Source organism: Orcinus orca, chromosome 4 (assembly GCF_937001465.1).
Source record: "Orcinus orca chromosome 4, mOrcOrc1.1, whole genome shotgun sequence".
Lineage (NCBI taxonomy): Eukaryota > Metazoa > Chordata > Mammalia > Artiodactyla > Delphinidae > Orcinus > Orcinus orca.
Window position 1 is genome coordinate 131,060,949 of NC_064562.1, and position 72,089 is coordinate 131,133,037.

The 72,089-nt window shown below is 35.5% G+C and overlaps 1 protein-coding gene and 1 long non-coding RNA gene across 2 annotated transcripts in view; one reads left to right on the top strand and one right to left on the bottom strand.

Annotated features, from left to right (window-relative positions):
* Positions 1-26,071: 26,071 nt before the first annotated feature.
* Positions 26,072-59,380, top strand: LOC117198277 (uncharacterized). The gene is made up of 3 exons (XR_007476908.1): positions 26,072-26,214; positions 27,576-27,648; positions 59,130-59,380. It is a non-coding gene; the product is annotated as an uncharacterized LOC117198277 (long non-coding RNA).
* An 11,662-nt stretch (positions 59,381-71,042) lies between these two features.
* The window catches only part of TRAM1L1 (translocation associated membrane protein 1 like 1), a 6,840-nt gene continuing 5,793 nt past the window's right edge, over positions 71,043-72,089 (bottom strand). Inside the window, exon 1 of the mRNA XM_049708826.1 lies at positions 71,043-72,089. This exon is cut by the window's right edge and continues 5,793 nt beyond it. The gene's annotated coding sequence lies outside the window, so the exon portion shown is untranslated.

Below are 72,089 nucleotides of genomic sequence, written 5' to 3' on the forward strand. Positions count from 1 at the left end.
AAATAGTGGAAATAACTACTTCAGAGCAGAATAAAGAAAAAAGAATGAAAAGAACTGAAGACAATCTCAGAGACCTCTGGGATAACATTAAACGCACCAACATTCGAATTATACGGGTTCCAGAAGAAGAAGAGAAAAAGAAAGGGACTGAGAAAATATTTGAAGAGATTATAGTTGAAAACTTCCCTAATATGGGAAAGGAAATAGTTAATCAAGTCCAGGAAGCACAGAGAGTCCCATACAGGATAAATACAAGGAGAAATATGCCAAGACACATTAATCAAACTGTCAAAAATTAAATACAAAGAAAACATATTAAAAGCAGCAAGGGAAAAACAACAAACAACACACAAGGGAATCCCCATAAACTTAACAGCTGATCTTTCAGCAGAAACTCTGCAAGCCAGAAGGGACAGGCAGGACATATTTAAAGTGATGAAGGAGAAAAACCTGCAACCAAGATTACTCTATCCAGCAAGGATCTCATTCAGATTTGATGGAGAAATTAAAACCTTTACAGACAAGCAAAAGCTGAGAGAGTTCAGCACCACCAAACCAGCTTTACAACAAATGGTAAAGGAACTTCTCTAGGCAAGAAACACAAGAGAAGGAAAAGACCTACAATAACGTACCCAAAACAATTAAGAAAATGGGAACAGGAACATACATATTGATAATCACCTTATATGTAAATGGGCTAAATGCTCCCACCAAAAGACACAGATTGGCTGAATGGATACAAAGACAAAACCCATATATATGCTGTCTACAAGAGACCCACTTCAGACCTAGAAACACATACAGACTGCAAGTAAGGGGATGGAAAAAGATATTCTATGCAAATGGAAACCAAAAGAAAGCTGGAGTAGCAATTCTCATATCAGACAAAATAGACTTTAAAATAAAGACTATTACAAGAGACAAAGAAGGACACTACATAATGATCAAAGGATCGATCCAAGAAGAAGATATAACAATTGTAAATATTTATGCACCCAACATAGGAGCCCCTCAATACATAAGGCAAATACTAACAGCAATAAAAGGGGAAATTGACAGTAACACATTCATAGTAGGGGACTTTAACACCACACTTTCACCCATGGACAGATCATCCAAAATGAAAATAAATAAAGACACACAAGCTTTAAATGATACATTAAACAAGATGGACTTAATTGATATTTATAGGACATTCCATCCAAAAACAACAGAATAAGCATTTTTCTCAAGTGCTCATGGAACATTCTCGAGGATAGATCATATCTTGGGTCACAAATCAAGCCTTGGTAAATTAAAGAAAATTGAAATTGTATCAAGTATCTTTTCCGACCACAACGCTATGAGACTAGATATCAATTACAGGAAAAGATCTGTAAAAAATACAAACACATGGAGGCTAAACAATACACTACTTAATAACGAAGTGATCACTGAAGAAATCAAAGAGGAAATAAAAAAATACCTAGAAACAAATGACAATGGGACACGATAACCCAAAATCTGTGGCATGTAGCAAAAGCATTTCTAAGAGGGAAGTTTATACCAATACAGTCCTACCTTAAGAAACAGGAAACATCTCGAATAAACAACCTAACCTTTCACCTAAAGCAATTAGAGAAAGAAGAACAAAAAACCCCAATGTTAGCAGAAGGAAAGAAATCATAAAGATCAGATCAGAAATAAATGAAAAAGAAATGAAGGAAATGATAGCAAAGATCAATAAAACTAAAAGCTGGTACTTTGAGAAGATAAACAAAATAGATAAACCATTAGCCACACTCATCAGGAAAAAAGGGAGAAGACTCAAATCAATAGAATTAGAAATGAAAAAGGAGAAGTAACAACTGACACTGCAGAAATACAAAAGATCATGAGAGATTACTACAAGCAACTCTATGCCAATAAAATGGACAACCTGGAAGAAATGGACAAATTCTTAGAAATGCATAACCTGCCAAGGCTGAATCAGGAAGAACTAGAAAATATGAACAGACCAATCACAAGCACTGAAATTGAAACTGTGATTAAAAATCTTCCAACAAACAAAAGCCCAGGACCAAATGGCTTCACAGGCGAATTCTATCAAACTTTTAGAGAAGAGGGAGGAACACTCCCAAACTCATTCTATGGGGCCACCATCACCTTGATACCAAAACCAGACAAGGATGTCACAAAGAAAGAAAACTACAGGCCAATATCACTGATGAACATAGTTGCAAAAATCCTCAACAAAATACTAGCAAACAGAATCCAACAGCACATTAAAAGGATCATACACCATGATCAAGTGGGGTTTATTCCAGGAATGCAAGGATTCTTCAATATACGCAAATAAATCAACGTGATACACCATATTAACAAATTGAAGGAGAAAAACCATACGATCATCTCAATAGATGCAGAGAAAGCTTTCGACAAAATTCACCACCATTTATGATAAAAACCCTGCAGAAAGTAGACATAGAGGGAACTTTCCCCAGAATAATAAAGGCCATATATGAGAAACCCACAGCCAACATTGTCCTCAATAGTGAAAAACTGAAAGCATTTCCACTAAGATCAGGAAAAAGACAAGGTTGCCCACTCTCACCATTCTTATTCAACATAGTTTTGGAAGTTTTAGCCACAGCAATCAGAGAAGAAAAGGAAATAAAAGGAATCCAAATCGGAAAAGAAGAACTAAAGCTGTCACTGTTTGCAGATTACATGATCCTATACATAGAGAATCCTAAATATGCTACCAGAAAACTTCTAGAGCTAATCAATGAATTTGGTAAAGTAGCAGGATACAAAATTAATGCACAGAAATCTCTGGCATTCCTATACACTAATGAGGAAAAATCTGAAAGTGAAATCAAGAAAACACTCCCATTTACCACTGCAACAAAAAGAATAAAATATCTAGGAATAAACCTACCTAAGGAGACAAAAGACCTGTATGCAGAAAATTATAAGACACTGATGAAAGAAATTAAAGATTATACAAATAGATGGAGAGATATACCATGTTCTTGGACTGGAAGAATCAACATTGTGAAAATGACTGTACTACCCAAAGCAATCTACAGATTCAATGCAATCCCTATCAAACTACCAGTGGCATTTTTCACAGAACTAGAACAAAAAATTTCACAATTTGTATGGAGACACAAAAGACCCCGAATAGCCAAAGCAATCTTGAGAACGAAAAACGGAGCTGGAGGAATCAGGCTCCCTGACTTCACACTATACTACAAAACTACAGTAATCAAGACAGTATGGTACTGGCACAAAAACAGAAAGATAGGTCAATGGAACAGGATAGAAAGCCCAGAGATAAACCCACGCACATATGGTCATCTTATCTTTGATAAAGCAGGCAGGAATATACAGTGGAGAAAGGACAGCCTCTTCAATAAGTGGTGCTGGGAAAACTGGACAGCTACATGTAAAAGTATGAAATTAGATCACTCCCTAACACCATACACAAAAATAAGCTCAAAATGGATTAAAGACCTAAATGTAAGGCCAGAAACTATCAAACTCTTAGAGGAAAACATAGGCAGAACACTCTATGACATAAATCACAGCAAGATCCTTTTTGACCCACCTCGTAGAGAAATGGAAATAAAAACAAAAATAAACAAATGGGATCTAATGAAACTTCAAAGCTTTTGCACAGCAATGGCAACCATAAACAAGACCAAAAGACAATCCTCAGAATGGGAGAAAATATTTGCAAATGAAGCAACTGACAAAGGATTCGTCTCCAAAATTTATAAGCAGGTCATGCAGATCAATAACAAAAAAACAAAAAACCCAATCCAAAAATGGGCAGAAGATCTAAATAGACATTTCTCCAAAGAAGATATACAGACTGCCAACAAACACATGAAAGAATGCTCAACATCATTAATCAGTAGAGAAATGCAAATCAAAACTACAATGAGATATCAACTTACACCAGTCAGAATGGCCATCATCAATAAATCTAGAAACAATAAATGCTGGAGAGGGTGTGGAGAAAAGGGAACACTCTTGCACTGCTGGTGGGAATGTGAATTGGTACAGCCACTATGGAGAACAGTATGGAGGTTCCTTAAAAAACTACAAATAGAACTATCACATGACCCAGCAATCCCACTACTGGGCATATACCCTGAGAAAACCATAATTCAAAAAGAGTCATGTACCAAAATGTTCATTGCAGCTCTATTTACAATAGCCAGGAGATGGAAACAACCTAAGTGTCCATCATCGGATGAATGGATAAAGAAGCTGTGGCACATATATACAATGGAATATTACTCAGCCATAAAAAGAAATGAAATTGAGCTATTTGTAATGAGGTGGACGGACCTAGAGTCTGTCATACCGAGTGAAGTAAGTCAGAAAGAGAAAGACAAATACCGTATGCTAACACATATATATGGAATTGAAGAAAAAAAAATGTCATGAAGAACCTAGGGGTAGGACATGAAAAAAGACACAGACCTACTAGAGAATGGACTTGAGGATATGAGGAGGGTGAAGGGTAAGTTGTGACAAAGTGAGACAGTGGCATGGACATATATACACTACCAAACGTAAAATAGATAGCTAGTGGGAAGCAGCCGCATAGCACAGGGAGATCAGCTCGGTGGTTTGTGACCACCTAGAGGGGTGGGATAGGGAGGGTGGGAGGGAGGGAGACGCAAGAGGGAAGAGATATGGGAACATATGTATATGTATAACTGATTCACTTTGTTATAAAGCAGAAACTAACACACCATTGTGAACCAATGATACTCCAATAATGATTTAAAAAAATAAACAAAAGTAAACAAGTGGGACCTAATTAAACTCAAAAGCTTTTGCAGAGTGAAGGAAACCATAAACAAAATGAAACGACAACGCACAGAATGAAGCAACCGACAAGGGATTAATCTACAAAATATACAAACAGTTCATGTAGCTCAACATGAAAAAACCAAAGAACCCAATCAAAAAATGGGCAGAAGATCTAAATAGACATTTCTCCAAAGAAGATGGCCAGAAAGCACATGAAAAGATGCTGAATATCACTAATTATTAGAGAAATGCAACTCAAAACTATAATGAGGTATCACCTCATACCAGTCAAAATGGCCATTATCAAAAAATGTACAAACAATAAATGCTGGAGATAGTGTGGAGAAAAGGGAACCCTCCTACACTGTTGGTGGGAATGTAAACTGGTACAGCCACTATGGAAAACAGTATTCCATACTGTTCCTTAAAAACTAAAATTAGAGCTACCATGTGATCCATGAATCCCATTCCTGGGCACATACCCAGAGAAAACCATAATTCAAAAAGACACATGCACCCCAATGTTCACTGCAGCACTATTTACAATAGCCAGGACATGGAAGCAACCTAAATGCCCATTGACAGAGGGATGAATAAAGAAAATGTGGTACATATATACAATGGAGTATTACTCAGCCATAAAAAGAATGAAATAATGCCATTTGCGGCAACATGGATGGACCTAGAGATTGTCATACTGAGTGAAGTAAGTCAGAACGAGGACAAATATCATATGATATTGCTTATATGTGAAATCTAAAAAAACGTACAAATGAACTTATTTACAAAACAGAAGTAGAGTTACAGATGTAGAAAACAATTTTACAGTTACTGGGGGGAAAGTGGTGGAGGGATAAATTGGGAGATTGGAATTGACATATACACACTACTATATATAAAATAGATAACTAATAAGGACCTACTGTCCTTATGGGACCTACTGTTCCCACAGGGAACTCTACTTAGTAATCTGTAATGACCTATATGGGAAAAAAATCTAAAAGAGAGTGGATACATGTATATGTATAACTGATTCACTTTGCTGTACAGCAGAAAGTAACATAATATTTTAAATCAACTGTACTGCAGTAAAAATTTTTTTAAAAATTTTTAAATGAGATCAACAGTAGTAGCCTCAAGTTGTTGTGATATAATTTGAGATAATTCACATAAGGAGTTTAGAGAATACTTGCCTCATGAGTGCTCAATAAGTGACATTATTATTAAGTGAAATGTATTATCCATATTTAAGATCCTGATCATGGTGCCAATGGTTTATAGAAATTCAGAATATGCAATTTTGGGGTGTTAGAAGCCCAAATGGTATGACTCTGCTGTACTTTTGAGAAGTTTTTGTGATGTCAAAACTTTTAGGCCTAAGCTCCTGAAATATACAAGTTTACAAAATACACAAGTTACATGAAATAAAGTGTAAGTGGGTTAAAAATCTTTTGTATTTCCCTAATCAAATGATACATCTTCACAGCTTTAGGAAATAGAAAAAGGAAACAAAGTTTCCCGGTACCATGTATTCCATTCTTGCAATGTTAGGAGGCAAAAGGAGAGGAAAAGCAAGGCAGGAGGAGGCTGTAGTGTCAACTTTATCATCTCAAAACAAGTACAGCATGAAATTAAAGTTTAAAGAAAAAAAGTGATGGAGTGAAATTTTCTTCCTGGTGTGTTTAGTATAAAGAAATAATTTATTATTGTCCAATAAAGAATAGAGGCTTGAAACAGACTCATAAACATAAAGAACAGACTTATGGTTGCTAAGGGGGAGGGGGGTTTGGGGGAGGGAAGGATTGGAGTTAGCAGATGCAAACAATTATATATATAGAATGGATAAATAACAAGGTTCTACTTTATAGCACAGGGAGCTATATTCAATATCCTGTAATAAACCATAATGGAAAGAATAGAAAAAAAGAGTAGAGGCTAAAACTTAGACAAATAGATGAGGTTATAGGCTAAAATTTCATAAATAGAACAATCTGCTAAAAGAAAAATAAAGAAATTTCATACCAGCAGATACCAATTTGAATAAAAGTTTCACTCAAGCAAAGATACACCAAATGAGTTTGCAGATCGCTTTGGGTGTCACTTGAGAGAACATTTGGGCTATATTCTGGTCTCTTTGAAGCTTTCCTCCCAGGCAAGTGCCAGATGGATTGTGTATTATAAAAGATTTTGTCCGGAGCATTTCCAGATGCCATCATGTAGATACTTTCTTATGTGTCTTTACTGCAACAATCTGGGTTGAATCCCTGATGAAAACTGGGCAAGGATATTTTATTACTTCCCCAAGTGAAATCAAATAAAATGTGAATATATTGTTCCTGGAAGGCCAGGTTTCTTTTTTTTTTATTAGCTCTTTCAAACAACCTATTTTGTAAGTTGTAAAATAAATATTTAATAGGATGGTTTCCACTTATAGCTGAAAGAATAAAGTATCCTAGATAAGCATCACTTGCAAAAGGAATCTATATTTATTGCCTAGAAAGTGACAGAGCCAAATGGCATTGATTCTGCCATAATGTATGACAGCCCACATCCATCTGTTAGGGACCTGATGCAGAGTTCAATTTACTCTTTGCCTAGAGAATGTTAAGGCACTCCCTGGATTTAGACACAGTGTCTCTAGACTGCTGATGTGATTAAAGAATAATCAAAATCTGTTTTAGAAGCTTTATTTACCAACATCGTATAGAAAGAAAGTTTTTATATCACAAGTCTTTCTGTTCAAACTTTGGTCTTCCTTTTTCTGTTTCAGTTCTGGCAATTCTATTACAGGACAGTTTTATAAATTATATCTTTTGAGACTCCCAACCTAGTTTAAGCAAAGGGCATCTATATACCAGTTTAAAACCCAGCACTAGTACAATGCAACTTTTCTTAAATTATCAATAAATATTTATGATGGAATATTACAATGCAGCTTGAAAATTATTTTATGACCTCTGCTTTGTGAACCAGGGGGTATTATATACTTTAAATAATAGTCCACAATTTTGTAGATTTGGAGACTGTTTCAAATCCATCTAAATTTGTTGATAGAGCATTTTCTTTCTAGAATAAAAATAAAAACTATTAAGTCTAAATTTCAATAGGAAGACAATATTAAACCATTAAAAGTTCATTCTGCCTTAATAATTTTATGCACATTATTGTATATACTAGACATCTGAAGCACAGATTGCTCTTCATCTAAGGTAAATTCACACAAAAAACAAAAAGAACTGTGTTCTTCTGCATCCAAAAAAAATTAAAAGCTTGTCACTATAAAAGATTATAAGAGTGCCTGCGATACATGCTTTTCTTCTGGACACTGGAGGGGGTTGGAGATAATTAAATGACTGGGTAAAATTTTATAGTTTCCCTCTGTCTCTCCCTTTCTCTTTCTTTCCATATGAAATTAGGTCTTACTTAAAGAACAATTAAAATATGTATATTTTAGCCCCAAAATGTAACTTGGAATGAAAATAAAAGCAAATATAATAAACATATTTACACCATTTCATATCCAATGATTCCAATGATTATATTTGAGGCAAACTGTAAAGCAGTGAGATTTTCTTACAGATATCTGCACAGTTATGACACAGGTTTAGAAACCTTTACACAGATTTTAATTTATATTAGTGGGTAGCCTATTGATATCAATAAAATGTCTCATAGAAAATGAAATCCTTGTGTGGGACTTTTATTCAAACAGAACCATAGTTACCATCAAGGACAAATGAAATGCGGAGTTTTTTTCACCAGTTACCTTGTGGCTCCGCATCTGCCATCTTCACAGTGACTAGCAGTTGCTACCCTTTGATGAATTATTGAACAGCCAGTAAGAAATCTGTTTGTGGTATAAGTTCTGTTCCTGGTGACGTACGGTGTAAGGGTGTTAAAGGAAATTTTGTGGAAAACACCTGAACGAACTTAAAGACAGAAAATGAAGACAATTGCTCTTAGAAGCCTTACACTGATTGAGAATAGACGTGTTAATAATTATCAAGAAATTATAAACCTACTAATAATTATAAACCTATTTTCTTATGTAGGTAGAGAGCTTTAACCAAAGTGGTTGGTTATTCACTGTACTATAATATTTTGTATATGATTAAAGATGCAAAATACTATCTGCTGGATTCAGGATTGGGTTGATGCATTGATAACATTGATTGCCAATAAGTCAGACTGCTTATATATACAATTTTTCATATGGTTAGAAAGTAGAATTATCTATTTAACTAATACAAAGACCATAATTTAACATGTAGACTTTATTTGGATGACTCTATTTTAAAAAATTTGAATACAAAATTATAAAATAAAAATTTTAATATATAAATGAAAGAAAACATGTAATAAAACATATTCAGAAATTGCTTTGAGGTTTTTAATGGCCTTTCAATTTGCAAAAATCAGTTATCATAGGTGTACCTCAGTATTTTTAAGTAATTTATGATGTTCATAAATTCATAGGAGTTTCAACTTTCCAGAGAAAGACATTATTTAAATGTAGTTTGGTTTTGAAAAATATACAGTGCTTATGAGGCAAACTACAAAATTTTTAGACCGGATAAATTCATACATTTAAGATATCATGTTATGGGAGCTTCCCTGGTGGCACAGTGGTTGGGAGTCCGCCTGCCGATGCAGGGGACGCGGGTTCTGTGCCCTGGTCCGGGAAGATCCCACATGCCGCGGAGCGGCTGGGCCCGTGAGCCATGGCCGCTGAGCCTGCGCGTTCGGAGCCTGTGCTCCGCAACGGGAGAGAGGCCCTCTCACAACAGTGAGAGGCCCACGTACCGCAAAAAAAAAAAAAAAAAAAAAAAAAAGATACCACGTTATGAAGAGATAATCCGGTCTTTAAAGTGCCATAAGAGGAAAACGAGACAGAATGCCATATATTATATGATGACAAACCAACTGCAAAATCTCGGATACAAGCTTTAGAAGGAGAAAATGGAGGAAAATTATCAAGATTTTTTTTCATCCTCACTGCTTCCCTAAGCTGCTGAGTTCAGGAATCACTTTTCTGAGACTATCTTCTCTGTTAGCTAGAATCAGAGACACAGTACTGTTTGAGCAACTTCAATCCAAAAACTTAATAGATACTTTCAAATCTCTAATGTCAGGAGCATGTGTAGCAGAGACATTACTTATTCAAATTTAGGATATATCAATAAGATCTTGGACATTGTGAAACCAAACACTCACGCATAGGATTAGTGTCCATATAAAAAAAAATCCCAGTTAGTTCCCGCACATCATCATGTGATGACACAGGCCAAAGAAACAAAAAATAAAACAGGCTTTTATGAACCATGAGGCAGGCCCTCACCAGATACTGAATCTGTAGGCATCTTGATCTTGGGCTTCTAGGCCCCCAGAACTATGTGAAATGAATTTCTGTTGTTTATAAGCCACGCCAGTTTATGGTATTCTGTTACAGCAGCTCAAAAGGACTAAGACATCAAGTATTTATGTTAATCATATTCTATGGGCAAACAAGTTGTTTTGTATTTTCATGTGACAAATAACCAATCTCCTTTGTCTTCAAGAGTTCACATTTGAATTATTTTCCTTAAAGACAAATCTTAAAGAATGAAAAATCTGACCTTTAGAATTGAGCATGCATGTGCATGTATATGTATAACTGAATCATTTTGCTATACACCTGAAACACACAACATTGCTAATCAACTGCACTCCAATATAAAATAAAAAGTTAAAAAAAAAGAATTGAGCATATATTCTAAAGAAGGAATATATAAATGATAATTATGTGTCCATTATTTCTGAAACTATATTGTATATCAGCTTTTTTGAATAATTATCTAGGTTATTTATCCAAATAAACAGTAACTACCTTGAAATAGTTCTTCAGTAGTTTTTGTATTTCTTTCAACATGACTTCATTGATTAAAACTGTTTCATCATTGGTTTTGCAATTTCAGTGACAACTCACAACCTATTGTTCTGAATATCCTCACTGATGTCAATAATTCTTTGATGCTAGGTTGGAGATGTATATGTGCTGTGTGTGTATGTGTCTGTATGTCTGTGTGTATTTAATAGCCCAAAGTCATTGGGGAGTTGTGTTAGGATTAAGTAGTTGACCATGTTGATCAATTTCATTTTTGTTTAATAATAACCAAAAAATAATTTATTGAGATGATTCATTTTACTTGGTAAAAATCCTATTATTCACAATCTAAAAGCACCACAATTACATACCAGTTGGATAAAGTGTACAGACCTGAAAGCTGACTACTAGGAAGGGTACAATAAGCAGTAGCTGTATAACTTCAGATACATCTCTCAAATTGTCATTCTTATTACTTATTACACTTCACATGTAATTGTGTTTTCAGTAATTCTGTGATTAGTTTCAAGGGGAATAAATAATATAACCATATTAGTATACATAAAATTTATATTCTTGTTTTGATTTTACTTCTTGTACTGCTTTGGTATTTATGACAAAATATTGATAAGAATTTGATATTTTAAGACAAAAGGCTCCATTCTAAACAGTAATACACATGGGTAAAGGAAATAAACCTAGAATGAAGTAGCTTTTAGTTCCAAAGGCAGAATTAACATTTTTTCTCTCCCTCTAACCCACACCTAACTCCAGAGCCCTTTTATTTCTTTGAAGTCAGAACAAATCTAGTTGTAAGCTGACTACTCAATCAGTTCAAAATTTCCCCAATTTTCAGATGATTTGTGAAAAAACTGTCACCCTGCACACAGCTGTATTTGTTTATTTTAAACAAATCGCTTACAAAAAATATATATTCCTGACTTTTTCTCTGCCAGCTACATATGTTAAGTTGCAGAACGGTTTTATATCTCCTGACTCCAGACCCCTCCGTAGAAGAAACATCCTTTTTTAGGAGTATTTTTTATTTGTCTACAAAGTCACTAAGTTTCAGAGTTCAAATGAATGAATTACAGGAATAATTTTATCCGAGCCCTTCACCCCATCATTTCACAGATAAGAAAATGGAAATTCAGACCCAGAAGGAGACTTGGCCAAATTAAATATTTATCTAAAATTCTTAGCTTAGCCAATGGTTAAACTATAATTATTGTTAAAATTACTTACAATGTTTGGAAGGGGCAACATTTTAGAAAATATTATGGCAGTGGAAAATTTAATTTAAGATACTTTATAGATAGAATGGGATGTGACACTGGATTTTCAATTTTGTAAAAAAATCAAGGGGGGAAATCAGATGGTCTTTATTGAAGATATTAAACTAAGTTTTAGAGTGTGAATTCTATGCTATAGAAAACATTTGGCATAAAAATCAGGACTCCTTACTTGCTACTCCCTCGCTGAACGCTCTCGACATTAGCTACTGTTAAAGAGCAAAATTATTCTGACACTTATTAAAGATGGTAAGGAAGACTTTAAGACAATTGCAGTAGGGGTCATGACTATCGCAATAGGGGAGAGAGATTGTGCTCAAATCTGAATACAGCAAACATAGGTGGGGATTTATATGCAATGAACATAATAAGAAGGTCAGTGCATGGAAAATCACTAAAAGGGAATACTTAGTGTAGAGGATTCTTGCTAAACTGGCCTAATAGGATTCTTGCAAACATTTATACATCAAAAGTGGGGGATGGGGCTTCCCTGGTGGCGCAGTGGTTGAGAGTCTGCCTGCCGATATAGGGGACACGGGTTCGTGCCCCGGTCCGGGAAGATCCCACATGCCGCGGAGCGGCTGGGCCCGTGAGCCATGGCCGCTGAGCCTGCGCGTCCGGAGCCTGTGCTCCGCAAGGGGAGAGGCCACAATGGTGAGAGGCCCGCGTACCACAAAAAAAAAAAAAAAAAAAAAAAAAAGTGGGGGATGAGGAACTTGATAAGATACCACGAGCGATCAGATATCAAGGGTGGTGGGTCAGATATCAAGGGTGGTGGGGGATGACTTAGCAGGATCCTTTGCTAAGACTGGACGGACAGCCCAAGGAAAGGACAAAGACCAAGGTCGAAGCCTAGTCAAAATTGATGCTTTGAGGAACATGATTAAAGTTTGCCAAGGAGAGAGTCTTCGTTACCACCCCCTTAAATTTGAGTTAGTATAGTTTTCATTATATTATGTTTATATAATATCAGAATAATACAATCATTTATATGTAGGGAACCACACATATATTATTTTAGTCTTTGTTTTATAGACTTAAACGGATGACCAAACCAACAATTTACTAATAAAGTTTAGAGTAGAATCAGGTTCCGCTGACACTATACTCACATGGTTTTACTTTGCTTCATAAATGTTTTGTGTTTTTCTCATGTATGGATATTGCCTTTCTTCAAATAGGATCAACTTTCCTTTCCTTTCTGGGAGTATATTTTAACAGCATTTATTCTAACCGAGAAAAAGTAAACAATATTTTCTTCAACCTCAAAATGACATCAGGAAACTGTCTGAAGTTGATACTAAATGGGAATTTGGGAACTATTAGAAATTAGGATAAAAATCTTATAACTAAGATTTTGCTTTGACTATGTAGATATGCTCTTAGGGCACATAGTGTATTTAAAATGCAAGTTCAAGAAGAAAATGAGGAAGAGAAAAAGGAAGAAGAGAAGAAGGAAAAGGAGGGAGAAGAGGAGGTGGGGAGGAAGAGAAGGGGTGGGAGAAAGAAAAGCTTATAACAACAGAGGGGGAAAATGTGGTCTTTTAGCTGGATTATCTAAATGCCAAGCTCAATTAACTTTAAACTATTAATGTCAAGAGAATATAATAAAATATCCTTTTAGAATCTGTTCATTTTAACATACTATCTAATATGATACAAGTATCACAATACTTTTTTTTTTTTTTTTTTTTTTTTTTTTGCGGTACGCAGGCCTCTCACTGTTGTGGCCTCTCCTGTTGTGGAGCACAGGCTCCGGACGCGCAAGCTCAGCGGCCATGGCTCACGGGACCAGACGCTCCGCGGCATGTGGGATCTTCCCGGACCAGGGCACGAACCCGTGTCCCCCTGCATCGTCAGGCGGACTCTCAACCACTGCGCCACTAGGGAAACCCTACATTATGCTTTATAAGATATAATATACAAATAATCATCAGCAAGTTGCTACACAACTTTTGGGGTTGTCTTTAAAAATTCAATATTAAATATCAAAGGAAAAAGTATTTTAAAATAAAAGAATATTTCAGTAAACATATGTTTAATTATTTCCTCTGCTGGTACAAAGGAATGAGCACTTGGATCATTCTATTTTCCCCTGTCCAAAGGAAACTAAATTTTGCTAATAATAAAATGTATATTTTACATAAAATATTAAATACATTGTATTCATAAAAAATGTTCCTTCCAACATTCTTCTTTTGAAGCTTACCCTGTTGAATTATTTCTTCTCAGTTTGTTCATTAAATCTGAATGCCACAAAGGATATTTTGTAGAAGTAATACGTTTGCTGTTGTTACTGTTGTTGGCAACAGGGATGCAAATTACAGGGTTAATAACCTGTTATTAACAAGCAATATTTTTTTTTAAATTTCAAAAGTGTTATAGCTAAGCAACCTGTGCAGATTTTATTATTTAGAAGATACCTTACCAATGCCACAATTCCTCATTTGGGGAAAATACATATATTTGTTAATTACACACACACACACAATTTTTATATTCTTGGTAATAGCTACAAAACGTTCAACTCTAATTAAAGAGGCAATCCAATTACCACCATGTTATTTTAAAAATAGGCTTATAGCCTTTTAAACTCTGGTAATACATGAAAGGATCAATCAGAAATAGAAAAACTGTAAGAGTAACAGAGAAAGCATGACGTAAGGAAACCCTTACCCCCACCTCCTGCTAAACACAGAGACGAACACTGAAGAGAATGATCAGCAATATAAAAGACTAAGGAAAGAGCGGAAGTACAGAAAAGTGTCACCTAAATATGACAAAGGCAATTTTCTCTATGACTTTCAATGATTTTTCAAATTTCACTGAAAACCAAAATTTTGCTTTCTTTTTAATGTATAATATTTATTTTTCTGGCTTTCTTACATATTTCTCATTTTAAAGTGATGGCAAAACCTGTGATATAGTTCATATCAAACAATAGAAATTAACAATTAAACAAGTATTTCTGTTGTCACATTTTGTACATTTAGTGGGATTAGGATGCAATATTCTTTTATTTGGTATATAAGATTTTTTATCTTTTTGGTGTCTAATAGCTTTTGTTCAGGGTTGCTGTACAAATTAAAATGTGAAATAAAAGCAATAACAATTCACCAATAAGTTTTAATGAGATTAGCATGTACACAGTAGAATCCATATATGCAAAATATAAATATCTCTAAGGAAACTTATATTCTGTGGTAAATATCATCTTGCTCATGAACTCTAATTTCCACTGATGGAAGGGAAAAAACCCCCAGAGGTTTAAACATGTCAATATTTCCCACCCCCCTTTTTTTCTCAGTCTAAATGAGTTATTTTGGTGCATTTTATTCAGTCAATTGTAATATTCAAACTCCCTATGCAATCTGTCCCCTGGGTACTCCTGCACCCTCCTCATTTCCTGATGTGTATGAAAACAGACAAATATTTATTTTTTTTCAAGAAGAGGGCCCACTCACTTTATGCAAGTTGCCACTGACTGCCAGTTGTGTTTGACCTCTTTAAGCTGGTGTGTGGATCAAGCTCTCTCCTCCTGTTTGCAGTAAAATGAACTTTCAGTCTACTCTCTGGGCAGGGTCATAGCTCCCAGGAAGCAGAGCTCTAGCTCATTCTCACCATGATGCCACTCAGCCTTTCACTGACCTGCAGATCCTCTGATGTCTGGCTGGAAGTACTAGAGACCATAGCTTGAAGATCCTCCTTACAGCTCTAAGTTAAAGAATCAGACAAAGATACCACAAAAAAAGAAAATGTTCATTGCAGCCCTGTTTACCAAGACATGGAAGCAACCTAAAGGCCCATTGACAGAAGATGTGGTATACAGATAAATGGATAAAGAAGATGTGGTACATATATACAAGGAAATATTACTCAGCCATAAAAAAAGAATAAAATAATGCCATTTGCAACAACAAAGACAGACCTAGGGATTATCATACTAAGTAAATCAGAGAAAGATAAATGCCATATGATATTACTTATATGTGGAATCTAAAAAAATGATACAAATGATCTTATTTACAAAGCAGAAATAGACCCGCAGACATAGCAAACAAACTTATGGTTACCAAAGGGGAAAGGGGTGAAGGGATAAATTAGGAGTTTGGAATTAACATATACACATTACTTTATATAAAATAGATAACCAGCTATGATCTACTGTATAGCACAGGGAACTATTCCAATATTTTGTAATAACCTATAAGGGAAAAAATCTGAAAAAGAATATAAATGTGTGTGTGTGTGTGTGTATATATATATATATATATATATATATATATATATATCACTTTGCTGTACACCTGAAACTAACACTGTAAATCAATTATACTTCAATTAAAAAACAAAAACCAAAAAGGATCCTTTAGCCCTTTGATGATGGGACCTCCCTTGTACTTCACCAGTCAAGTCAGCTGCCTTGTATGAGGTCCCTGGCAGCACATGAAACTTTTTGTAGTCTTTTGGCCTCTAATGAGCAGGAGAAATTGAGGAGTGCTGTCCTGGCTTTCTGAGCAGACACTTGCCTCGGCTCTTTCTTCTCTCCTCTCCTGTACCACCTTGTGGTCAGCAGGGAAATAGGAAAATTGTGCAAGGTATTCCTGTAGCCTTTTGCCACCTCCCCATCTCAACACCCAAACCATCCCTATGTAGGGTGCACTGGGTCCTTGCTAATCTCTCTTTTCTCCAGGTCAATTATCTTCACACTCCAGTCTCCAGCCCTGCCATCTGTAAGGATGCCCCTCTTCCTTCCTAGACAAGGAGAAACTGGTGTGATCATACACTGAGTTCTTTCCACTTTGTGTGTTTATAGTCAGACACCAAAATAGTGGTCCTGGTAAATAAAGGGTTTTCTCATTCAGTAAAAGCTAACTTTCAAAACTATTGCCACAAAACTATATCAGGATTTTAAACATTTAATTATTTAAGCCACTGTAAATTTATTTTTTGTCTAAGACTTGAGATGAGGTCTAGTTTTATATAATTACATATGGATTGCCAGTTTTTCCAGCAACATGTATTAACTAACCCATTCTTTCTCACTGACTGAACTATCAGCTATACTGAATATTAATTTCCCTTTTATACTGAAATCTCTTTCTAGATGCCTTACTCTGATTCACTCACTTTTTTGGCTATTTGTAACTCACATTGATTACATTACAAATTCTTTATCACATATTGTGAAATTTGGTAAGGAAGTAAGTTCATCTCACTGGGCTTTTATTGTTAATATTCTTGGATATTCTAACATATTTATTATTCTATTAATTTCAAGATCACTTTATACAATTTTACCCACCTCCTAAATTATTTAAATTCTGAAAGGAAATATATATTAAAATAATTAAAGGTCATTTTATTTTCTATGCCATTCCACTTGTTCATTTGTCCTTTTGAGACTTTTTAACTATGATACTAAATATCTTGGTCTTAAGGTTCAATCATTAGGCAGATCATTTTTCCTCAGAACTGCATCTAGTAGCCAGCTATATGGGGTTGTGTGGTAGTCAGTTGTATGTGTCAACTTGATGGGGCTAAAGGATGCCCAGAGACCTGGTAAAACACTTCTATCACTACTATTCACTATCCTGAAAAATGATAATCAACTGCATGTAGATGTTTTAAAGTTTGTTTGTTTTTTTCTTGTATGAAGGCAATGTCACACTAACCATACTTTCCTGGAAAAGTGCTACTTTGACTCAACAATATCAACAATGTCAATTCTTAGACATCTTTCATTTCTGAAGTACAATTAAATTGAGAATTCTGAGGTAATTCCACACTGTACCTCAGTGACTAAAGAGAAAAAAAGGTTAATTCCCCCAGGAGAATATTTTATGAGCAATTGCCTCAAACAGAATTTTCTCTCCTAGTGGCTTTGAAATTCCAGGGCTGGCACTGACAAACATAGGCTTATTGTATTTAACTCAAAACGATATAGTTGAAAAAGACATTGTTGACTCAAAAATTGATAATTATGCCACATTACTCAAAAAAGTCAAATTGGTCAACAATGATTTCTAGCCACTTACTTTCAGTACTTTGAAATACTGTGCACAGTGGGGGTGTTTTGTCACCTTATTCACCTTTGAGCATTTTCATCTTTTTATCTAAATCTGGGGAAAATTTTCACAAACTCTGAGATGGTTTTGAAAATTTACACATGATTCGAAGCATCATAGTTCCATTTTCTATGTCTAAGCCTGTCACTGAATGTGACTGAGATTGCACATGATTCCTTCTAAAGCTTTAGTCTTAAAAGGAGAAATTGTTTTACATTATAGCAACTACAAGGAGTGGCAGAAATTATATTTAACATGCTACTTGAAATCCTGCTTTTGTAGAATTAAAAATGCAAGAAAATGGTGAAAACATATTTAAAGAGGTAATATAGCCACCATTAATCAAATGCAAATTATATTTTTAAAATAAAAATACTTGAGAAAAAGTAAAAATTCTTTTAAATGTTTTTTAAATTTCTTAATCATCCATTTTTATGAAAATAAATATTTGGATAATTTCAAAACAATCATTGGTAGCTTTTTGCTCTCAGACAATTCACTAAGAGGCAGGACAAAATTTTACTTATTTATTTATTATTTTTTTAAAGATCTTTTTTTTTTTTTTTTTTGGCGGTACGCGGGCCTCTCACTGTTGTGCCCTCTCCCGCCGCGGAGCACAGGCTCCGGACGCGCAGGCCCAGCGGCCATGGCTCACGGGCCCAGCCGCTCCGCGGCATGTGGGATCCTCCCAGACTGGGGGACGAACCCCCATCCCCTGCATCGGCAGGCGGACTCTCAACCACTGCGCCACCAGGGAAGCCCTAAAGATCTTTTTGATGTGGACCATTTTTAAAGTCTTTACTGAATTTGTTATAATATTGCTTCTGTTTCATGTTTTGGTTTTTTGGCCACGAGGCATGCGAGATCTTAGCTCCCCAACCAGGAATCGAACCCGCACCCCTGGTATAGGAAGGCAAAGTCTTAACCACTCGACCGCCAGGGAAGTCTCAGGACAAAATTTTAAATTCATGAAAACAAGTAGAACAACAAAAACTTGACTGAAAACTAAATTAAAAATATCAGAAAAAGAGACAAAAAACAGAAATGGTATAAAATCATTCCCAAGTTGCATACACTTACACATATGAAAACAATTAGTAACTAAAAATATATTTGTAAATTCAACCAAATTGTTTTCGACTCTGCAGTGACTCAATATAAATGTTTTAATTGTCTTTACTTATTTTCTGGTAATATGCAGATCTTCACCGTATCCATACAAATGGCTGAGTTCAATTGTCCACAGGAAAAACTTGCCAGTTTTTGATATGTGACCATAAAGCAAAACCAGAAACAAATCTTTATTAATGGCATATGACTTATATAATACCTTTAAAGACATCTTACTTATCAATAGATTAAACATAAGTCTTTGAAAATTGATTGTGGTTCAAATCCTAATAAACAGGCTTATCGTACAAGTATTCTTTATTTCTATTGTCTGAGACCTTGCTGCTATAGAAGTTCCCATTATCTATTTTTGTGTCTTATTCTTTCTGGCTTCTGATTGCTGAAAATACATTACAGAACAGAGATGAGACAAACGATGAAAATACTGTTACTTACTGTCATTAAGAGATACACTACAATGCCCAGGATGTTCTTTTATAAAAGTTATAACCATTCAATTTGAGGGAAAATGAAATGTTTCCTTAAAATGTTAGAGAGCTTTAGAAAAATTAGTCTTACTATAAATATTAATTTTTTTGAAGTCTTTCTAACTGAATGGAATGTAAATAGTAGGAGTTCATCAATAATGAATATCATCTCTTCAAAATATATGTTACTTTAAATAGCCCAGATAGTTTTTAAAAACCCCATATATTCTTCTTCACTTTTAACTAAATCATCTAAGTCATTCAAACTTTTCTCCTTAAGGAAGATAACATACAGAAAGGAAACTCCGTCTTAATGGCCCCTTTATTTCAGTGCACAAAACTGACTTCCTGGAATAATCTACAACCAGACTATGGAAAGCTTAAGGGAAACTGAATACAATCAGTCAGTGAATCTTACACAAGTGTTCCCACGCTATTAATAAAGTACGTTTACCTCCTAAATTCCAGCTTGTTCCCCTATTTATCTGACTCTTATTACACTCAACTCTCAAGTGTTTATAACTCCTCCCTCTTTTGTGAAAAATATCCTTTAAAAGCTATTTTAGCACTGTGACTTTCTTCTGGGATCAAAAAGGAGACTTCTAACAGAGAAAAGTCTCTTTTATGAAAAGGAAACTGAAATTATGAAACTTGTAAAATATGACAGTATCACAGGGTAAATCTGAGTCTATGGAAGGCTCAATGTTGAAACCTTTTTCCTGGGAGTTTTATATTTACTTTAGACATATCAATCTGAAAGATAATTCTCTCAACAAAAGAAGGAAATCACTTTAGATCTAAATTTACTATTAATTTTTAACTGAGTAATCCTGAGTCCCACTGCTGATGATTTTTGCTTACAGAAAGCACCATATAAATATTTGGGTAAAATAAGTGCAGAGCCTCTATTAGCCTTTCCATTCATCAGGTACCATGTCCCCTTGACAGCCAGCAGAAACTCCATAACCTTTAACTAGGATTCAACATATAAACTCTAATCTACTTCTGAATAGAATGGAATTTTCCCATTAATGTGTTAATCCTTTGAAGAAAGCCACTAATCTTACTATAGTGGTTTCAAAGAGTTACTGTGCCTGGTAAAATAACTAATTTACTCATTTCATTGAGTTGCATAGGTTACTGACAAAAATACCGTATCTACTTTCTAGGCCAGACTTTCTCAACCTTGTCACTATTGACATTTTACACCAGGTAACTCTTTGCTGTAAGAGGCTGTCGTCCTATGCAGTGTAGAATGTTGGATAGCATACTGGACCTTTATCCACTTGATACTAGTGGTCCCACCCTTCCCAATCATGACAATCAAAAATGTCTCCAGACATTGCCAAATGTCTCCAGGGGCATGAGGACAAAATCATCCCTGGTAGAGAATCAACTGTTTTGGCTCATCTAAACTTGTAACACAATATGAGTTGGGATTAGACTAATAATTTAAGGACAAATAATGTTTTAAAATAGCATGAACACATATGACCTATAAAATATGCTTTCAGAATATATACTGCCCACTTTCAGCATGCTTTCATCTTTTCTTTAAGAGATATGTGTTGTACACCGAAACCGGCACAGCATTGTTAATCAACTATATTCCAATATAAAGTAAAAAGTTTAAAAAAAAGATATGTAATCATAGTAATGATAGCTCTACCAAACTTTTGCTTTGATAGAAATGTCTCAGACAACTTATAGTAAAGCAACAACAAAATCACCCAGTGGGTCATTAAACACGGGCCTTCATTCTAAATACTGAAGCAATTCCAAAGAAGTGTTTTTCCTTGGGGTAAGAAGGTGAAGTACTTGGAGAGCTTTATCATGAGGATGACTCATCTGCTTTCAGGAATAGTTGGTCAAGGCGGGTTTTCAGAAGAGGGAGGAATTCTTTTTCAGTTTAGCAGCTGTTGCTAGGCAATGGTTTGATCAAAAAAGGTAGGGTAGAACAGCTGTGGAAAGCCAAGGTCTTTATCTCTGCAGTTTTCAGTCCTGAAAGATCTTTTCAGTCCTGAAAGATCTTTTCCATATTCCTCTTTGAAATCTGGCAATGGTTGTTGCTTTTGAATAAAAGAACTGGGGACTCATGCTCTTCACTTATAAGATTTGTAAGTCTTTCTATGATGCTATCAAATCGAAACTGCATGAGATAAAGTTAAACACGCAAGGAAGACTATTGCAATAGGGAAAAGAGACTGAACACCACTCTGCTAAGGCAAAACATGGATGGTTTTTAAGTGCTGGGGTGAGCTGGTGGAAAAGTATTGGAGGACATTAAAGGGGAGGTTGACAAATGTGATGTGAGCACACAGTTATTCCTGAGTTGGCAAATGTTTTTCTCATGAATGTGATTAAGCCAGGTGTGTCTGCTGATTGGCCCCCATCAAGACACTTATCCTTTCATAGAGACTGGGAGATAGGAATGCTACATCCTTTAGTATTTACATTTCAAAGACATGATTTCAGGTTCTTGAGAAAGACAGTCTTGGGTTGTAAAACTGGAAAGTAGCTAGAGGAAATGTTACATATATTTAAAAGGGGCAGAGAAAGAATTAACATTTACAAGTTTTCTAAAAGTAAATGCTCTATCAGTGATCTATAGTCAGAAACAAACTTGTCTGAAGTTTAGTTAATCTAAGAAAAATATTAAGGCAAGTTGATCAATGCTCAAAAAGTGTAATGGATTCCTACTTGTAAATGGAATTTGCTATTTTTGCTTCCTTACAGCTCCAAACAAGAGGGATCAAATACTTTGCTGGAATGGTAGAACCCAGCAAAGGAAACAAAACTTGTGTTTATATTTGTCTATCAAAATAGAACTTTGTAAAAAGACTATAGGCAAAATAACATGGTGTTCCACTGCAAAAACCATCTGCTTGAGATGAGACCTTTCTTTCTGAACTGCAAGTTTTTCCTAAATGCCATAAAATAGGACAAATCATCAAAAGGCCATACGAACATTTTTTTTTTTCTCACAAAAGGAGATAAAAGTCCTTCCTCTGTGGGAGTGGAATTTCAGGGATAAATTTAGTTGGGATAAATTTAGTTGGGGAAATTTAGTTGAGAGAAGATCCTTCTTTTTTGAGTGAGTTTCCAGTGACCACCACCCACCCTTTTCTGCCAAAATTGGAAAAATCTGATAGTTTTCAAGAGCATTCCAATGAGAAAGAATTTGCTTCCCATTTGAAACTCTGAGAGAAGAGAATCTTGAAAAACACACAGTGCCAGTGTGTAGTGACTGCAGGAGAGGTGGAATGGCTGGGATAGACAGAGAGAAAGTCCAGGATAATACCTCCTGCTTCTCATGACCTGGTTATGGTCTGCAGGAAACTTAAATGTTCTTTAATGCCTCACTGGGAGAAAAATGCTTAGACAAACTGCATAGGCAAGTGTATCTAAAAAGTTTGGGGCTTTGGACAAGAAGAGCCCAAAACATGGAGATCTCAAAATTCGGGGCATTTGGGGTAGTTACATACACTGGGAGTGGAGATCTACACACACCCAGAGGCAGATTCAGACTCATTACATAACTGGTGGATATCAGTAAGGATCTGGAGAAGAGTATAGGACCAGAGGTCCCTTCCAATGACAATTTGTAACCTTCCCCTAAAGCTAGGGGCCATCTAGAAAGAAAAAAATATATATATATAGGAATAGAATAGACAATGTAAATGGGTATTTTTTAAACTGCAACATATGCAGCATTCTGGAATCAAAGGGAGAAAAAGAATTAAACTAAAATGAAGTCTTACTAAATCAGAAATACAATGGCAACCTTTATACTTTTTAAAAGTTAAGTAATTATTAATATTTGGGGTGTATGCCTTTCTCTAGTATCTTGTTATTTAACAGAAGTTATTTTCTAAAGTATACAATAATGTAAAACTAATAAGGAATGAAAATGATCCATGCCAAGATATACTTGATTCAATTAAGTAATAAAAATACTGAAATAAATAATTACTGGTGCCCACGCCTTGCCAGGCTCAGGGCTAGGAGCTGAACTTATATTATTTTATAACTACCTGCTAGTGTTCTGTTCAAGCTTCCTTCCTTCCATTTGTAAACATGAGCTACTAACAATTATTATAAGTAACATTAATTTTTATTGTTGAAATCATATGCTGCAGTGATTTCAAAATAAAATTACTCCTGAATCATTTTACATTAATACAGCATTTAGGGCTGAATTCATGGGCATGCGGCCAGTAAAAGTGCAATAGCATAAAGCCATTCACTGAGAAGGGCCCCAGGCCCGATTAAGGCTCTGTCACTGTCTTAACATTCTTAATAATGTTCTTTATCTCAGAACTGCTGTTTTGCAAGTGAATCTAATGGGGCAGTGGAATAGCTGTGAGCAAAGGAGATACATTCAATACATGCGTCAGGCATTCTCTGTCACCTGACTTGCATATGTGCTCAGGAGGCCCCACGAGCGCGGGATTCCTATGGGCCCATGATTCATAGGAAAAGAGTTCAGCAAGATTCAAATCAAGTCCAAGGTAAGTGTGCGCGAGTTCTAGGACTGACTAAGCCTGGGTACTAACAATGCCGAGAAGCCATGCTTTCCACCTGAAACAGAACTCACTTTGAACTCACAACGAAGGCAATGGGGTTCTAAGAAACACTGATAGCCAAGGAACCCTCTGTATTCTTTCTTACTCATATATTACTTCCCTGTATTAACCAACCACTTATCCTGAAATTGATGACATAGAAGGAAAGGGAAAGATAGCGCAACCCATCACTCCTTTCCCTTCAGTTCTTCCTTACTCATCATCAGTAAGCCAAAGCTAGAGGGTGGTGGTTGACTGTGTGTGCATGAAGAAATAAAATAAAAACACTTGAGTTTGTTTTGTGTAGTGTTTCCACTGTTCGGGTAAGAATGGTGTACATATATACGTACAAGCTAAGACATTCAAGTTATGTAATTTGGGGGTACTGCATATGAGTAGAATGTTCTTGTATTTGCATGTAAAACTGGCATTGTACAAGATAAAAATGAATGGTAAAATTCATGTTAGTAACTTAAAACATTAATTTTTCTTTACTTAGACTGACATTAAATAGCAAATTAAACACCATGGAAAGTCAGAGAGAAACCGCAGAAAAAATGGGAAAACCTCTGTGTGTTAGTACCTTGAACAACACATTTTTCCTGCATTTTGAACAAGGTGCTCCACAGTTTCATTTCTCACTGAGCCTCACAAATTATGTAACTGATCCCGACAGCATTCTGTGTCAAAAATCTGCTGATTCCTGGATTGTTTTGCTTCTACTAATACCACATTTTGCTGGTGAGGTTAGAATTCTAATAAAAGCCAACTTTGACAACATCAGAAAGTAGAAGCACATTCTCCAAAGCTATGGTTGAACAATTAAACATGTTCTTGACTTTGGAAACCAAAGTTGTTTAAAATAGCTTCCTTGGGGCTAATTGAAGAGTTTGATGTCAATTCTCCTTCTTTTTGGGATTAATATGTTCTAAAACATTCAATCTAGCCCCAAACAAGCAAAACAGAGAAAAAAAGATTGTGCTGTGTTTTGGCCTATGAGTGGAACCCAAGCAAATATAAGATGATTTCTCATTGACAATAAAATCGTAGAAATCTTGTCTATGTAATTCTCAGTAGCAACATAAATAATTTTCAAAACTGGACTTATCCTTTGTTAGAGACAATGTTGCTATTTATATTACAATATTGCTTTTTATCAAAATGATACAATTGAGATATCCTACAGTATTACCTTTGACATGTAGTTAATAGTGAAGTCTTTCACTTTCTAAATGTTTCTGAAACAACTCTGACCATTATAAAAATCCTTTGAAAGTGTCTAAGCACTAGTTATTACAGCACCTAGAGATGCAGTTTCTCACACAAATGCTGTGCAGCACATGCTGGCAGAACACTTTTGCTAAGAGAATCACCAAAATATAAGAAAGACACATTCCAGATGCCTGTTGGTCCTGAAGTAGGTGACAGCGATACTCGTTCAGAGGCTCAGACTCCAAGACTTCATTTCCTGGCGAGGAAAATGTGTCCTGGAGCCCGTTTGGTTCCAAATTTTTGAAAGAGTTGAATTCTTATCAGTATCTTAGCACTCCCACACCTGTTATCAGATGATGTCACAATCATAATCACAATCAGAGGCTCCCTGCTGTTAAAGCAGATATATTTTACAAGGCTAGAAGAGATAAATAGAAAATCATGAGTGATGTTTATAAAGTAAAGGATGTGCAGTGTTTCTGTGTTCTGTCTGAAAAAAGGACAAGAACAGGCATGCGTTCGGCAAGCTGCCCAACACATACTGCATCGTGCATAAACTGCTGGGTTGTGCATAAACAAGGAGGAGCTGGGTTGTGCTGGAAAGCACTGTGACTTAGAGACCTGTCAGATAGGCACAGCTCTAGGGAGGCGGCTCAGGGTAGCGATGTTGGCGCACATCACCTGGAGGAAGGCTGGAGGCAGCAGCGGATGGCTGTGTTTAACATAACACATTGCATCAGACACCGAGTTTAGGACTGGCTTCAGAGTCAGTGGTTTCTGTTTCTGCATCTAGTGAAGTATCAGGTACTGATAAAAAATTGTAAGGTTTTTAGATAGACCTGTTCACACTGCTTTCATGTGTGCCCTTCTGTCTTTTCTTTAGAATATCTAATGAATTGTGCCAATTACAAATAACTTAGTTGGAATTAACTAATTAATATGTTGTCCAAGTATACAGAATTCTTTTTTTCCCCTTGCTCTGTTTGTATCAGAGGCCTGATAGGACCGCTAGATCTGTTTATTTTTAATTTATTTTTAATTTTAAAAATCACAGTCAACCATTTTTAACCGTACAGTTTAGCAGTGTTAACTCTATTTACATTGTTGTGCAACAGGCCTCTAGAACTTTTCATCTTGCAAAACTGAAATTCTGTATCTGTTGAACGTCTCCCCATTCCTCCCCCTCTCGCCACCACCAAGCCCCTGGCAACCACCATTATGCTTTCTGCTTCTATAAGTTTGGTTGATATACTGGAACCATACAGTATTTTTTATGACTGCTTATTTCACTTAGTATAATATCTTCAAATTTCATCCATGTTGTAGCATATGACAGGCTTTCCTTTTTTATAAGGAAGAGAAGTATTCCATTGTATGTATGTACCGCATGTTCTCATTCATTCATTCATTGGTGGACCTTTGGGTTGCTTCCAGCTTTTGGCTATTGTGAATAATGCTGCCCACCCTAAATCCAAGATGACCTCATTTTGAGGTTCTTACCTTAATTACACCTGCAAAGATCCTATTTCCAAATAAAGTCACATTCACGAGTACCAGAGGTAAGGACTTGGGCATGTCTTTTTGTGACCACTAATAAAACACTACCCACATCGTGTCAGAACTGTAATACAAGAAGTTAACATAATGTCAGCCTAGAGTAAGTGAAACCTTCAGAACTTGGCAAAGACAAATACAAAATCTTGCCAGGACAATTCTGGATGGTGGGAAATTCAATGGAAAAGAACATGAATTTATAGTTATTAACTGTGTGAGAGAAAGAAAAAGACAATCTTCACAACTTAAATAAGAAAAACTGTGTGTTTAAAATATTCAGATTAAAAAAAAAACATTCTACTGCTGAAGCATATCCTCTTCCAAATGTCCATTGAGGCAAATCCGAACAGGGCACATTCCTCTCTTAATTTTCTTTCTCACCATCTCTCTGTCATTACCATTCCCTGTTCTCTTTCTTCTCTCTCTCTTTCTTCTCCCCATCCTCCTTTAACTCCTCTTCCTCTTTTCTTATTTCTGTTCTTTCTTAATTTCCATAAATGCAAGCAATAATATAAGATTAGGACTAGATGATTAATGACCTACTGGCTATTTTCTATGAAAGAGTAGTATATGATTCTAACAGCTGGTTTTGTTCCTTTCCTTTCTCTTAGAAATACAGTGTTTCAAGATGACAGTTCTCCTGACAAAATACTGCTATATAATATCTTATTGGCATCAAAAGAAGTTGTAACTTTATTTTTAAATAGAAATTTAACCTTATCTCAATATACTAAGCTTTTCCATGACTTTCTCTGTTATGTTTTGATAAATGTCTTTTCTCTGTGTATCTTTGGTACAATACCTTTGTGTTCGAACTTAGGCATTTCATGAAACTGGTCCTTTGTATTTGAATGTATTTCTTCTTTGGCTTTAAGCAAGGACTTATTTTCCTAAGACACAAAAATGGTGTCTTCACTCAATTTTTTACCTTGTAGCTATTTACAGATTTATAGTCCAGTGAGTTCAGTTTTGATTCTACAGTTTCTGTCTTGAGTTTTCATAAATTTAACATTCCATTATGTTCAAAAATGGACACACACAAATTCTCTAATCTTACTGCACAAGTTATAACAAATCTGTTGAAAAGAAATTAAGAAAAAAATAAATGTATGACTTTGACTTGCAGCAAGTATTATTAAAAACTCGACACATCAGAATTCTTTCAGAAAGTTGGATACAAGACTTCTCAAGGAAACTCCCTGGTTCCTGCATCACAGCCGCTCTATCCCTGGAGTTAACCCTTAAGCCAGTGCCTTCCAGATCCTCCAACTAAACAATTGTTTGTCCAAAAACTTTTTCTCTTTAAAGTAGCTAGAAAGGTTTTGTTATTTACTACCAGTTATATTTTGATCTAATATCTGGTACCAGAAGTGATTTGGGGAAATAAGTCTTCTAGATCTATTTATCCAAAATTGGAATTTATCCACTCCAAAAAATGTTTGGAGGTAGTGAACCTATGCAGTTACCACTGAAAAATGAGGCCTGGAGAGTAAATAACAGGCAGTGCAAACCTTATTTAAATCATTGCCTTGTCCATTTGAAATAATGTGTATTGTAAGGCATGGGTCTAATATACTGGAATGTAACAAAATAAAAAATAATATGGGGTTAAATGGCTGCTTTACTTCCAATAAATACCAAAATCAGATACAGAATTTAATTCTGTGGACTGCTGAGTCACAAAACAGATCAAATTCATAGCCACACCAGTCTATTATGGGGATTAAGAGCAGTAGATTGGGAAAGAGTGGGATGTTCTTGACAAGCAGAAGCAATGTTCCTTCCTGTCATATGAGTTTGGTCCTGTTTTCCATGAGGATCGTTGGGACATCACATGGAGTAGTTTCTTTGCAAGGTGTATCAATTTTCCTTATGATTCCTGACTAAAAACTACAGTCAGAATGAGTTATGCTCCAGGAGTAAATTACTAAGTCAAGCCTAAGAACAAAAGAGTTACATGCCAAAGGGATTATAAGATTTTGCTTATTTACATTGGTGATCCTGAAATGGGGGACAGATTCTGATGGTACCAAATAAGGGATGAGAGAATATAAATAGGTATTTTCTTATGTATTTATTACGTATTTGAGTGGAGCACAAAGTAAAAACAAAAACAAAAAAATGGTATATGGCTGAGCCAGACTGGGAAGAAAGCTGACGTGCTATTTGGCACCTAAGACCAATCACATTCAATATTGAAGTCAAGCACGTTCTCAGAAGCACAAGTAACTTGTGTGAATAAATGGTTCTTACTCCCAGGGTGTTTCTTTTATGCCATTAACAGTTCCTTAGTCCACTTAAGTCTTCACAGAGACTTCAATATGATAAGGTTAATGGTTTACAGTTGTTTTTTCATGATGTGATGACACCTACCGGAAATAAACTGCCATAGCCCCACTGGGTTATCCTCAACAGACATTAAGGGAAGAAAACTCCGCAGTGGGCAGCACTTGGAGTGGTATATCTGTTTTATTTTTTTGTTTGTTTGCTTTGTTTTGTTTTTATTCTGCCTTTGAGGAATTTCCAGCCTGAATCATAGATCTGTACTCTTAGCACAGACTATTGGGGCGCACATATAGATGTTCGCAGATTTGAAAAGAACAGAAGATTGATGACAAGTAAATGAAGGAAAAATTATGTAGATGAACCACCCAGAATGGACTTTGAGTCTGTTCCATGTGAATGCTCACCAAAAACAGAAGATTGTCAAAAATCAGGTAGATATGGTAACCCAACTTATGCATGTCCATCAGCCTTTTCTCTGAGTGATCTCATTACTCAGTGGGCTTACAATTTAAAAAGTGATATTAGAAATAAAGATCATGTCTGAGTTCAACAACGTGGGTAGTAATTAGCAGGATAGAAAAATCCTGAGCACTAATATGGCGCTACCATAGGACATAGACTGGGAAGAAGAAAGAGCCTAAAAATCAAGATTGTATGTGTGTATATTCTGATGAAGGTAAAGACATTGAACCTTTTAATTCTACCAATCCTTTGTCAATAGAAGCAGCTCTTCCTCCCTTGTCTGAGGTGGTTACTTTACTCTTGCCTGAAGAAAGGGTAACAGCCTCCTCTGAGGTAGTTTTCAGACAGGAGACTGCTGATTCAACTCATTCCCTCACCATGCAAGCCCAGGGGATTCAGGTACTAAGTCTGACTCAGCCAGACTTACCAAACTCATCAAAAGAATTGCAAAATTTAGCTAATAATGTAGACAAATTATGGGGAATATGTATGGGAGTGAATTCTTAGTGTGTTGGATCAAGGTGAAAAAAAATAATCTTGGATCAACCTAAATTTGTTGACACCATGTACTAAACAGAAATTCTGTATTCCATGTATTAGAATTAAATAGAAATGCCTGATTTACTTTGACTGGATGATTGACTGAATCCTAGAACCAAAAGTAGTCTATACTAAATAAAGATGATATGACAGAGCTTCCTTGCTATAGTGTAGAAGAAGCCATCCAAAGGCATATGTAGATAGGAAGGCTAGAGTGTATCATGTAACAACTGCTCACAAACCACTAAAATATATATTTCCCTTTCTTGTGATCATACTTCTCCCAGTGCCTCTATCCACAAATTTAACTTTTTTGATTATCATGTTAATCAGCACTGACTGATTCTGATTAAGAAATGTTTATGATTTTTAAAAAAGTCATTTTGAACCAACATTCAGACAATGGTCTTAAGCTGGTGGAATTCATTAGTATAACCACATATTCCCCACCAATAAACAGCTGGCCTGATGTGGGTGACATGGACTACTAAATATGTGTTACATGAAATGACAGACATTGAAAGATTGAGGTTCAGACTCACAGGATACATTGTATTTATACCAAATTCCTATTGCTTTGGAAAACTAATTCTAGTTCCACTACCCAGAAGCATATTAAAATTTAAAAGCTTTTCTTTTTTTCAGAATCCAACTTCTGTTTGCTATTAGACATTATTAATTTATTATGGAAGAAATGGAGATTGTTACTCTATATAGTATAGTGATCATATTTAAATCTTCCTCTGTAGTTTGAAAGTGCTTCTACCTACTTTAGCTAAGACAAAATTCAGCATCATAAATAACTTACAAAGGAACAAAATGATGTTCAGAGTAGTTCTATCATACACCTAAGTCATTTAGCAGATGATCAGAGGCTTTTTTGCTTTAATAAAAATATGTAAGTCTCCATATTCAAACTTTTAAATTCTGTCAAGTATATTCACATGTGTAATGACAAAAAGTGATTAAAAGTCCATCATTTATTCTTCAAGAGTTGATGAAAGGAATATATATTTTATATTCAAAAGTGTTTTTATTCATTATTCAGATAGAATAATAACTTTTACCATAATTTTGAGTACATCACTCTACTTTATATAATCATTAATGGAATAAAGAAGAGATTTTCCCTGTAGCAAATTAGGTTATGTTATGTCAGTGCTATGCTTTTCTCTAAAATATCTTGTCTTAGTTATTTTGGAAAATAAATACTCAGAAGAAATACATCCAACTAGATGAACTATTGACCTCTTCTACTATGGAAATTCCTATATATCTTTGTTATATTATTACTTTTATTATTTTCATTCTTTGATGTCTAAGGGGACACTAAATTGTCACAGTCTCTGTTAACAAAATAAAGGTGAGTAGGTAAAAACATCAAGCAGAGATTGGTGCTACACAAAGTTGGCGTGTATGATAATTATTTTTTCCCCCATCAGAATTAATTGTTGCTATATTTAGAGAGAAACTGCGCATGAGAAAAAGTCATCAAGATTCAGTAATTCAGTGAGTTCCTCAATGTAAAGAAACTGGATAATTCTTTGTAGGACTCTCCACCAATTTTATATTACCTGGTCCATAACAGATGACTGACAGATGTTTCTCAAAACTTTATGACAGCTATATTTTGCAAAATGTGGTTCCCCTCTCCGTATTTGTGACTACATAAATAAAATTAACAATTGATTAATATGACTAATTTTTACTAGATTCAAACAACAGTTCCCAGCATGCAATAAGCACTGAATAATTCACCAATGAAAACAACTCTTAAAATTCATGCAGGTATACCACTTCACTACATTGTCCCATACTGAAGCAAAAATTTTCATTAACTATTCTAATTAATCTAAAATATTTCATATGACCAGCATCCCACTCATTGCTGCAGATTATGAAATACACCAAAAGGTAAAGAGATGCTAGGCTCAAACTGCAAACATTTATTCTTCCAAATGTGTGATTATATATTTAAAATCAGCTAAGGGAATAAAATTAAGGATGCATCCTAAAATACAGTAGTTCTCTTATGAAATGGAATTTAGTGATATAAAAACTAATGAGATTTGCAATGACTCCCCTGTCATTTTTAGACCTGCCTTAATAACATGGAAATATTAAGGTAGCAAAACATTAGGGTATAATTAGGAAACAATTTCATTTTAAGACGGCCACAAAACATAAAGAAGAATGTTATTAGTAGTGTAATGCTATGCAGAATACCTTTCATTTATATGACACAATTTGGCTGTGCCTATCACTTTGATATGTAATTAAAGCAGATAGTTTAGGCATTTATAATTATCAGTGCAAATTTGTAAAGTAAGGAATGAAAGTTAGCTGTTAGGTGGGGAATAATAAAATATGGGGATAAAAATTTTTCTATAAAAGTTCACTGGGAGTTTTGGGGTTGGTTTTAATTTATCTTAGTTATAAAGTAAACACAATGATTCTTTTTCTAACATCTTTATTGGAGTATAATTGCTTTACAATGGTATGTTAGTTTCTGCTTTATAACAAAGTGAATCAGCTATTCATATACATATATCCCCATATCTCCTCCCCCTTGTATACTTAACAAAGGAAATAGGGGAAATCTTGATAAATTTTATAAAATAATAGGTAGTATGGTGGCTATTTGTGTTTCATTTTTCCCTTACGTATCAGAAAATTGGAGATACTCTGTACTGTTTGTAACACTTTAGCAGATAATCTTATTTAAAGATTGAATCTATTTTAATCTAGAATATGCCAACAATTAAACATGTGTGTCTTCTAAAATCTGACAGCAATACAGAACAATTGGTCAAATACATTTATTCCATCAGAAACCATTCAGTCAGGTCTATTTGCTAAATCATGTAGAAAAATATAATCCATGCTTTAATTTCATTAAAAAATTTTTATGAATTTTATAAAAAATAAATTTAAAGTTTTAAGTTGCTAGTTTACAATTAAATTTAGGTTCACAGTATATATTTCTCATAGCTACCATTTGCTTGCTCATGAATTCCTAAATGTAAAACTAAAAAGAGGGACAGGTGTAGAGGTTTAGCATATGCCTTAAGACTCTGTTTTATACATTCTCTTAACCTCCAAAAAGAAAAAGGAATTCAGTAAGAACCTATATAGTGTTTTGCATAACAAGAGCTTTAATTAAGAAAATGATTATAAAGGGATATTTGGCAATTGAACAAGCAGTTCATTTAAACCCAATATATCTATGCTTATATTAACTAAGAAAAATATACATCAGGTCATACAAGAAAGTTTCTATACTCTCTTTTTCATAGACCATACAAAGAGAATATGTTTTGAGGGCTAAATCTCTGGAAAACATCTGCATCCTATTTGCTTCTATAAACATACCATAGTGATCTACCTCTTCCCTTTTCTTCTCACACATACCTAAAACCTATGTTCCCTCCCCTAATGCACATCTTTTCCTACCAATCTACTCAGTAATTTCCAAATACCAGATCTGGCTAAATATTTTAGGTAACATAGATTAACTGTAATAGCTAAAACTAGCTATAATAGTTATACATAGTGCACATATATTATGTCCAAGAAAAATGTGGCTTGCTTTAAAGAATATTTAATACAGTATTCCTCCATCCAGAATTATTTTCCTACTGTTGCCTAGAGAGATTACTTATTCTTTAAAACTCAGCTCAAACGTCACCTTTCCTGGGAAGCTTCTTTTCACTTCTGTACGTACATGAGTGCCCCCTCCCCTAATCTCTATTCTCATAACTCCCAGTAGGTCTTTGATGTAGGTTTCCAACCAGGACTGTGGGAAGCTCACAGGCAGGAGCTTTATCATCTTTGTGTCCACAACACCTAGATTGGTCACTGACTTTTTCTAAATACTTAATAAAGTTATAGAAAAAATATGTTATAAAATATTAAATATTTAAATCAAATAAACACTCTCAAAGTCAGCATTTTACTATTCTAGTTATAACAAAGAAGGGAGAGAATATGGGTGTTAAAACAGTTTAATATGTAGTAACATTGTTACTACATATTAGAGTAACATTGATATGTTACTCATGTTACATATGTTACTCATGTTAGAGTAACATTGATAAATGTGAGAAAAATGTCTTTGATAGATAAATATTTTACTATCCCTGGGATACTCACTATTGGGGATGTATTTTTTATAGTATTTTGATATAATAGGTACCTGTCTTCATGAGGTGAATTCTGTCCTGAAAAACCTCCATCTCCACCCAACCACTAAGAATCTGAACTGCTTGATGGAAATATGAGTTACAGTTGATCTAAAAAATTCATTGGGGTTTGGGAATAAAAGTAATACTAGGTAGTATCTTTTGTGGAAAACATCATTGGCCATATTTTGTTCAGCAATGTTAAAGAATAATTCACAGATGTTAAGTGAGAGTGCAGCTGAGTATCTTTACATCCTAAAGACATAATTAGATATAGTTTATATCTGTAGACATAGGCAAATGTAATGTTTTAAAGGCAAAATCCAGTCTGTGGAAAAGGCAGTTTATATTTTGTTTCTGGATGAACTTTTGGCAGAAAGCTGTTAAGGAAGGCAGTTTGCTCTTCAGCAAGCCAACAGATTTATCAGGGGAAGTAGCTTGCGTTCTTTGTGGGTTTCCCAGTATGGTTTCAAATTGGAAGAATTGGCAGTCTTTCCTGCTCTCTCTGGAGGCAACTTCCTGTTAATGTCTCTCCCGGTTAGGCCATGCTGGCACCATTCTCCTCACACTGCAGTCTCAGCAGATATGTTCCAGTTAAACAACTGAGAGGCATAGGAGTAAGTTTACTGACAATAGTATTTACCTATTATTTCTCCGTTTATGATAGTTCCAAAATAAAATCACTCTATTTCACCATCAAAACTGTAACCCCAATATTTAATACCAAAGTCTATAAAATTTATGGAAACAATTTCCAACTGATCTCTCTGTCTCATTAGCTTCTAATTTAAATACAAAATTAGATGGTTCCAGTTCAAGATGGTGATGTGGGAAGATCCTGAACTCACCTCTTCCCACAAACACACTGAGTCTATTGCTACATATATTTCCTCTTAAAAAAAAAAAAAGCAAACAAAAAAACCTGGAAGCTGGCTGAGTGGCAGCTACACATTAGGCAAATGAGAAGAGAACCACACTGAAGCGGATAGGATAAGGTGGGACATAATCTCACCATAAACCCTACCCCTGGTAGAGCATCCCACAGTAAGAGGGAACCCAGAACCCAGAGCTTCTCGCTGAGGAGTGAAGGGTTCCAAACCCACATCAAGCACCACAGTTTTTAAGACATACACTTGAGAGATAAGTCCCCAAAACATGTAACTTTGAAAACCAGTAGGGCTCACATCCTGAAACCCACAAGACTGTAGCAATCTGAAAAACTGCTATTATAGGGCTCATGCACTCAGATTCACCCACCCCAGGGCCCAGCTCAGAGGCAACTGATCACATCTAGACTAAAAGTGAGGGAGGCTTTCATTCTTATATTAAAGTATCAGCCCGAGGGGCAGGAATCTAATTTAACGCACACAGAGTGTGTTAAATCCCCTCCACCTCTCCAGGGATGGAGACTTGGCTGGTGCGATCTCTGTGCTCTCCCTTTACTATGCTCCAGAACACCAGCTTGCCCCAGAAGAGGGCTTTTACATGGGTCTAGTGCCCCGATATCTACTTGTGCACCCAGGGGATGCTTCTTGGCTGCCTGGCTCTGGAGTCCAGGGGAACTTGTGTTCCTGGTCCCATGCAAACTGTAATAATTGGTGTCACCCAGAAAGGAGCTCATAGTCCTGCCTGGCACCCCAATTTTTGTGACTGCTGGCAGGGGACACCTCTACATTGCCTCATTCTGGTGGCCAGTGGGACCCTTTTCATGCATTTCACAGGACTGTAATCAATGGAGAAAGGATTCTTCAACAGCTACCGCTCCCAGGGCACAGCAAAAGGCAACAGACCCAGGAACTCAGTGTTTCTGTGAAGGAGGTCTATTAGGTAATCATCATGACTATAGCCTAAGGGGCAGTCTTCTAGTTAAACTTTCATCTAGGGGCAGACTGTAACCCTTTCCAGAGACCTCAGAGGGTGGGAACTGTCTTCATGCTCATCCTCTGCCATGATCCAGAGCACCCGTTGCCTCCTGGAGGGGAGCTTTACACGCATCTGGTGCCCTGGTTTTTACTTCTGGTACCTTGGTTTTTGCAGCTTCTGCCCAGGGGATACCCCTTGATCATCTGTCTCTGGTGGCTGGGGGAGCTTTCATTCCTGAGTCCCACAGGACTGTGGCAATCATACAGGCGGTTCTTGGCAGGCTACTACCTCCAAGGCACTTCACAGACAGTGGGCCGAGGCACACTCTCCAATCTTTCTGTGAAAGAGGCCTCTTTGCTTGTCCTGGAGCTTTGGCCTGAGGGGCAGCCTTCAGGTTGGCACATATTTCGTGGCCTCTGGACCTGCTCTCGAGGAACATAGGCTGCAGATGCCATCTTGGCATTCTTCCTCTGCCTTGCTCCATCTCACCAGTATCATCCAGAAAAAAGCATATATACTCATCTGGAGCCCTGATCTCTGTGACTGCCACTCAGGGACACCTCCAGATTGCCTGGCTCTGGTGGACAGCAGAACTTATGCTTATAGTCCTACAGGACTGTATATATTTGGATACTTATAAAAGTTGTGGCCTGAATCTGGCTTCCAGCCTAAATCAATGTGCAGAGATTCTCCCGTATGAGACACTGACAGGACTTGTCACATCCTCAAATACTGGGAGCTATTAAAAATATAATAGCCTGCTAGGACAAGCACAAATGTTTGGGAAACATCAAGAGCTGAGGCAGAGTTTAATGACAAGGTTCATCTCCTACACAAGGCCAATCCTTCAAGACTTGGAAAGGTGGTTGTTTCATTGATGAGATAGAAACCAGCAGAGAGTTAAGCAAAATGAAGAAACAGAGGACCATGTTCCAAATGAGAAAACAAGATAAAACCTCAGAAAAAAATCTTAATAAAACAGAGATAAATGATTTACCTGATAAAGAGTTAAAAGTAATGGTTATAATGACACTCAACCAAATTAGGGAGAAGAATAGATTAACACAATGAGAAATTCAACAAAGAGATGGAAAATATAAGAAAGTACCCAATATAAGTCACAGAGGTGAAGAATACAATAATTGAGCAGAAAAATACACTAAAGGTTTTAACAACAGAGTAGATAAAACAGCAGAAAGGCCCAGTCAATCAAAGACAAGGCAGTGGAACTCACTCAATTAGAGCATCAAAAAAGGGAAAAAAAAGAAGGAAAAAAGTGAAAATAGCTTCAGAAACTTATGTACAACATCAAATACACTAACATTTGCCTCACAGGGCTCCCAGAAGGAGAGGAGAGAAAGAAAGGGGAAGAGATCTTATTTGAAGAAATAATGGCTAAAAACTTTTCTAACCTGGGAAAGAAAGACATCCAGATTGAGGAATCCCACAGTTCCAAATAAGAGGAACCCAAAGAGGCCCACATCAAGACACATTATACTTAAAATGTCAAAAGTTAAAGACAAGGAGATAATATTAAAAGCAGCAAGAGAAAAACAATTTGTTACATACAAGGGAATCCTATAAGACTACAAGTAGACTTTCAGCAGAAACATCACAGGCCAGAAGGGAGTGGCACAATATATTCAAAGTGCTGAAAGGAAAAAAAAATTCAACCAAGAATACTCTACTTGGCAAGTTATCATTCAGAAGTAGAGAGAGAAAGAGTTTTCCAGACAAGCAAATACTGAAGGAGTTCACCACCACTAAACTGGCTTTACAAGAAATATTAAAGGGACTTTTTTTAACTGAAAAGAAAGGGTGCTAATTAGTAACAAGAACACATATGAAAAAATAAATCTCACAGGAATGGTAAATATATAGTAAATGTAGTAGTTTAACCACTTGTAAAGCTAGTATAAAAGTTAAAAGACAAAAGTAGTGAAAATAACTACAATTATACAATAATTAGTTAAGGGATACACAAAATAAAAAGATGTAAAATGTGACATCAAAAACATAGTATTTGGGGGGAGAGTAACAATAGTGAGCTGTTATAGTTGTTATATGTAAGCCTCATGGTAACCACAAAGCAAAAACGTACAGTAAACACACAAAAGATAAAGAGAAAGGAATATAAGCATACTACTAAAGAAAGTCATCAAAACACAAAGGAAAAGATCAAGAGAAGAAGAAAAGGGACAGAGAGGAACTACAAAAACATCCAGAAAACAATTAATAAAATGTCAATAAACACATACTTATCAATAATTACTTTTAATGTTAATGGACTAAATTCTTCAATCAAAAGAAATAAAGTACTGCATGGATTAAAACAAAACAAAACAAACAAACAAACAAAAACTAGATCCATCTATATTCAGCCTAGAAGAGACTCACTTCAGAGGTAAGGACACACAGACTGAAAGTGAAGGAATTGAACTTTTAAAATCCATGAAAATGGAAGTTAAAAGAAAGCTGGAGTAGCTATACTAATATAAGACAAAGTAGATTTTAAAACAGAGACTGTAATAAGAGAAAAAGAAGTGTTACATAATGATAAAGGAGTCAATTCAATAAGAAGATATAACATTTGTAAATATTTATACACTGAACGTAGGAGTACCTAACTATACAAAGCAAATATTGACAGGCCTAATGGGAGAAATAGACACCAATACAATAATAGTAGGGAATTTTGATACCTCACTTACATTAATGGGTTATGTCAATAGGATTTTAATACCCCATTTACATCCAGACAGAAAATCTATACAGAAACATTGGCATTAAATGACACATTAGACCAGATAGACTTAGCAGATATTTATAGAACACTCCATCCAAAAGCAACAGAATATACATTCTTCTCAAGAGCACATGGGACATTTTCCAAGATAGAATATACATTTGGCCACAAAACAAATCTTAAATTTAAGAGGACTGAAATCATATCAAGCATTTTTTTCAAAACAAAATTGTATGAAACTAGATATTAATTACTCAAAGAAAACTGAAAAGTTCACAAATATGTGGAAATTGAATACATACTACTGAACAACCAATGGGTCAAAGAAGAAGTCAAATGAGAAATGAAAAAATACCTTGGGACAAATGCAAATGGGCATTTAACAACAAAAATTTATGGCATGCTGTAAAAACAATTGTAAGAAGAAATTTATAGTGATAAATGGCTATCTCAGGGAACAAGAAAAGTCTCAAATAAACAACCTAACTTTACAACGCAAAGAATTAGAAAAAGAAGAATGAAACCCAAAGTTACTAGAAGGAAGGAAATAACAAAAAAGTGATACCAAAAAAATGAAGTAGAGACTAAAAAGACAATAGGAAAAAAAATCAAGGAAACTAAGAGCTGGTTCTTTGAAAAGATAAACAAAATTAACATACCTTTAGATAGACTCAACTAAGAAAAAAAGAGAGAGGACTGAAATAAATTCAGAAATGAAAGAGGAGATATTACGACTGATACCACAGAAATAAAAAGGACTATAACACTTCTATGAGCAATGATATGCCAACAAATTGGACAACCGAGAAGAAATAAATTCTTAGAAATATATAACAAATAGATACAACCTACCAAGACTGACTTAAGAAGAAATAGAAAATTTGAACAGACCAATTATTAGTAAGAACATTAAACGAGTAATCAAAAACCTCCAAAGAACAAAAGTCCAGGACCAGACAGCTTCACTGGTGAATTCTACCAAAAATTCAAAGAAGACTTAATGCTAATCTTTCTCAAACTCTTCCAAAAAATAGAAAAGGAAGGAACTCTTCCAAACTCATTTTACACAGCCAGTATCACTCTGATACCAAAACCAGACAAGGATGCCACAGAAAAGAAAATTACAGGCCAATATCCCTGATGAACACAGATGCAAAACTCCTCAACAAAATATTAGTAAACCAAATTCAACAACACATTAAAAGACTTATATGCCATGATCAAGTGGGATTTATTCTAGGAATGCAAGAATGGTTCAACATCCATAAATCAGTCAATATGATAAACCATATTAACAAGACAGAAAATAAAAATCATATGATCAATTCAATACATGCAGAAAAATCATTTGACAAAATTCAACATCTATTTATGATAAAAACTCTCAATAAAGCAAGTATACAGGAATATACTTCAACATAATAAAGGCCATATATGACAAGCCTATAGCTAACAGTCATACTTAACTGTGAAAAGCTAAGAGCTTTTCCTCTAAGATCAGAAAAACACAAGGTGCCCGCTATCACCATTTTTATTCAATATAGTATTGGAAGTCCTACCACGACAATCAGATAAGAAAAAGAGATAAAAGGCAACCAAATTGAGAAGGAAGAAATAAAACTTTCACTATTTGCAGATGTCATGACACTATCTATAGAAAACCATAAAGGCTTCACTGAAAAAGTATTGCAGCTAATAAATGAATTCAGTAAAGTTGCATGATATAAAAGAAATATACAGAAATCTATTGCATTTCTATACACTAATAAGCAACTTTCTGAAAGAGAAATTAAGAAAATAATCCCATTTACAATTGCATCAAAAAGAATAAAATACCTCAGAATAAATTTAACCACAAAGGTAAAAGACCTGGACCCTCCAGACTATAGCACTTTGATGAAAGAAATTAAAGACAAACATATTTGGAAAGGTAGTCCTTTCTCATGGATTGTAAAATTGATACTGTTAAAATGTCCATACTACCCAAAGTAATATACAGATTCAATGCAATGCCTATGAAAGTACCAATGGCATTTTTCACAGAAATAGAAGAAACATTCCTAAAATTTGTATGGGACTATAAAAGACTCCAAATAGTCAAAGTAATATTGAGAAAGACAAAAATAGCTGCTCCTTGAGTTCTAATTATATTATAAAGTTTTAGTAATTAAAACAATATGGTATTAGCATAAAAACAGACTCATAGATAAATGGAATAGAATAGAAAGCCCAGAAATAAACTCATATATATGGTCCATTAATTTATGACAAAGGAACCAAGAATCTACAAAGGAGAAAGGACAGTCAATAAATAATGTTTAATAAATGACGTTTGGAAAACTGGACAGCCACATGCAAAAGGTTAAACTGGACCACTTTCTTATACCATATACAAAAATTAACTCCAAATGGATTAAAGGCTTGAACATAAGACATGAAACTTTCAGATTCCTTATAAGAAAAAAATAGGCAGTAAGGTCCTTGACATAGATCTTGGTCATAGGACTTTTTGAATCTGATACCAAAAGGAAAAGCAACAAATACAAAAATAAACAACTGAGACTACATTAAATGAGAAAAGTCTCGTGCAGCAAAGGAAACTATCAAGAAAATGAAAAGGCAACCTACTGAACGGGAGAAAATATTTGCAAATTATATATCTGATAAGGGACTAATATCCAAAATATATAATGAACTCATACAACTCAATAGCAAAAATACAAAGAATTCAATTTAAAAAACAGGCAGATTGTCTGAATAGATATTTTCCAAAGAAGATATATATATGATCAACATGTACATAAAAACATGCTCTACATCATTAATCATCAGGGAAATGCAAATCAAAACCACAGAGAGATATCACCTCACACCTGTTAGGAGGCTATTATGAAAAAGATAAGAAATTACAAATGTTAGAATTTGGACAAAAGGGAACCTTGTGCACTGTTACTGGGAATATAAATTGGTATAACCATTATGGAAAACAGTATGGAGTTTCCTCAAATATTAAAATTAGAACTGACATATGATCTAGCAGTTTAACTTCTGAGTAATTATCCAGAGAAAACAAAAACATTAATTCGAAAAGACATATGTACCTCTAAGTTCATTGCACCTCTATTTACAGTAGCCAAAATATGGAAACAATTTGTGCATCCATAGATGGATGAATGGATAAAGATATGGTAAAAAATATACAATAAAATGTTATTCAGCCATAAATGTAAAACCATGTCATTTGTGAAAACATGAATGGACCTCAAAGGCATTATGCCAAGTGAAATAATTCTGATGGAGAAAGACAAATACTGTATTATCTCTCCTATATGTAGAATCTAAAACAAACAAACAAATAAACAAACAAACCAAGCTCATATATACATAGAAGAGATTGGTGTTTTCCAAAGTTGGGGATAGAGGATGAGAAATGGGTCAACTGTTCTTGCTTTTTGTTTTTTTAGTTTAAATAAATTATTAAAAAAAAAATAACCCTACTAAAATATTCTTAAAATACCTTTTTTTGTTGTTGTTATTTAATTCTCCTGAATAACTTTATTAGTGTTTCACATTTTGGTAATTTAAATGCCTAACAATTCTAACTTTCATTTAAAACTTCTCAAACTTGATTAATCTAAATTTCAGATAACCTTTTTCCGTTTCTTTAATTTCCCACACTCCAGTTAGATTTCTCAGTGGCCTCTGGCCATGACCTATGCATTTGTTCTCCAAGCCTTGGATTATGTTATTTATCTGACGAGAAAATTCTCTTAATTACACAGACAGACTAATTAAACAATCTCCTTTTGAATTTCTACACAATTCTTTTTATGTACAACTAATGTGACACGTAATTTACTGTTTGGTACAACTGATTTTTTTTTAAGCATATAAGATTTATTTTTAAATTGGATTTTAAATAAATCAGAGAGAGAAAGAAAATCTTATGTTTACCCACATTAAATATACCATAGGATTTGTACAAAATATAAGTACTTCTATTTTTCCATGAAAACCTCCTTTCAGTACACTTTATTACATATCTCGAAATTATTTCTTCCTTTTTACTAATGTTCATGTCCCTAGGAACCAGTGACTTCTGAAAAGTGTTTCACATGAGAAATGCTAAAAGTACAGATTAAACAGTTTTTACTTACTTTCATCTTTCCAAATCAATACTGAAACCAAAACTGGAATGTTAGAGCTCCAAATAATTATTTTAAACTTATGACAATCAAAATTTATGTTTTTCTTAGCTATAATAATTTTCTTATACTTCTTGTTGCATGTATTGATAGATTCTAAAGATTATACCAGTTCTCCATACTTCCCTGTTATTATATGAATTACAATGTCACTTTGCTTGAATCTGCACTGGCCCTGTGACTGGCTTTGGCCCATAGAAGGCAGCAGGAGTGGCAGCATAGTATTTGTGGTCCAGGCCTCAACAGGCATTGCCACTGCCTTGTAAACAAGCCTGGACTAGGAGGATGGGAGACTATGGGAAACTAAGCCATGCCATTCCAACCAGGCCATCCAAAACTAGCCAAACCGCAGAGAGCAAGCCAACCTGAGCGGGGCTTGCAAACATCAGCAGAACCCTGGAGTAAAATGAACTGGGGAGCTCCTGCAAGGAGCAGAACTGAATCTTAATGAAGGAACATACATTACCTGAAGGTGGAAGGATCTGGCAACATTTGACCAGTGGGATTTCCGAATTGAAACTAGTGACTGCTGAAAAAGAAAGAAGGAAAGAAAAAGAAAGAAAGAACGAACGAACGAACGAACGAAAGAAAGAAAGAAAGAAAGATAGAAAGAAAGAAAGAAAAGAAAGGAAGGAAGGAAGGAATGAAGGAAGGAAGGAAGGAAGGAAGGAATGAAGGAAGGAGGAAGGGAGGGAGAGAGAGAGAGAGAGGGAGGGAGGAAGGAAGGGAGGAAGAAAGAAAGAAAGAAACTAGTGACTGCTGAATGTTTTATTTTCAACCCCTTTCAAATGAGACACCCCACCTAAAGCCTTAAGCACAATGCTTGGTGCTTTGTGACCACCTGGAGGGGTGGGATAGGGAGGGTGGGAGGGAGGGAGACGCAAGAGGGAAGAGATATGGGAACATATGTATATGTATAACTGATTCACTTTGTTATAAAGCAGAAACTAACACACCATTGTAAAGCAATTATACTCCAATAAAGATGTAAAAAAAAAAACCCAATCCATATTAGCAAGTGTTCTTTGTCATACAGTTATTCTAAAATAGCATTTGTTCACGAGTTCCTCGTTAGGTGTCCTATACCCAATCCCTGTGTCACTTGAACAGCTTTTGATATTTATTTCTTTACCTTCTATTTTTCCAAGGAACAAAATTTCTGTTTATTCAATTCTTCTTTGTAAGACTGGTTTTCCTACCTTCATCATCCTATATATCTTCTTCTTGACACAATACATCAGTCATTGTCTCTCTTAAAATACAGTGCCCAGAACAAAAAGTCACCCCAGATATGCTCTGATAAGAGGACAGAATTCAAAGGGAACTATTTCTTTCCTTTTCTTTTTTCAGCCATGATATACTGATGGCTTATTGAACTTGTTTTTTCATGAATCTTAATCAGGCCAAGGTTCTCACTCATAGTTATCTTCAGTTGCTGTGCAAACAGACTAGGATAGGAGTTTCTAGTTGTCCATACACAGTCCCACTATTTTATTTTTGTAACAGGTTCCAGACTGAATAGAACTTTTAAAAATTCTGCTTCTATAACCATACTCCTTTGCTTTACTTGGTGGTAAAGGATGATAAACTAGGTATTTTGGTCTTTAAAGTATTTAATGAGTATGGGGTCAAGTCTGAGTCCTGAGCCACAGCACTGGAGACACCCCAAGAGACCAACATTGATACATCTACTGGTACACTTTGGATATGGCTGTTGTAACAGGTGTTAATTATCTAGCCCAGCTGATATCTACTTCACATTTCTACCTCCGAGACAAATAATTTCTTGAAAAACTTTGCCAAACATCTGACAGAAGTAGATACACAATGTTTACATTATGTCCCCAAATTTATAATCTAATACACTATTATAAAAAGAACTAGGACTTCCCTGGTGGTGCAGTGGTTAAGAATCCACCTGCCAATGCAGGGGACACAGGTTTGATCCCTGGTCCGGGAAGATCCACATGCCGCAGAGCAACAAAGCTCGTGCTCCACAACTACTGAGCCTGCGCTCTGGAGCCCACAAGTCACAACTACTGAAGCCCGCACACTCTAGGGCCCGTGTGCCGCAACTACTGAGCCCACATTCGGCAGTTACTGAAACCCACACACCTAGAGCCTGTGCTCCTTAACAAGAGAAGCCACTGCAATGAGAAGACTACACACCACAACGAAGAGTAGCCCCTGCTCGCCACAACTAGAGAAAGCCCAAGTGCAGCAACGAAGACCCAACGCAGCCAAAAATAAAAAAATTAAATTAAAAAAAAACTAGATTAATTTCACAGGACTAACTTTTATTCATAGCAAATCTATAATTATAATCCATTGCTGACCAATATATTGTCAATGGGTTCATAATCATTAGGTTAAACATGGCACACAGACTCATAAAAGGGGAATCTATGGTCATCCAGACAATGAATGATCCATGTCTGGTGTGGCAAATACTATTTACTCCCCTTTTTCTTAACTATAACCTGATTTTACAACCTCTCTTGCAGTTAAACATTGTTATATGATTGAGTTTTAACCTGTGAAATGTGAGTGGAAGTGAGGTCTGCTGTGTAACAGCATTCTCTAAGAAGGAGAATGTGTCCCTTTTTCTCCCTCAATTCTGGGAGAGGATGATGATTAACAGGGCCCTCGGAATGGCAGAGCCACATCACAGAAGCACCCTGCCCATGAATCACCACACTGAGAACAGTAATCTGCCTGTGAGAAACATCTGCTTTTAGAGAGAGATGGTGATGATGTGTGTATGTGCGTGTGCATGAGTAGGAGGTGGGGTGCTTGAGTCATTATTTAATTTGGAGCTACTATTACATAAATGAATTTAACTAAAGTAATACCATTTGAATACTTTATATATATTCACTACCAAGAGATTTGTGGCTCTTGCTTAAGGAATTTATTGATAAAATTCTTAATTCCTCTAGGGTACACATTTAATCAAAGCAAAGCCCTGAATACGAGAAAAAAAATTCTTTGCCATTCTGAAATATTTCCACATAGTGATTTTCTAACATTGTTTCTTCTTTCACAAGTCAACCCTTTATATAAAGTTATGCTTAGCTACCTGTCTGGTGATCCAGGGCCTCGCTTAGCAATGACTGCATGTTTAGGTAGAAGGGAAGCAGTGAGAGCAGGTTCCGGACTCACAGTTCACACTACCCTCCAATTCCATATGTAGGGGTGATGTTTTATGCCTCAGTGAAGCTACAGATAATTTATGCTACCCTGTGAAATAGGTCCTGGCACTTTGGAGCTTATGTCAGCCGTCTCTGGGCAGTGTGGAAGATGGCCTGTGGGGTGCTGACTCCACTCCCTTCCTACACACACAATGCTCCTGACTATACCCCAAACCAGAGAACAACTCCCTGGGGCCATCCAAGGTCAGAGAGGCGCCATCTCTACTGTGTGTGAGTACGTGAGAGAGAGAGAGAGACAAACAGAGACAGAGAGAAAGAAATTAGCATAAGGAATTGGCTCAAAATCCCATGACCTGCAGTTGACAAGCTGGATACCCAGGAGAGTTGATGATGTTGTTTCAGTGTGAAAGCCAGTAGGCTCAAGACTCAGGAAGAGCCAATGTTTCAGTTGAGTTTGAAAGCAGGAAAAAATCCCAGCTTGAAGGCAGTTGGGTAGGAGGAATTCCCTCTTATCAGGGGAGGTTCAGTCTTGTTCTATTCAGATCTTCAACTGATTGGACGAGGTCCATTCATATTAGGCAGAGCAATCTGCTTTACTCAGTATACTCAGTGGTTTCTTGAGATGGAAACTACTGGCAAAGATGCTGTGAAGACTGTTAAATGACAACAAAAGACTTAGAATATTCATAAACTTAGTTGATAAAGCAGTGGCAGGGTTTGAGAGGATTTACTTCAATTTTAAATGTTAAAATCATCCAATAATACCCTCACAGACACACCCAGAATAATGTTTGATTGAACACTGGGCATTCTGTGGTCTAGTCAAGTTGATACATAACTAGCTATCACAATATGTAGAACAAATACAAGTGTAGCTCAGAGATATTGTGGGTTCATTTCCAGATCACCACAATATAGCATATATCACAATAAAGCAAGTCACACAAAGTTTTTGGTTTCCTAGTGTATATAAAAGTTGTGTTTAAACTACACTGTAGTCTATTAAGTGTGCAATAGCGTTATGTCTAAAAAATTAATGTACATAAGTAAAAAATACTTTCTTGCTAAAATATGGGAGCCATCATCTGAGCCTTCAGCAAGTCATAATCGTGTTGCTGGTGGAGGGTCTTGCCTCGATGTTGATGCTGCTGACTGATCAGGGTGCTGCGTGCTGAAGGTTGGGATGGCTGTGGCAATTCCTTAAAGTAAGACAACGATGAAGTACACCACATCGACTGACTCTTTCATGAATGGTTTCTCTGTAGCATGCAACGCCATGTGATAGCTTTTCACCTGTGGGTTTTACTGCGTAAAACTTCTTTCAAAATTGAAGTCAATCCTCTCAAACCCTGCCACTGCTTTATCAACTAAGTTTATGAATACTCTAAGTCTTTTGTTGTCATTTGAACAGTCTTCACAGCATCTTTGCCAGTAGTTTCCATCTCAAGAAACCATTTTCTTTGCTCCTCCATAAGAAGCAACTCCTTATCCATGAAAGTTTTTTTCATGAGATGCAATTCAGTCCCGTCTTCAGTCTCTACTTCTAATTCTAGTTCTCTTGCTATTTCCATCACATCTACAGTTAAAATACTAACATCGAAGAGCACTAATCACAGATCACCATAACAAATATAACAGTAATGAAAAAATCTTTGCAATATTGTGAGAATTATCCAGATGTGATGCAGAGACATGAAGAAAATGCTGATGGAAAATTGTGCCAACAGACTTGCTCAACGTAGTGTTCAACAAACCTTCAATTTGTAACAAAAACACATATTTACAAAGTGCAATAAAATGAAGCCCAGTTAAATGACGTATGCCTGTATCTAATTTATAGGGTTAATTTGAGGGGTAGATGAAAGAATGTATTAAGTGCTACAGAATGAAAGTTTAAGATTTAAATTACCATCTGTTTTTCCTTTTTGTTGAGATATTAACCTCAGCTACAAGTACACCAAAAAATTGCTGATCTTGCTTTTTATTTCTCTGAAAATATCATTGCCACAATTGTTTAATGGAGCAAGATTAAGAATAAAGGACTGGATATTTTATAAATATGAATCTACCTACCCTGATAGTGGTTATATCACCTTTTGTTAAAGCATTGATTCATCATCTATGTCTAAACCAACATAAAAATGAGCAGATTAAAATAACCACATTTGTCTGTTCTCAGTGTTCTGGTAACTTTTACTTTATTCACCATTACTCAGTAATTATTTTCCATGGCCAAACAATTAATTTGCAGTTACTTTTGGTATAATAAGGTGTAATTATTTTTAGCCAGGAGACTTGAATTTTTAAAATTTACTTATTTTTTATTTGGCTATGCCATGCAGCTTGAGGGAGCTTTGTTCCCTTCCCCAACCAGAGACTGAACCCATTCCCCCTCCAGTGGAAGCATGGAGTCCTAGCCACCGGACCACCACGGAATTGCCAGACTTGAATTTATAAAGAGAAGTTAGGGTGACCTTACAATCACTTATTTCACCTTAGATTGTAATTCATCCTTACACATGCTTCCTATATACTTTTCAGTTCAGAGTCTCTTTTCTGGAGAAAACTGAAGCAAATACAAGTTGGTGGATTCTGCTACAGCAATATTATCCATAAACATTACACCATCAGCCTTAAGAAGTGATCCAACTATTCTTTCATCACTTGGTTCAGAATACATTTAAAAAGCAATTATTGGCAATTATTAAATCTCATATTATAAAATCAGCTCTACTGAGGCTTTGTACCTTCTGATATTATTCTTAAAATTCTGTGCTACTCTTAAATTCTTCATATGTGTTATTTTCCTTATTTGCATCTTAGGTAAATGTTCTCTCACCCTTTAATTTCCTCCGAGCTCAGGTGCAGCTGTACTAACTTTGAAAATACACCAATATTTCTATTGCCACACTGAGGACATATATAATTGCACAGAGAAGATATACTTTTAAAAAATGTTAGTGCTATCCAGACTGCTTGAGATATTGTTCATTTGAGAGGCATGAAATAAATCACTTGTGTTTGAATTTTTAAAAGACTGTGTTCCTAAACTCTAGGGTCCATGAGTAATTATGATCTGTTTTCATTTGCATAACTATCGTGAATGTGAAGATGCCATGATTATGATTATTTACTCCCCAGGTCACCATCGTTCCCTCTACACCAACTAATTCCTTCTTGTTTATTCCTTGAGATTCCTTGAAAAACCTTTCACCAAAAGGATACATTTTAGTTTCCCTAGTAGAGTTAAAAGAGTTTCCATATTTTATTTTACGAAGTAAAATAAGAGAATGCATAACCTTATCCTAATCCTCAGAAAGTATATGATTATCATTAAGCAAGTTAAAATTTAAAATAAGTCCATGACTTCCATAACTACTCGGAAGACCTTTGTGCTAATCTTCACTAATGTTCAATTTGGAACACTATTGTATTCATAATTTGCCATTCTCAGAAAAAATAAAACATTTAGCGATATAAGGAATTCGATTATTTAGTTTTAGTGAAATAGGATGTCTCAAGCAATTTCTGGATGGATAGAGTTCCCTTATACCCACAGTGGTTTGCCTTGGAGTCACTCTTGTAATCTGTTTTAGGAAACTATTAGCCATACACTCTTCCAGGCTTGGTTATTTTAAGCCTACGTCCATAATAAAAATCACTTACTCTCAGCTTGAATCTTTCCTAAACATTAAGTCAACTATGGGAAGGAATTGAGGCAGATGACATAAATCAAATACCCTGACATAGAACTCCAGTACTTTTTACTGTATTTTACTCTTCACTTCCAGATGTTATTTTAGCTGAGTATCTCTTTGATACACTCTGCTGCTCCAATTACACTTTCTGTTGTATTTGTTTTATTGTTGTTTGCTGTTTTCTAACAGCATGAGCAGTATCTTTGTTCTTTATGCATTCAATATATGTACATGAGGAGCATGTTTAAATTACTTTTACAAAAGAAATATGAAATCAAATTTTGGACACTACTGGTTTAGATATTACTACAGAAAAGTGTTGACAAAAAAGTCATTTCTTTTAAGAAATCCATCACCCTGACCTCTGCAATGCCTCTGCAATTTGTATTATTAAGATAATAGTTCTGTCATCCTGCTCATAAGGTTGATTCAACACATTCCTGTCTCCTGACGCTTTCTGCATTATTTGTGATTGTTGACCATTCTCTTTTTCTTGAAACTCTTTTCTCATTTCTGTAAGTTTACAATGTCCAATTTCCCTCCCACATTTATTTCATTTTTTATATTACTTTCTTCCTCCAATCATCTCTTACATTTTCTGTTCCCAAATCCTTTTATACATTGTCTACCTTGGTGACCTCATACACAGTATGACTTTACGTTCCGTGTAAATGCTGATGAATCTCAGAGCAAGATCTCCAACTAAATCATCTCTGTTGATTCCATACCTAAAGTTCAAATCACATACAAAGCATTGCCACATAGGTATCTCAAAGCAAGATATTTATGATATGATCTTGTCCTCCTGTTTTCCTCATCTCAGTGAATGGACTCACTCAGCCAGTATCACTGTTGGTCTCTGATCTCACGCATCCTCTACTTTCAGTTAGCCACGAGTTACAGAATCTGCACTCTTAACATCCCTTGTATCCATTCTCTTCTCTCACTTTCATTGGTCATTAACCTCGTTTAGGATTTACCACTTTAACCTGAACAACTGGAATAACCTCCTAATAATATTCACAACCATTTTTGTTTTCCTCTCCATTCTTCACACAACAGCCAGAGTGATCTTCCCAGAATGTTCATTGGCAAAGCCATTTCTCCCTTTATAGTTCTTAAGTGAGTCATTATAGGCTTAAATGCCTTAACATGGAGCCAAAGGTGTTTCATGCTCTGGCAGGTACCAACTTTTATAGTTTTGTCTCCTGCCAATTCTTCATGTATTTCCTCTTTCTTATCAACACAAAACTCTAGAATTTTTAGAATTTCCCTAGAAAGGCCTGCTGTTGGGAAAGCATGTTATTTTGCACTCTTTCCACTTTGTATCTACTGCCTGTCCCACAACATATGCATGTGTTTCCTGGACAGCCAAACAAGCTCTCTAATTTGTGTGTGAGAATGTGTACGTATGGGTGTGCATGTGTTATCCACTTAAGTGGTGTCTCTCACTCTGAGGTTAAACTGTCCCGTATTTTTGTTCTCCAGCAGGGCCAAGCAAATAGCAAGAGACTATAAACATGTATTCTTTGAAAGGATAGGTAAAAGTATAGAGAATAAAATAATTAGTTACTCAAGATTTATCACAGCATATCTAAATATTTCCTGAAAATAAGTAAATAGATATTGTTTTATGCTCTTATCACAGAAATACACCACCAGAAATGTTGATGATGCCTGTTAGAAGTTATTTACCTGCTTGCCTTCACAACCATTGACACATGGGGCACCTGGTTACAGAAATAGTCACAGACAATTAAAAATTTGATTTTACTGAAGTTATATTTGAAATTGTTGGCATATATCACCCCAGTATTCTTTCCCTGTCAGACTGTCCTTTCTCCTTTCCATATTACCCTATGATGCCGATGGGGAGAATCCTCCCTTCATCTGTTTATCTAGTTCCTCATCTAGTGTCTGCTCTTCTGAGTATCGTCACTCACAACTAATCCTCCCTTTGACACTTTGTCTTATAAAGTTCTAATCCATTCTCATTGCTTTTGCAGATGGTATTTAGAGCCCTCATTTGAATAATATTTGCTCCTGAAAATAGCCTCAGAAAGTGACTTATTTTCTCACAAAATCTTTCTCTGGGAAGAAGCTAAGAATTTTCCTAGATCTACGCTAGACCTTTGTTGTTATTGTTCTTCTTCTCCATTGTAAATTCATTTTCTTGGAGATTCACACCACACAGCAATGTTTTCACCATCACCTGCTGTGGCAGAGAATGTGGATGCTGCCAATATTAATTTTTCTCCTCTTTTTTCTGTGCACACAGCTAAACTCTATTTCTCAGCTCTCTTGCAATTACGATTTGCCTTCTGAGTTCCAGCCAAAGGAAAGTCAGTGACCCTGAGGTGTACTATTTCCAGGGCTGGGCTATGAAACATCTCAGTAGAACCTCCTCCCTCTTTCCCTTCCCTGTCTCCCAGCCAGATGAAGCAAATCCTGCCAAGGGCTCAAGGGAATGGACAAACCTTGAGTACCTCTATCGCCCAGCCACACACTCATTTGCACTGTGCTGTGAATGAAAAAGCTTTCTTGTTTTGATGACTGAAATTTGAGGATATTAAGAATAGTTATTGTTACTTTTCCTAATTAATACATATTTTAAATATCAGGTTGTAGTCCTTCATTCTGAGAATGTAATGGCTCACTCATTTTGTTTCTACTTCCACAATTTTCACTATCCCACGTAACTTTATTGCATCCTGAATTATACTTTAATGACTATGATTTCACATCATTTTCTTCAGTAAACTACCCCTGAAGCCAAAGTCTGGTTTTATAATCCTGTAAACTGAACTATACCCTAAATCCCTCTCTCTGCTAACAAATGCTTATCCCCACTAAATATTGGGCTGGCCAAAAAGTTCATTCGGGATTTTCATAAGCTGTTACGGGAAAACCCAAACGAACTTTTTGGCCAACCCAATATTTTTATTTTTCACTTGGGTCTTTAAAACTCTCACTGTTTTTTTTTTTTTTTTTTTTCATATGATGCTTCTTGGCTTTACATCCTAATGAACTTCATCATCCTATTTGGACATTTCTTGTTAGTCTTACCTTCAGACCCCTGTTCTCCTGCATTTCTTCTAACTTCTTCCAAACATACTCTCAACCTGGATCTTTCTAATCACAGACATTTTCCATCTTCTGAGCTTCTGAGCTTTCCTGCAGAAAAAAAAAAATCACATAACTCTGCCAGGTGGGGCAGATTTATAGTTTCCAATTTCAGTTGGGTCCTCAAAATTGCTTGTCAATCCTTTTACTCAAATGACTCTTGAGTTTAATAGCTCTGACCTGTGTAATGGTGTGAGCCCAGCTCTCCCTTCCATGGCATCCTACACTTATTTCTGGGCATCTCAGAGGAGCCTTTTGCACACACCCAGTTGTGAATTTATGAACTCTCGTCCCCACACTGTATTACCCTGGCCTCCACTCCTGCTTCAGCTTTCACTTGCCCACACCTACTTAGCACACAGTTGCTTGTGGAAACCTCACTACTGCCAGTCACCATCTTGAAATGACAGCATTGCTACCAGGAATGCTATCACCTAGTGCTCTGAGTACCTCTCTTCCATTTAGAGTCAGAATGATGCAGAGCTCACCCTTGTGACAGAAAAAAAATTGTTTCCTCTCAACCTGTTATCACATGTGATCATCTGAATATCAAAGCAGCTGTGCTCCTGGCCAGAGACTTGCATAATTTTCCTATGCAATCCTGGGAACTTGTGGCCCTCACCTCTGCTTCCTAGCTGCTCAAGTTTCTTCGCTGGTGCCACAAAGGAAACATACAAGTCATCATCTACCCTAAATTCTCTCTTTTCCCCTCCAGCTTTTCCTCCAACAAAAATACCTTTTCTACTACTAGATGTAAAAACGATAATTGCAGACAAACACAGATGGAGTGTGCAGAGGTAGATCAATGTTGTTATCGACTGAAAAATAATGCACAACCTAAAAGTTGAGGATTATGTTTTATTTGCAACAAAACTGAGGACTTGAGGCCCAGGAATCAGCCTCTCAGATAGCTCTGAGAGACTTCTCTGAAGAGATAAGGGAGAATCCAAGATATACAGGAGTTTTTGCAACAAAGACCAGATAGTCGGAACATCAAAAGATTACTGTTAATTAAAAATCTCAAGTTAATGGATTTAGCCCTTTTCTATGTATGGGAAGATGCAAAAGTCTGGCCTCATTGAAATCATTCCTTTGATATGCTCCTCAGGGTACACCTTTGGGGATAGCTGCAGTGGCTGATGGCTTGATGGTAGGCATTCTGTTTTTATCCTGAGGTCCCTCAGGCACCTTCAGGGGATGGGTGTAATGCGCTGGCTTGATGGCTGCAACATCCTTTGTTTAGTGATATGGCAGGCAACATTTTTTTCATTGACACTGTCTATTTCACTTTGGGTGTAACGAGCCAAATATTCTTCCTTATCCTTACCTGTGCCCTCTCCCTGGTCTGATTATAAATGAAGGACATTCTATCCAAGTCTTCAAATAAAAATAATTTTGGATGTACAAACCTATAGGAAAAAATAGTTTCTCCTTACATTTATTCAAAAACATTCATTCATTCATTAAACAAGCAATTCTCTTAGGGCTACTCTGGTTGATGTAGAAGTACATATTTTCAATGCTAGCTTTCTGTCTCCAAGGCAGGCACAATGTAGGAATTTAGCAGTTTAGTAAAGAAACAACTATGATAAAATGTTAAAATTGCTATGATAAAAGTTGGTGTAATATAAAATGAGGTCACAAAGAGGGGAGTGAATAATTTGATTTGAGATAGAAAACAAAAGCTTCTTAGAGAAAAGATATATGAGAAGTTCAAATTTGATTATGTCAGTAGTGGCTATCTCTCCTATATAAGATTATTGAAAGCATCAGATTTTATAAAAGAAACAGAATAATTTTGACAAGTTCAAAAAAGCAAAATATAATGGCTTAATTTTTTCCTCTACAGATGAGTGTACATGTACTTACACAAGTATATGTAACAGAATAGCCTCTGATTGAAGACAGAATATCTTCGGCATTCTGTTCTTATTCTTACCATGACATGGATTGGTCCTACCACATCTACGCGGTAAATATAATCTAACCATAGTGTTTCTACTTCACCCAGAGGTATGGCTCTCTGTCCAACCTCCCTGTCCCTTACCTCACCTGAACCTAAACTTCATTATTTAAATTTAGAGAGAATGTGTAGGTACTTATGTGTAGGTACTGTAATGTACACTGCGGTTGAGAAGGCAAAATGTGTGTGTGTTGACAGACAAGGCTTGGTCTTTGCCCACAAGCAGTATACATTAAAATATAAAGGACAAACTATTTTCTGAGTATTTTTTTCCACAAAGGAAACACTGGTATTTAGTTTTATAGACCATTTTTTAAGTCTCGTCTCAGCCAAAAGATATAACCATTCTCTGCTTGAAGAGACTAGTTGAAATTAGATAGAAGTAAACTAATAAAGCACATTAGAATGTCATGCCCTGGTAGAGAATACAGTCCTAGATTGTTGTTCACAGTGAGATACATGTGAATGCTGTCATTTAGGATAATAATCCTTCGAGTATTCCCATGTAAGAGGAAATAAAAACATATCTAGAAGGGATATCAAAAAATAAAATTTAGGTCATTAACCTCCACATGGAAGGAGAGCTTTTTGCTCTTTTGGTAGTTGCTTTTTGATTTCATTGTTGTTTATTTGGATAAGAGGCCAGCCTTGCCTTGTGATGGCACATGGAGCAAATACCTAAATGCTATATAGCTACTTTATTTGCATTATTGCTACAGGTCTTCAGTGTAGGTCATTAAGGTCTAAGTATTACATCTTTTAATGAACGTCATCACCCTGGATTTTCACAAGTAAATAGAGCCATACTAAATATTATGAGACAAAACGGTTTAATAAAGGAGTTCGGACTTCCGCACATGTAGAAAGAGAGGGGGCTGTGCAGGTCAAGAGGCTGCTGCTGGAAGGTCAGAGAAACAGTCACAGAAACCATCAGCCTGGCCAGCCAAATGAAATGGCTTTTAAATGATCGCAGGGATAGTGCCACAATTTTCAATTATCTGGGTATGGTCCTACCTACTGTCCCAACTTGCAGTAGGGAAGCTGGAAATTGCAGAGAAAGCTGAGTGGCAGCCATGTTTGGCCATCAGTATCTCACAAGGGTATAATGACTTTTCTTCTGTTTTTTATGACAAATGTGAGGGCTATTCATTGGCAAATTCTAATCTGGAACCACTGAAGAAAGGGGGTTCTAAGGAATGTACATGACATGATGGTAATGCCAAGTTTACTACTAGCACAGGAAGGAGCTAGTATTTTAAACCAGACTTTATATTTGCTTTTCTAAGATACTGCTACTCAAAGTCTTTTTATGGTAATAAATAAATAATTTGATTATAATTTTGATTGTGCTAAATTCAGCCTAGTGTTTTATAATCTGACTAATTTGAAGTTTAAGGGATAATGAAAGATCTTAAACTTTCAGTTCCTAATACAATCTGATACACTGAAAACCACATACTGAAATCTGCTGTTATTTACCAAAAGTTGTCTTTCATTGGCTTGTCACATTTAAATAAATTTGAAGCATTTTTATTAGGCTGATAATATGGTGAAAAAATATTGTCTATCTATCACTCATTATGTTATACTAAGAATGTACTTGTTTTTCTGTAAAATCAAAATATACTGTCATTTCTAATCTCTAAATATTTTTCATGAGCTGATAAAGCCCTTATTTTTCAAGAAAGATACAATCTATAAGATTCAATTGCCAGAGTTTATATGATATAGGTATGGTTTATGCATATACATGTATATGCATGAATGATCACAAACACATATGCATGCACATGTACACACACATACGCACACGCACACGTCAGTGGAGTATACTTTTATCCAAATTGGTAACTAAACATACCAATAGAAATTCTATATTCACAGCAATCCAATGTTCTTATTAAACACCACTATTTTCTCTTTATGAGGTAAATCCAATATCTTGAACTTGTGAAAATGCTTTATTTTTAGTACTGCCAGTATTCCCAGAGGTACAGCACTGATGCTTTTCTTAAAATAATTCTGCCTTCTGGGCAAGAGGCTTTTTTAAGCATTAAATAGGACAAAATGTTTTGTAGCTGCTATCTGTTTTATTGTGTGTAGACCTATGTTAAGGTATTTTTAAAATTAAATGTCAAATCCAGGTTGACATTAGAAACACAGCAGTGCTTGATATTTGATGAGAAGCTGTCAACTTTCCTCTCCCTGTCAAGTTGCCAGCAGCTTCTTTATGACTAGGCTAAGCGAGTACTGGTAGGCAGAGTTCCATATACAAAGATCTCAGTACTATAAGATATGTGTATGTGTGCATGTGTGTGTGTTAGGAGTGAGTGTGCGACAATCTTTTTTGTTAGGAAATTGAATTTTATTCTTTTAATTATAAGGTGATTTTAGGAACATTTCTTGTAGATGAATCAATCATTTAGAAATCCCATTCAGAGTTAGGCATGAAAAGGCAAGTAGAATTCATTCTAAGTGGTAATTTCCATGAAAAATTGAATCTTTGAACCTTAGGCTAAAGTTTTAAGGGAAATTTTTATTCTGTTATTTGCTAGGCTGATAGTCTATCTTAATATACCTTAATTTTCATTTCATTTCATTTTTACTAAATATCACTGCTAGGCGAATGTGTGTGTCGGTGGGGTGTGTATGTGTGTGTGTGTGTGTGTGTGTGTGAGTGTACAGGGGTGTAGCCAGAACACAGAAAGGAATTGGTAGTCAGGATGTTTGGCTCTGTTTTTCTTTCTTAAATAGGCACGTGTGCACACACACACACACTCCTCATTCTAGGTGGTCATATATTTTTTAGGAAATTATGTAATACTTTGTATCTCAGAAAATGGGGGTAATTACCTAAATGATTGAAGCTCTTTACTCCACTCCTAATCAAAACAAAACTTTAAAAAAGGAGGATACAATATTGCATTATCCCCCAAGGAAGCCGAAGAGGGTAGATACTCTTTCCCTGATCTCTAAAAGCTGAAACACAAAGAAGTGCTCCTCCTGTGGACCTCTGATATTAAACAAGTAACACAAGGGTAAATAGGAGATTATATAATTGACTCTTTGAGGCAGATCCAGCAGAAGTGTTGCTGGCATCAGGTGGTGGCAGCTGCTGTGTCAGACAGCAGTGTTGGTGCCCTGCAGTGCCAGTGTATACTGTGGCACAGGACACTGACTGCTCCTTGAATTATGTCCTTGGTTGCAGGTCTTAAAGCCTAGCATTCTATTCTATTTCCTAATTGTCTGGGGCCCTCCCAACACCATGAGCTAATCAATACATTTTGTAACAAAATTTTTCTTTTCTATCTAATTTAGTTATTTGTTTTGTGGCTTGAAATTAGAGAAACTTAACCCCAAAATAAATTGCAAAGTTATATTCATAGGTGCATGCTAATTTAAAATTGTTATATTATCCTGATAAATTGAAGCTTTAATCATCATGAAGTTTTCATACAGGTAGCCAGTATTACCTTTTCCCTTAAAGTTTCTTTTGTCTGATATTAATATAGCTACAACCATTTCTTTTGTATAGAATTTATATATAAATATAAATATACACATATGTATATACACACATTTGGATATGTGTGTGTGTGTTCTTGGATTTCAACATTTTCATTTCTTATATTTTACATGTATTTCTTTTAAACATTGTAAAGGTGGATATATTTTTTTCATCTAGTCTGATTATCTTTTGCTGGAAGATTTATACTAATATTTAAACTGATTACTGATTATTTTTTGACCTATAGCCCTATTTTATATTTTGTATTGGTTTTGTTTTATTTTTCTATTCTTTCTTTTGAATAGTAGAGTATTTTTAAATTTGTCTTTTATTTTGCCTTCTGAATAAAGCACTGCATTTAGATTGTTTAGCAAAGTTCTACTGTTAACAAACTCCTGTGAAAATCTTTTTGTATATGCCCACCCTTAACATTTTCAGAGCCCAGTGCAAGAGTACACCTGGATACTCCTAGCCCTGCCCACCTACATTTCTGACTTCTTGAGCTCCTGAGGACCTGAGTGTGGACTTGTCCACATAATTGTACTCTGTTCAAAATCCCACCTGTATCTTCAAACAGCCATCATTTTTCTTCAAACAGCCTGGGTGTGCAACAAGAGTTACAGCAGAGATTTTGTCCAGCCTGTAGTAGATAAACCTGGGGAAATGTTCTGCACAAGCTTAAAAAAGTAAGTTGAAGCTATTGCAACACAGAATCCTGGGATTCTAGATCCTTGGAGCATCACTTAGAAGGAAGCAGGGTGTGGGCTCTGATGGCCATATCCCCATGGCACTGTAGATTCGCAGACTTATTGGTCAAAGTGATACTAAAGCAGGGCCAGAAAGGAGAATTTACATTCAAGTCAGGAGGTCGGGGAAGGAGCCACAGCTGCCTGAGAGTAGCCTAAGAGTGGTCTATTTCTCCATGAAAAATATTTTTACTGGATATCAACTCCTGGCTTGACAATTTCTCTCAGCCCAGAGGTTTATGTTACTCAGACTTCTACCACCATCTTCACAGTGGAGAAATAATTCTCCTCTCATACTGTTTTATGTTCTTAAATTCTCTTTTTGTTCCAGCAATTTTTTCAGTCCTTTTCTTTTAAATTGAAGTATAATTTCTGTTCAATATTATATAATTTACAACATACAATATAGTGATTCACAATATTTAAAGGTTATACTCCGTTTATGGTTATTATAAAATATTGGCTATATTCCCCATGTTGTACTAGATATCCTTGTAGCTTATTTTATGCCTAAGAGTTTGTACCTCTCACTCCCCTACCCCTATATTGTTCTCTCCTTAGCCCCCTCCCCACTGTTAACCACTTGTTTGTTCTCTATATCTGTGAGTCTGGTTCTTTTTCATTATATTCACTAGTTTGTTGCATTTTTTAGATTCAACACATAAATATCATACAGCATTTGTCTTTCTTTCTCTGTCTGACTTATTTTACTTAGCATAATGCCCTCCAAGTCCATCTATACTGTTGCAAATGGCAAAATTTCATTTTTCATGGCTGGGTAGTATTCCAGTGTGTGTGTGTGTGTGTGTGTGTGTGTGTGTGTGTGTGTGTGTGTGTGTGTGTGTGTGTGTGTGTATAGATACCACTTCTTTATCCATTCATCTGTTGATGGACACTTAGGTTGCTTCCATATCTTGGCTATTGTAAATAATGCTGCTATGAATATTAGGGTGAATGTATCTTTTTGAATTAATGTTTTTGTGTGTTTCAGATATATACCCAGGAGTGGAATTGCTGGGTCATATGGTAATAGTTCTATTTTTAATTTTTTGAGAAAGTTCCATACTGATTTCCAGAGTGGGTGCACCAATTTACATTGCCACCAATAGTGTACAAGGGTACCTTTTTCTCCACATCCTTGCGAACATTTGTTATTTGTGTTCTTTTTGATGATTGCCATTCTGACAGGTGTAACGTAATATCACATTGTGGTTTTGATTTGCATTTCTCTGATGACTAAAAATGTTGAACATCTTTTCATATATGCCTGTTGACCATCTGTATTTTCTCTTTGGAAAAATGTCTATTCAGTTCTTCTACCCATTTTTTAAGTCAGGTTGTTTGTTTTTTTGATATTGAGTTTTATGAGTTATCTATATATATGTTGGATATAAATCCCTTATTGGTTATATCATTTGCAAATATTTTCTTCCATTCAATAGGTAGTCTTTTCATTTTGTCAGTGGTTTCCTTTACTGTGCAAAAGCTTTTAAGTTCAGTTAGGTCCCACTTGTTTATGTTTGGTTTTATTTCATTTACTTTAGGAGATGCATCCAAAAAATATTGCTGAGATTTATGTCAAAGAGTGTTCTGCCTATATTTTCCTCTAGGAGTTTTTATAGCATCTGGTCTTACATTTAGGTCTTCAATCCATTGTGAGTTTATTTTTGTATATGGTTTAGTGAATGTTCTAATTTTATTCTTTTACATGTAGCTGACCAGTTTTCCCAGCACCACTTATTGAAGAAACAATTCCATTTACCATCACATGAAAAAGAATAAAATATCTAAAATAAACCTACCTAAGGAGGCAAAAGACCTATAGTCAGAAAATTATGAGACTGATGAAAGAAATTGAAGACAACACAAACAGATGGAAAGAGATATTGTGTTCTTGGGTTGGAAGAATCAACACTGTGAAAATAACCATATTACCAAAGGCAATCTGCAGATTCAATGCAATCCCTATCAAAATACCAATGGCATTTTTCACAGAACTAGAACAAATAATTTTAAATTTGTATGGAAACACAAAAAGCCTGAATAGCCAAAACAATCTTGAGAAAGAAGAAAAGAGCTAGAAGAATCAAGCTCCCTGACTTCAGACTATACTACAAAACTACAGTATTCACAACAGTATGGTACTGGCACAAAAACAGACACATAGATCAACAGAAGGGGATAGAGAAATCAGAAATAAACCCATACATTTATGGTCAATTAATCTATGACAAAGGAGGCAAGAATATACAATGGAGAAAACATGGTCTGTTCTAGAAATGTTTAAGACCATCTCTCTGCACTTAGTTTTCTGAAGTGACACTATGATATTACTAAGTGTGTGTGTTCAGTGTTTCTGAGATTTACTAGGCTTGTTGGATGTAAAGATTGGTGTTGTTTGACAGTTCTGGAAACTTTCTAGCTATTACCTTCTATATGACCTCTGCTTCTTTCCTTGCTTCTCTTTCTAGAACTCCAGCTAAACACATATTAGACCTTCTCATCCTAATCTTTATTTTCCCTGTTCCCTGTGCTATTTTATCTTATTTTTTTCTGACATCACCTCCAGCTTCAAATGTTTCTAATTTGTTGTTTATTTCATTAAGTTTTAAATTTTCCCCATTATATATTTTTTTTTCTTGAACTTCTATTCTCTATCCAAGTCAGTTACATCACATTTTATAGTTTCCTGTTCCCTGAAAATATCATCAAGCTTGTGTTATTCTTTTAACACACTAATCATAGTTTTGAAATCTCTGGTGTTATGTTTAGTACAAGAAATCTGTTAACATTAGTATATGAAAGTCCTTTTCTGTCAGCTATCATATGTTCATGATATTTGCTTCTTTGTGTACTTATTATTTGATTTATTGTGAAATGCTTATTTCTTTGTAAAATTATTTTTGGCAATGATTTTAACAATATCTGAAAAACTGAATGAAGGAAGTTTTGGGGGTTTTTTGTTTGTTTTTTGCTAAATAATTTAACCAATTTAACATCTCCAATTCTTAGAATGTGCATTTTGTTGGACCAGAGATAAGAGAGTTACCAGGAGTAGATCCTGCTGGTTTTATTGCTTTATTTAAGCATTTGCCTTGGTAAAGACACTATCTGTTTGTTCCTAGGAATGCTGCTCAGTATTTTTAAGGATTCTTTCATAGGTCCTTTAATATATTTCCTTTACCTACCCATCCATAGATATCTCATAAACCCTTTAATTTTTCCCTCTACATATTCATTCGTTGTGATTTCACCCTACAATGTGACTTCATTTATCATCCATACAATGGTTACTTTCCAAAGTGTATCTATTTCCATCTGAGCTCTTTCTCCCCATCTCAAGTCCAGTATATTTTGGTGGTGTTGATACCCTATATTTTGATATTCTTCTTGTTTCAAGAGCAACTCAGTTTCAAAATACCTTAAAACTCAATTAATTTTAGTCCGAAAACTCATTTCTCCTTTCTCAGAAATGTCTCAGAAAACAGCAGCACCAGCTGCTGATTTACCCACGCCAGTGAGTTGAAGGGTCATAAATCCTTAACACCCTTTTTCCCTCATAGTCCATATCTAGCACCAAATTCTACTGAGACTATGCTATTCATAGCTTTGGAATGTGTATTCTTCATTCTTATTATTACTTTTGTATAGATTACAATAATTCCCTTTGCATAGGTTTATGAAATATCCTTCAAATTGATTATTTCATTCTCTCCAATTCATTCTCCACACCACTACCAATATTTTACTTAAATAAAAACATGATCATGTGATTATCCTGGTAAAACATCTCAATGAACATTTATGAATCTTAAATATACATTTCTTAGTATGATATTCAAGATCTCTGTTTCTTCCCTCACTTGTGCTCTATATTCTAACAATGTTGTCATCATGTCCTCTCTCAATTTTGAGCCTTTCCAGGTGCTCTTCTCTGTCTGGAAAATGTATATTCCACTGTTTAAATTGTTTAATTTCTACTTTCCTACAGTTCTCATCACAGTCATCAGTTCTTTGATGTTCTTTCTTAACCAGTTAGACTAGATTAGTTTCCCATAGCATGAATAACCCACCCAATTAGATTGCTTAACAGAGAGTATTATACCCACTTGGTAACTAGTCTCCTTCAGTGAGAGGAGGGACTGCATTTTCCTTACTGTTAGCTGCATGCCTGAATGTGGTATTGGTTACAGTAGGCACTTAGTTAATACTTGCTGCATTGAAAGTAGAATTACCCTTTTATCAGTATAATCAATAAAATATATGATTTTAAGTGCAATTTTTAACAAGTCATCATACTATATGCTGGGAATTTAAAGCATATAAAAAAGCATAAGATTTCTGTACTCAAGTAGTTATGATTTAATTGGCCATAAATGATCTAAATCCATTATGAATGTAAGCTGATCAAGATAATGAACAATAAGCTGTTTACTATTGTCTAATAATTGCTAAAGGTGATAATTGGAGCATTTATCCTAATAATTCCTTGAAATTCTATCACACTTCTCTTCTGCTAAACCCTAATGAAGCCCAATTTCTTGCCTGTAAACAATACCATTTCCATGATAAATAAGAACAGGCTTATCCAATTAGAAAAATAAGCAAGCGTTTTACGAATGGAAATGTTCCATTCCACAAAGGTTTTCAGTTTCCACGATCCTCTCACAGTTTAGTGAGGGAGAAAGTGATCAAAATATATAAGTTAAAACAGCATAGTAATTGCAATGATGGCCATAATTGAAATGTAACAGTATGGGTCAGGACTAGCTTGAATAGCTATGAAGCTTTGATATATTTGATGTTATAATAATTTATTGCATCTGATGAATAACATAAAAATCTAATTATTCTAATAATGCTATTGAAATTTAGTTAGATTTTTTTTCTGATATCTATAAGCATATAAAACTTCCAATCTCTCTATTATATGTCTTTCAATTGATAAAACATAACTTTCAAAAATGATAGTAAAAGTAGAGAATTTAAGTCAATTATTTGTGAATAGTTGTCTCATAAATCTTTATTTGTAGATTAATTTCAGCAAAATCTTATGTAATAGTCAGGATTTGTTCATTTGTTCTTTTCTTCCAATATTTAAAAATAATGTATTGGGGAAAAAACAGATATTAAATAATGAGGAAAGCTTACTAACTTTAAGAATTTAAGGCCTTTGTCATAATCACCAAGAAGATTAACTCTGTCGTGTAGAAACTAAAATATTTTGTAAAATAAAACTAGATATTTTGTAATACCAATGTAAATATAGTAAAACAAGTTTCTAATTTGGTAAAAGTATTTCTTAAGCAAAATACATGGGAATAACTAAAAAGACAAGATTTGTTTTCCTCCTTACGTTTTATTGTTTTAAATTAGAACAATTGGATCAAATTATTTGAGTCAATACTGAAGTTGCTTCTTATTTAAAACATTCCCCAAATACATGCCAACTCTCTTTATTTTTAGAATAATTTAGAAGAAAACATTATTTGACAACAAATGTCAATATTAAAAAAAAAAGCCATGGTGGTGTCATTCTCCAAGAATGCCTGTAGGTAAGGGAAAGGCAAGTGATTTTCTTTTTAACAACCTTGAACACAGATGGGAATAAACAGCATTTCCCCGGGAAGCAAAATCAGTCTCTGAGAACTTCACAAGATAGGAGTTGCTGGCGAGCAGCACTGCACATTAAAACGTTGCAGAATTAGTTGGAGGTCATTGTGATAGCCCTGCCCCAGTGGAGAGCGATTGGCACTTCACTATAGATTTCCCTGCCAGACCCTATTCCTGTTTGACACTTTCATTTAACCCAGTCACATTTTCTCCTCTCCAAGGTTTAAAACAGGGATCAAGTATATTTCTTTAATAATGTCACATTCCCAGAGTGACTCCAGTGAGGGGACTATTGAAGGGCATAGTTACTAAGGACCATCACGTAGGAAGATAATAAGTGATGCAGTAAAGAGATGCTCCCACCAGGGCCTTGAAGATTAATTCAAACAGCTGTCACAGAATTTCATACAAAGTATGAAGTAGATATCTGTGACTCCATTTCTAATTTACAAATATTCTCAGGTTTTCCACTATTCTCACACAATCATACATTAAACTTTAGGTCTGCCTATATTTTGGTAAATTATACTTGTTTTTTTTTGTATTTTTTTAAATGGCTTCCATGTGATCTATCACATTGAACTGTCTTCATTATGACATATTTTAACGGGCTAGGTGTCTTCTCCAGGCCACATCAAGCACATCATTTGCACGGGAATTTCAACAAGTGTAACTTCTAGAGTTATCGATTCCTTTGAGTTTGCCCTCCTCTCTCTAGTGTGTAGTCTCACAAACTCTCCCAAGTTGTTTCCAGCTCTTCTTCCCTTACCATCTCCACTCAGCTACAGGTCAGCATGTTATCCCCTTGAACCAGGGTTTGTGCCATTTCCACCCCTACCCTTTCATCCAGCTCACTGATTCCTCTACACTCAGCAGGGGAACTCTGGCTATCCCACTGCCCTTGGCATTGCCCCTCCTGACCACACTAATGCTGGGGACTCACAGGGTGACAGCAAGTGATGCTGAACACTGAATTCATTCTTTTCAACAGATACTCAAGGCTCTGTGGGAATCAGGATGTATGCTTTTGTACCTGAGCCTCTCGCCACAGCACTGCCACTGGAGACCTTATAGAAGCCAAGGCACACAGCACCACTGTATTTGTCTTTCCAAGGTCATCTGACTCTTTACTCTTCTAGACAACTTCTGGGTATTGCACTGTGGCTGATTCTCAAGATTAGATGCCACGTGACTACAACCTGCCACTGGGCATGTTACATATCATTGTATCCTCTCTGGTTACCACCACCAGGCCTGGAATATACTAAGCACACAATAAATCTTAAGGAATGGAGCTGAATTTATTTTGGTTGCTAAGACTCACTTTTCTTCTAAGATGGGGAAATGATTCCCCAATCTTTATTGCATATTCTTTTATAGAAGTTTAGGCCTAAAGAGGTAAGTAAGTGTTATCACCAAATTTGGAGCAAGTTCAAGTAACAGCAATGCTGTTTTATCTGGAGTGACTGTTCCATGTGATACTCATGAACTGTCACTAGTTACCTAGGGAAAAAAAAAAAAAAGGTACACTAAAGCCTTCCCATGCTGACTTTTATCTTGTCATCATTTGGACTTGTTTCTCCCTCCCTTCTCCCCAATCACATGATTTTATCAGACATACTGCATAAATTTGAACCTCAACTATCCATAAAATTTGTGTTGTTTTATTTTATTCTAATACTTATATATGTGATAGAGTGTGGTATAAGCTATTTTTAAATGGGAGAAATCACATTCAAAATAATTCATTTTTGTTAACACACAGTAATATTAAAAATCCAGCCTCCAAAATGCAGTGAAATGAGACATTTAAGTAGTGTTAATGAATTCCAGAGTCTCTTGTATGTTTTACTATGAGTTAGTATTATTGGCATGGATAATTAATTTGATTAAAAATATCAAGAGTTATTTTTTCTTCTTGATGTGGATTTCAATAAAGCATACTTTCTTTTCTCTCTTTTTTAAAAACTTGTCATTAGCTCTGTTTAGTCCTAGTCATGATAACTGAATGGAAAGACAGAAACTTCAATTCAAAAGAAAATCTCAGATCTTCTGTTTTCTCAGAATCTAATGAATACCTGGTGCCTCTGAAATGCATTATATTTGAATTTGTTGGAAAGCAGGGATGGAGAGAAATAAATTAGTAACCAAGAGGCAAAGTAAAGGAAAAAAAGATCTGTGCGTTATAGCTAGAGATATATTACTTTCTTTCTTTTTTTTTTTTTTTTTGGTTGTCGTACGCGGGCCCCTCACTGCTGTGGCCTCTCCCGTTGCGGAGCACAGGCTCCAGACGCGCAGGCTCAGCGGCCATGGCTCACGGACGGGCCCAGCCGCTCTGCGGCATGTGGGATCTTCCTGGACCGGGGCATGAACCCGTGTCTCCTGCGTCGGCAAGCGGACTCTCAACCACTGCGCCACCAGGGAAGCCCAAGATATATTACTTTCAAATATCTTTTCATCATTTGATGATAATGTAAATGCATGTAGTATTTGCTAATTCTGCTTGTTGGCACTTTCATGATTATGGATTTTATTTTTTCCCTACAAGTTATAAATTTGGTTACAGTTTTGACTCTGCTATATACAAGTTAAAGATAACATTTAAAAATTTTCTATAGGTCTTTAAAGATATAAAGAGCTAAACAAAAAAATCTGTCTTATAAATATGCATTTTTTCTTCTAAAATATATTTTAATTAGTAGTATGAATAGATATACGATTTAGAGAGAATAGATTTCACCCATTTTCATCAAGCCTCTATAGTAGATTTCAATTCCAACTTGGAATGTGGTGCAATATATAAAAAATTCCAACAGCAGTTCTGTAGTTAAAGGCATTATATAGGTTCTGAGTTTATGGCTGCTGAGGTTAAGCTACTTTCTGATTAGAGTTTAAAGGTATCTGGTGGTTGGTTGCTAGAATTTCACTGAATAAATGGCCTAGCTGCCCAAATGACAAGACGACTGAACCTATGGAATCCTAGAATTGTGTTTCAAAAAACAAAACTTTAAAATCTTAAAATGTGACACATATTTACTGTTATGAGTAATGGTTGTGCATTACATTATTAGAAAGAATTTAAGAGAACTGAACATCTAAAGTATTACTAGGATATGAGAAGTATGGAATACATGCTAATAGAAATGATGAGTTTGGCTAGTTGCATAATTAATATTTGCACACACTTTTGCAAGCTTTTTGATGAATCTGCTGTTCTTTTGGGACAATCACCCTCTATTGGGTTTGACAGGTTCTTTCACTGACTAACCAAGATAGACATCCACGCAATCCCTACAGAATGATATGAATTGTTTGTCAATTGTTAGCCAATGAGAGAGGCCAACTGCAAATGCTTAGTTCACTGTCTCCCCCATTTCAATAGATTTTCTTTTCTTCTGAGAGAAAAAAAAATTGCTTGCCTTAAGTTAGAACAGCACATATTGGGAAAAAAGGGCAAGGATCAACGAATGCCATCCTTTCAAATATTTTATACTATTACTTCTGCTTGAATTTTAATGGTAGTAACGATAAATCTGAATCTACTATAATGCAGTAACATAGAATATAGAATAAAGGCAAAGACATATATACATATGTATAAAATATAAGATACATATCTATTTATATTTTATACCTAAAATTTTCCTGTATGTATCTGTTGTATGCAGATGTTCCAAATATTGCCTAAAAATATGTGAACTGGAGATTTATTTAATTTAAAAGTTCTCTTTTCAGATCAGGAATCCACATTGTATATGCATTTCCTCAGTGGATTCATGTCCTCTGGGCTTCCTCTTGCAGTTGTCATCCTTGTCTCCTCTGTCATCTCATCTATTTTTCAGTCTACAAATATACACCTCTTCTCTAATCTCTCCCATCCTAAAAACAACAATAACATCAAAACCAACTCTTCCTGACACCATATCCCTCTTTGTTTACTGCACACTGGGATGTGTTTCCATTCCTCTGCTCTAATTCACACAGACATTTGTTGAGAAAGTATTTGTAATATCACGTCACACATTCTTATCTTCCATTCTCTCCTCAATCTATTCCAAAAGGGCTTTCATTCCCATAACTCTACTGAAATTGATCTCACCCATGTCTCCAGTGACCTACATCTTGCAAATCCAGGCTTTATTTATTTCTAATCTTAAGGATCTTGAACTTTCAATAGTATTGGATGTAATTGATATCTTCACCCTCTCAACACACTTTTCTTTTGGGTTCTCCAACACTGTTTACTCTTGTTTCTTGACTACCTCATCAGCCATCACTCAAGGTTTGGGTTCTGTGATGCAGTGTATCCTTGGTCTTTTGATCTTTCTCCTCCCACATCAGCCATCAGTGAGTCTCCTTTGCTGGCTCTAATTCCACAGCTTGATTTCCATCTGTTGTAAGGCTCCAAGGCTAAGCACTGGAACTTCTTCCCTTCCCTATTTATACCCTCTCCTTAGATGACCCTGGTCAGTGTCTTGATTTAAACACTGTCATTATGCTGATGACTGCCAAATTTATGTCTTCAGCTTTGACCATTCCTCTGAGGTCCAAGAGTATGTGAGGATGTCTAAAAAGCATGTGAGATGTTACTGACCAATATAAAATCTTGGTGTCCCTTCCCACTATAAAGCGTTTCCCTCCCTTAGTCTTTTGCAAGTTTTCAAAAAGCTTTTTCCCCTTGTTCACAATGACAAAAGTGCTGCTGAGGATGTGGAGCAAATGTCGCATCTTCTATTCATGTGCACATTCAAAATGACATCCTGATTCTTATATTGAGGATTCTAATAGCAGCTTGATATTTAGAAGACACTAATTTAACTTTTTTAATATACATTTATTTATTTATTTATTGGCTCCGTTGGGTCTTCGTTGCTGCACATGGGCTTTCTCTAGTTGCGGTGTGAGGGGGCTACTCTTCCTTGCAGTGCACAGGCTTCTCACTGCGGTGGCTTCTCTTGTTGCGGAGCATGGGCTCTAGGTGTGCGGGCTTCGGTAGTTGTGGTACACGGGCTCAGCAGTTGTGGCGCATGGGCTTAGTTGCTCCGCGGCATGTGGGGTCTTTCCAGACCCGGGCTCGAACCCGTGTCCCCTGCATTGGCAGGCGGATTCTTAACCACTGGCCATCAGGGAAGCCCTAATTTAACTCTTAACTTAGAAAAAGGACTCAAATTTCAAAAAGTTTGGCAAATCACAAATGTCATTAGGATGACACATGACATGTAGCCATTTTTAAACAAAAGTCTAGTATTTGGTGGCAGGGTTTTCACTTAAGAGGTTTAACCACAAATTATTAGTTTAAATGTCTTAGCTTTTTTAAGGCACGTGTGGGTCAATAAATAATGTATACTCTGTTCCCACATCATTGAGTTTATTGTCAGGCAACACATTTTTATTGCATGCTCCTGTATACTAAAGATTATGCTAGATTCTAAGGTTACCTTAGTGATTTAAGGACACATGTCCAAAGACCTCAAACTGGTATAGGAGACAGGCAATAAACAAGCAATACATCAATAATTAATATTTCAAATCGGAAAAGGGTGTAAAAAGGAGAGGAAGTCAATATTAAAGGAGATAGCAAAGGAAAGCTCTACTAAGTTTGTTTGCTAATTTGTTTTAATAATAAAAGGTTATTTCAACTGAGTTCATCAAATTTTGAATAACTACTAACTATGAAACACTATGTTAATTAATGAGAAGGCAATGATGAAAAATGTATATTACCTGATACCATGGAGCTTGTTGTCTAGTACTGATTACTACTAAAATGTTTGTTGATGCTCTTTGATTTTCCAAAATAAATGCTTAGTTCATTTATTTGGTCTGAAATTTAATTTTGAATATGACAGGAACTTAATTTTTATTCTTATAAGTTACCTAGACCAATGGTTTCAAATGTTTCAAGAATAAGGACCTATATTCAGAATTAATATATATGAAGGGTTTTCATAGATTTGTATTTTCTATCATTTATGTAAAAAATAGTCTATAGTCACTACGAATTTAGTTAACTTTAATAAGTGTGCATTTACTCAGAAGATAATTTATATACATTTTTAGTAATATATATTTGTAATGTACACTATATATTTAGTAAACAATAGTTCATACATTTGGGGAAAGGATTCCTTATTAAATATCAGCTAGATACAGAGGTGGAACTATGGCTATACTTGAATTTTCTACTGCTTCCTACCCAGACGTGAGGGAAAACTCAATGCCATACCTTTGTATAGTGCTTAAAAATGCATGGGGAGGGAAGGATGAATAGGTGGCACACAGAGGATTTTTAGACGATGAAATTATTTTCTTTGATAATGGTAGATACACGTCATTATATGTTTGTCAAAACTGATAGAATGTACAACACGAAGGGTGAAGCCTAATGTAAACTATATACTTGCGGTGATTATGATGTGTCAGTGTAGGTTCATTGATTATAACCAGTGTACCACCATGATGCAGGATGCTGGGGGAAAGCTATACATGTGTGTGTTGTGGGGCGAGTGGATCAGGGGTTACATGGGAACTCCGTGCTTTCTGCTTAGTTTTGCTGTAATCCTAAAACCGCTCTAAAAAATAAAGTCTATTGAAAAATAAGTATGTAAATGTATAGGGGAAATCTGTGTGTATGCATATGTACATATATGTGTATGCATAAACACATACATGCATATATGTATGTATTGAGACTATACATTTATAAAATGTAAAATTATATATAGAGAAAACAAAAACACATGAACAAGTGTTATCTTAAGCCACATCTGTTAACAAAAGCAGTATTCATACACATACACACATAATTTATGACTTTGTATATGCATATATTTTCAATCTTTATAGTAGCTTTTGAAATATATAAATATCTTTGTCATTTTAGTGACATGCGATCCAAGACTTAGAATGTTTAGGCATCTTCCAAAGTTCACACTGCTCTAAGGGTCACAGCAAGGGCTTAACCATGACTTCTTTGGTTAACCATTATTATAATCATATTATTACCCTCCTCTGCTGAATTTATAACAATATAACTGGA